Here is a 70,754-nt window from a genome sequence, read left to right on the forward strand (position 1 = left end):
TGTATGTATGCAATTATCATCAAAGAATATGTAAACGCTTTATATGCATTCATGCACATTGGTCAAAAAAAAAAAAAGACGCGTGATGAGACGTGTAATAGGGACTTTGCTGGTAGGATTAGGAATCGCATTCCATCATTACTTGCAGACATACCAATCCTGCAATATAGGGAGAAATATATAAAAGTTGAGCAAGTGATTCGAATTGTGCTTTTAGTTTTATTCTAAATCAAATGTTTTTAGTTTGATTAAATCTATGGACAAATATACCATTACCAATACCAGTTTATTACAATATTTCATGTCATTATTTAACACTCCCCTCAAATCTAGTCCGCAAGGTTCAGATTAACGATGAACGTCTCCATCTATCTAATTGTCAGTGTCTTGGTAAATACCATCTGCCACTTTATCTTTACAAGAAATATATGTTGAATAGTCCCACATTGATTGTGGAGGGGCAAAGAAACTAAAATATAAGTGAGAGAGCCCTTCACCTCAATGGCTAGCTTTTGAGGTGGGAAAGGTCCTTTACGATCCTGCAAGTGGTATCAGAGTTTGGCTAGTTTAACATCTCTGACCCGATGGACACAGTGTGTGAACGCCTGATAAACCGTAGGGTGGCTGTAGGGATGCGAGGCCTGTATACCTAATGGACCGTGGGCTGATGATAGCCTGGATACGGTGAAGGGGTGGTGAACCAATGTGAAAGGGAAAGATTGTTGAATAGTCCCACGTTGATTGTGGAGGGGCAAATGACCTAGAATATAAGTAGGAGAGAGCCCCCTCACTTCAATGATTAGTTTTTGAGGTGCGAAAGACCTTTTACGATCCTGCAATATATTCAACCTCAAGTCACTTTCTAGTCAGTATTTCTCAAACAAAATGGTGATATACTTCTATATACTTTTTTAATAATTCTGTTTGGTAAGTCTAGTCCTTTAATCTTCTACTTAACTTGTCTTTAACTAGCTAAAACTATGCTGTTATATGAACAGAGTGTATAACATAATGCTGGACTAATTTGTTATACTCTAAATGCCCTAAAGTCTCAAATTAATACTCGCTCCATGCAATAAAGAGATCCATATTATTAGAACAAATTGATAAGCTGATGGTGAAAGTAAAAGAAAATACAAAATGTTAACGTAGTATAGAAGGGATACAACTTGTGAATTTACGGACGTACGAATTAAGGTACAGGAAAAATAAAGTATTTTTTGAATAAAGTTAAAACGATATTTGGAAGTATATCGTTAATCGTTATTCTGCAGCGGGAGAAAACAATAGTTAAAAGGTTGGTAGTTGGTACCATCCTAATCGTACACAATAATTAATACTTTCTTAGGCATCTTGGCAACAAATACTACCCGGTCCCATAATAATTTTATTTTTCGTTTTTCCGTGTCCAACGTTTTACTCGTCTTATTTAAAAAATTTATATAAAAACTTAAAAAAATTAGTCACGCATAAGGTATTATTCATATTTTATAATCTATTAAGAATAAAAATATTAATTGCAAAAAATTTCAAATAAGACAAAGAGTCAAAATATTGTATCAAAAAACTGTAAAATGATCTTATTTCGGGAGAGAGGTAGTACTTATTTTGTATTTTAAGAGATTTTTTAAGTACGTGTGTTTTATTAAAAAATACATAATAATATTTATTATTCATTTTGATATGGTTGTATTTATTACTAAATAATTTTAGGTACAATTTATATGTTGATACATTTATATTTTGATACAAAATTCCGAATAACACGGATAGAGAAGATATACCAAAAAAAAAATAATAACGACATGGTATATTAGGTATTAAAATGACACTTGTAGACTAGGTCCAGCAGCAGCAGTCTGGAGCTCGATCGAGCTCGCCGTTGACGGCAAACGACCACCACCACCACCACCGTGGGCCATGGAAAACCGCGGCCACCTCCTCCTCCTCTCACCGCGTATCCTCTCTCTCTATATATATATGAGCGCACGGCGCCAGTACGTGTCGCCATCCACACCTCCATCGTCTTCTTCCTCCAGCTTAGCTCCTGCTCCTGCTCTTCGCCAAACCAGTCGTTGGCTCGAGCTACGACGGCGACGATAACCATCCTAGTCAAAGCTTGCCCAGCAGCACCGACGACATGCCGCCGATCAAGCGGCGGCCGGAGGCGGAGGAGGAGGAGGAGCCGCAGCGGCGGTGCTGAAGAAGCGGTGCCGGTCCTTCGACCTGTGAGGCTGCTGCTGAATCTCAATCCCTCCCTCCTCTTCTTCTTCTTTCGATGGATCCTCTCTGAATCGATCCATGTTTCTTGTTGCGGTGGGTGGTCGCAGAGAGATCAGGGGATGCAGGCACCTGCAGGAGCTCGCCGCCAGCTGCGTCCGGACGCTCGAGGCCGCGCTCGAGTCCGCCATTAACCGGGTAACCCATCCCATCCCCTGCCATGCATGCATCATGGTTAATTTATGTCATGCTTCCTCTGTATTTTGTTTTATCGGTTGACGTCTTGACTTTTTAACCTACGTTTTATTTTATTTAGAAAAGTTATATAATTATTATTTATTTTGTTGTGATTAGATTTATTACTACATGTGTTTAAGAGAAATGGATAAACGTGTGCTAAAAATGTCAATGTTGTCATGTGTTGAGATATGGAGAGAGTGTTTAAGAAATCAAAATAAATTAAGAGTTCAGCCACTGAACCGGTAGAACCAAAAAAAGACTGAGGTTAAAACAAATGTTGATTAAATTTAGATTAATTTTAGTTATAAATTAAAATAAACAGTCGAAGCAGTGCGTTTACAACCGCTGTCTCTTGAGCCGTAGGCCTGAATAGTCAAACTGCATCGTCTGCATACAGTGAAACATTTGGCACTGGTCTCGAGGCTTGGATTTTACAAGACTGTATATTTATATCTTGCATTAGTAGTTGTTTTGTTGTTGTAAAACCTGGCCCTTAAGGCCTTAACACCAAAGGTTTGACTCATTTCGTTTACAGATACCAGAGGAGGTGACAAAAGCACTTACAAACTTCGTGCATAATCCTAGGTAGTATTAGTGTGACTTATCTGAATATTGAATGTTTTGTATAAGACTGAATATTGAACTGGAACTATCCTAAATCTTATGGCTTCATGTGTTGTTGTTGTACAAAGTATTTGCAACACACTGTCTGAACGTAATCAGCCTCCAAGGTACAAGCTTAGGTTCACAAATGGCTTGAGCAATGAGGTTTTCACCAAGAAGGGAATCTGTGATGTTAATGGAGAGCCTCTCAAGATATCTGTGGATGCTGACGACCCGCAAGATGCCGGCTCGCACCGCCTTTTTTCTGCTAAGATCAGGGTTGTTGTTCTTGATGGTGACTTCAACAAGAATGATCAGGGATGCTGGACATCAGAAGAGTTCACAAACCGAATAGTTCGTCCTCGCGACAAAGTTGGGGCTGTGCTGACAGGAGAGCTGGAACTTAGCCTGAAAGATGGAGAAGCTCACATCCATGATGCCACTTTTGTCGATAATTCCAAGTTCATGAGGAGTGGCAAGTTCAGGCTCGGGGTAATGGCTATCGATGATCTCGGTGAGCGTATTCAGGAGGGCATAACTGAAACTTGTTTTGTGAAGGATCGCCGCGGAGAAGGTAATCTGAATTTAGAAATTTGAAGTTTACCTTAACATCTGCTCTTTCAAAACTTGGATTGATCTTTTCTCATATGTAATGTAGGTTCCAGAAAGCATGAAATTCCATTGTTGGATGATGATGTGTGGCGCCTGAAGAAGATTTCAAAGGATGGTGTCTTTCATGAGGCATTGAAAAAGAGTGGCATTTCAAATGTGAAGAACTTCCTGAGGTTGTATTATACGGATGAGCATGCTCTGCGCAAAGTAAGAACATAATTCAGAGTGCAATATTTTGTCAATTCAGTTTCAGTTGCTATATGATGACCTGTTCATATTTCCCCTATGTTTAGATTCTTATTAAGGCCACTGATAAAATTTGGACGACTATTGTTGAGCATGCTAAGAAGTGTGATCCTGGAAGACAGTTGTACTCCTTCATGGAAAACAACAATGTTGTGCTGTTCTTGAACTCTGTCTGTCAGATTGTTGATGTGAAACAGGGTGACCAGTACATTCCCTTCAGTGAACTTGATAGGACTCTGCAGGTATTCCACTGATCTTGTTGGTTGCAAAGGATTATGTTCAAAGTCCTTTTGATTAACTTTGCATGAAGGATTTTATTTCAACCAATAATTTATACATCCAAGCAATCAAAGCTAGTATTTCAGAATTTGCTGAACACACAATCATTTAGACTTGAAAGCAGGGTGTTCTCATATGGTTTTACCTTTGCAGGATAAGGTGGGACAATTAAGAAAATCTGCATATGAAAATGTGACCCAGCTCATACCAATCAACCAATGTGTTTTCCAAGAATCATGGATGCAGGAGCCTAAATTTAGTGATCAAATTCAAGGGCACATGGATCCTAACTTTGCTGACATCATACAAGAAGGAACTATTGTTCAAAAGACTAATACTCCATATTTTCTTCATGCTTTTACCAATGGTTATTAACATTTTAACAGACTACAGCGGTTCATGGACATAAAAACTTTCAACCTGTTGCAGAGAAAAATGTCCATGAAGCTGATGATCATGAAGGAAGCTGTAGCAGTCATCCCATGCAATGCAAATTTGCAAGGATTGGATCTGTGCGAGTGAGACGCTTGCCGTCCATTAACGAAAACAATGAAGTAAGCAATGCCTCAAAAATGTACTTTCCATTGAAACTCAAAACTTCACCTACTTTCTTGTCCTTCACAGTAAAATTGACATACTTCACATTATTATTTGGGATTTTTGACTGATATCCCTAACTGAATCATACCTTCCAGGAGTCTTTTGACATCAGTTTCCTCCTGGATTCTGGCTCTGAACAATTTGATGCAAATACCGCTGCAAATGACGTCTCAGGTTCAGTGACAATCCATTGCCCAAACACATCTGCAAATGAGATTACAGGATCAGTGGTGGTGAGGCAAGCATCTTTCAAAATGGATCATCCGGCTTGTGATATGCTGCATTTTCCAGAAAATGGTAATTATTTGACAAAGAACAACTTGGCCATTTCTGTTCCCTGGAATTAAATCAAACAAAAGTCAAAAAAAAAATCATGAACTCACTGAAACTTTCTTTGCAGATGCTTCAGTTCCTCAGCTCTACCAAGACCAAATGATGCCACAGTTTGATGCATCTTTTATATCTCTGATAGCTGATGCCCCCGTGTACTCAACACACAACAGCTTCAAAGATGAAGAATGCCATGAGACGCTACAGGGGCCATCTGAAGACTGATTTCACTAAGAACATTGAACATTCGTTCTGATGCATATTTCTAAATCAAATATTTGTTTTGAGCCTCTTTTGTTAATCTTTCAACTTGGTGATAGTGAATAGAGACAATAAGTTGTACTTTATTTTTTGATATTTGCTCTGGTCCAACAAAAAATATCTCGAGATATCGGTACCTTACAGTACTAAATCGTTTCCCACCATTGGATTAGCTGAGCAAAATGGACATGGTTAGATCCAACGATAAAAAACAATTTAGCACCGTGAGGTACCGGTAGTTCGAGGTACTTTTTGTTGAACTGAAACAAATTTCTTATTTTTTATTTGTTTATCAGTGAATAATGACATTATCACTGTACTGTTTACTGGACCATTAACAAAGGTATTGCATCCATGTTGATTCAAATGCTGTGCAAATTCGGTAATAAATACTGAGTGTTATTTACTGAACAAGATTCACTAATTCTGTCAGGATCGTTCTCTGAACTTCTTCAATCAGAATACTACTCACCCATGGACTCTTGTTAAAATGGCAAAAATACGGCTTGATCCTGTTTGACTGCACGGTCCATGGAATTTGCGTGTTGTTTTCTGCTGCTGATCGAGGTCAGAAACGCAGAGAAACATCCAATCTGCTTCGACGTGTTCCTGTCTGTCCCTTTCGCGATCCAGAGACGCGTCGAGACCAAGAACTGAACGCGTTCTGAAACAAACACGCTCAGGATGAGCGAGCAACGACGGGCAGGTCAAGTTAATTTAATCGTGTTATCGTCTGAGTTTTGATCGATTGTTTATTTGCGAGGGAGAGATAGAGGCAGAAGATGAACATCGCTGGAAGATGTAGGGATCTTACCCTGAAACACCACCGACTGTTTCGCTGTATTTTCAGTAAACATTTCGCAGTTCCTACCAAGCTGATCGTTTCAGAGATCGATACCTCATCAGGTGGTAGTAATAAAGCTAACAAAACACGGCTTAGCAAGCAAATGTAAAATCAGTCTTGGGCACACGGTTTTCTCGAATCTTGGTTGATAGTGTTTCGAAACGAAATTTGCTCTGCATTTCCCCCAAGAACACAATTCAGTTTTCTGTTCTTTGTGGGGTGTGTATGTGTATATATAGCTAGTCGATGGATCATATTAACATGCACACCACCATGTAATTAGCATTGTAAACCATCATGAGCCAACCCATGTATCACCCACAAAAGGTAAATTCATGTTGGATTTCTGAGCTATTCTTTTGCTCTAAACACAAAGCTTGGTTCTACCAGGAGGCGATTGTGTTTGGCATATTAGATTTGCTTCGGTCCAACAAAAAGTACCTCGAGGTACTAAATTGTTTTCTATCATTGGATCTAGCTAAATAGGATGTGCACTGTTAGATGTAATGATAAAAAATAATTTGGTACCGCGAGGTACTAATACCTCGAGGCGTTTTTTGTTGGACCTAAGCAAATCTCTTGGTATATATACCCCATCAAGAAACAGAAGAATAAAAAGATGAATACATTGGAAGGATGAGAGTAAAGCTCTTGGTTTATGTTCTCATTTATGAGCCTAAGAAAAACATGTGCTCGTGTGAAGGAAAACTTATGGTGATTTTTTCTGTCTACACATACCTAGAAGTGTGATGTTTGGTTGCTGATATAAGCATGAGGGAGAAAAAACTAAAAAGGTGAAAGCAAAATTGAAAAATAAATAATTTTAATCTGAACCCATTCAGCACGAGCAACGTACACCAGGCATTGATGGTGTAGGTACCTCTTTTAGGAAAAGAGAAAATGCTATTTTTTAATAATGGAATTCATTCTGGTTTTTACTTCAAAAACAAAAAAAAAATGCTAATATTAAGTAGGGTTATATCTGAGGTTTACAAATGCGATGAAATAGAGTCGAGTATTCATGGTTTCCACTGATTTGAATCTCGAATTCGAGGAAGAATTTAGTAGAGTTCAAACTTCAAATTAGAGTGAAAAGGAAGTTTTAAAAGTTCTCAAAAAAAATCACAAAAACGGTATGATCATGGTCATACTTATGTAGCAACAAAAAAATTGACACTTGAAGCAAATAGTAAAATCAAAAAGAAAAAGTTGAATGGGTTGAATGCCCATTACACTACTTTATTATTATGTCGTCGATGTCGCGGACACTATAACATTGTGTTCTATGAACTTTAAGATTTCAGATTACATGGTGTCGTGCTTTCCATGAACTATCTTTTCCAAACTATCGCAAAGGTCGTGCCATTTTCCCATTCTCTTTCCCTTCATTTTTCTGAATTTTCTTACATTTATTATGCAAATTTACAATTTTTCAATAAACTTTAGTGCTTTCTATATTTTTATTCCAATTTTCAATTTTCTAAAACATTTCTTTTTTTTAAATATATTGGTTTCACAATAGATCGCTCAGGTTTTTTTTAGCTCGAAACCAACCACCAGCATTTTACAAAATGTAGGGTTTGTTTGGCACACGAGACTCTAAAAATATAGGAACAAGGAAAATACAGGAATAAGATGTCATATAGAATCCTGTTCAAAAAAACAGAAATACTACAATTGGTGCCTTTTGGATGGCTTATACAAAAATACCCTAGAGTGAGAAACTAGATAGAGAAAGCAAGGGAGTGCATTGGAATCTTCAAAGTAAAATAAAAGAGTTTTTTTTATCATGATAAGTAGTATAAATTTTTGGTATCTCAAGATATATAGCTAATATAGCTTAAGGTATTATACTTTTTATATAAAAAAAATGTTGATATACTTTTTCAAGGACGGTAAAAAAGCTCAAAATAAAAACATCAAGTATGAGTTGATATTTATTTTCTCATGGAATGTGGGGGTATAGGAAGCTAATCCATAGGAATTTTTGAATAGTCCATTTCTTTAATCCGAAGAACATCAATGAAAATTTTTCCAATGATTTCAATCCTCCACAAATCCTTGAAGTTCCTGAAATCCAAAGGAAAAAAACCTTTAATTAGTTTTTTATGTAATATGCTCGACACTCGCAAATTTTGTTAACTCACTGGGGGGTTGCATTTTCACGTTCAAATGATTTTGTATACCCTAGATATATCTGCATTAGCTTAACATAGGCTTACTTTCAAAGTATATAAGAGCATATATATATATATATATATATATATATATATATATATATATATATATATAAAGTTTAGCAATAAATTATTTTTTATCAGTCGATAAGCTGTAATGACCGGTAGAATTTAATTCTGTTGACATGTGAGGTTATTTATTCGTTTATCATGGACATGTTTCTCAAATCACCAAATGATATATTTTTTTTATGAAAAGTCCATATCAAAATTTCTTAAGGGCCTTAGGAATTACACTGTTTTTTTTAAAATTCTTATAAATTCATGTAAAACGAAGAGGGCCTAGAAGATTCGAATAAAATTCGTGTGGGTGTTGAGCATGTCCGCGTTCCAATGGCACAAGAAAAGAAGAAGAAACCAAAGCCAGGTTGGGCTCTAGCCTCTAGGGAAGAAGATTTTGCACCTTGCTCCCGCGAAACTCCTCGCGCAGGAGGAACAAGTGGGAGTTTCGGTGTGAAACATCCATCCCCAAGCCCCGCGTGGGCGTGGTGGAGGGAGGGCACAGCCCACAGCCGATGGATGCTCTGGGTTTTTGGGGAGCTTTCGGCCTCCATCTCGCTTTCGCCGGCCGAGAAAGTGCAGCGCTTGCTTGCGTACTTGACTTTGGCTTGACCTCCGGTGGTGGTGGTGGTGGTCGCCGTCGTCCAGCTCCAGCTCAGCTCAGCTCGCCCACCAACCTATAAATCCAGGATGATGAGCTCGAGCTGAGCGCAGCAATCCAAGAACGAGAGAGAGAGAGAGAGAGAGAGAGAGAGAGAGAGAGAGAGAGCAATCCAAGAACGAGAGAGGCGGGGGATGGCGCCGAAGAGGGAGCTGCTGCTGGTGAGGAGGGGGTCGGAGAAGCGCCTCCGGGTGACGCTCCCCGGCTCCGCCGCCGTGGGGACGGCGCCGCCGTCGCCGGCGACGCGGATGCTGCGCAAGATCGTGCTCGTGTTGCTCTTCCTGCTGCGGATGTGCGGTTCTTGCTGCGATCCCCCTTTTTTTTCTTCTTGGTTCGCTAATCCCCGTCCATATGATTTTCGTTTCTCTCTTTCTCTTTCTCTTTCTCTTTGGGTGTGTGTGTGCAGGAGCGAGAGGGTAACAATGGTGCAGAACATCTCCAAGATTGGCCGCATGGTGAGCAACCGGATCAGCCCATCCCTGCCCCTGCTTCATATGATTGGGCCTTTTACCCCATCCAGATTTTGTTTGTGGCCATAAAAGAAACATGCATGCTCTTTGGCCTTGTTTAGTTCTCAATTTTTTTTTTCAAAAACATCATATCAAATTTTTAGACATCTAAATAAAACATTAAATAGATGAACCAAAAAACTAATTGCACAGTTATGGAAGAAATCTCGAGACGAATCTTTTGAGCCTAATTAGTCCATGATTAGCCATAAGTGCTACAGTAACCAACATGTGCTAATGACGGATTAATTAGGCTCAAATGATTCGTCTCGCGGTTTCTAGGCTAGCCGTGAAATTCGTTTTTTCGTTCGTGTCCGAAACTCATTCCGACATTCGGTCAAACGTTCGATGTGATGTTTTTACCATTCAATTTTGGCAACTAAACACCACCTTTGTTTCTTCCAAAATGCCTTCTTTTGTGCATCCTGATTCCCAAGCTTTTCTTTCAGACTTTCAGAGATAATGGGTAAGAGCATCCCCAACAGTTCATCTAAATTTAGTCGTCCATATCTTCATTTGGATGATCATTTAAACTAGTTTCATCTTTTATATCTTTATGTACTCCACTAGATCATCCATATATGACATCCTTTATATCTCTTTAGAGTATGGAGAGAGATCATCCAAATATAAAGGTTCTTTCTCCTAATCCTAATATAGACGACATCTAAAAATAGATGATAGGATAGTCGTTCTGTTAAAGCTTAATTTGTAGTCTGCATCCTCTATTTTCAGGATAGAGGATGGGATAGATGAGCTGTTGGGGATGCTCTAAGCCGGCCGCTGCATCTTAGGATGCACAAAGCCATAGTTAAATATTGCAATATTTTCACACCGATTTCACCCTATCGTTTTGCTTATGCTTTTAAGCCAAAATTTAAATTTTTAACCTTAAATTTGGCGTTGGAGATGATTTTGGGGCTTTTTTTTTTACAGAAGTCTATTTTTTAGCCTTGACGTTTAGATCGTCAAGAATACGTTTATAAAATTTTTATAGATAAATTATTTTTCATTTACAAATATATCGTTTGGTTTTTTCCATGAAACACCCAAACAATCACCCCAAAAAGATAAAAACACATAATTTCATCTGTTTATTGGCAAACTAACAACTAACTTAGTGACCGATGTTTTATAACTGTATCTGTTTGTGGTAGATTTGGAACCCCTTTCATCTTACTGATTTTACCTGACTGTCAAAAGGTTGCTTTGTATGATCTTGATTCAGCAAGCAAAAGATTTAATGAAACTATTGTACTTTGACAGTGGGTAATTTTTTGTCTTTTATATATTTCCCTTTGTTCTTTCATGTTGATTCTAAACGACCTTACTGTGCTTCGTAGGTTCAGAAACTTCATAATGTTCAGGGTGTTATTATTAGGTAAGAATTTTCTTGTGCAATAGTTTTCTTATTATTTTATCATTGTATTTCTCTTCTATCAATATGCCTTTTTTGTGAGGAGGTGGGTACCAGGCCTTTTGTACAATAACAAGCGTGGATAGCCTTTTTATTCGTCTCGTGAAAATATGCAAGTTCTGCATGTCGTATTTTAATGAACAAAAAGGAAATCTCACCTTTGCGTCCTTTTTTTCTCAGAAAATTGGAAAAATTGGATAAAATGCAGGAGCAAATAGAGGATATCAGCCATGAAGTGGTTAGATTCATTGCCCTCCAAATCAGTCTTTTACCATTTTCATTCTCATTTGATAGTCTTTGTTTTTTGTTGTTGTTTTCTACTGTCAGAAACAACTGAAGCTTCTGTATTCCAATCGTCATGCTGATATACACCCAGGGTAAAAGATTTACAAGCTCACATCGTTCATAGATTCTTTCCTTTTTGGTTCTCTCAGTGAAATGTTAGGTATTCATTACCCATTTGCCTTATTGTTAAGTTCCCTTTACCATAGTGCATAATATGTATTTAAAGTTGCTCTGATAAACAACGAAGTACGTGCGTGTTAAAATCGGTAAAATGTCAATTAATTAATATTACATTGTCGGCTTTTATCATATTGTAATCCATTCTTTTTTTCAGACTGGAGCCAAACCAGGAGCAGACCACTGCCACTGGATCAAACACAAATGTTCAGCTTCGTTTCTTGAATAGTCTGAAGACTCCTATTTACACTGAGAAGGACATAACAGCTGAGAGCAATGAAGCTATCAGAATAGGTATCTTTGAAGGTGACAACATGGTCACAGATGGCCCACTTTCCAAGGTGAAAGTTGAGATCGTAATTCTCCGGGGTGATTTCTCCAATGATGGACGGGTGAGCTGGACTGAAGAGCAGTTCAACAGCCACATAGTGCAAGGTCGGAATGGGCAAGGATTCGTGTTGGGCGGTGATTGCTGTATATGGTTGAAAAATGGAGAAAACTGTTTGAGCAAGATCCGTTTCAAAGAAGGATCTTCCAGGACTCGCAGTCGGATGTTCATCATGGGGGCAAGAGTACCTAAGAGTGAAAACATTGGTATTCGAGTTCAGGAAGCTGTCATGAAGCCAGTTACCGTATTGGATCGCAGAAATGAAGGTGCTTGTTCTTTGTTGGTTTAACTTCTTAGTCAGCTGTTTTTTTGTTTGGGCACATTTGTTATTTGTTCTTTTGCAGCAAACGAGAAAAGGTATCCCCCAAAGTTGGATGATGAAGTGTTTCGCTTGGAGGAAATATCCAAAGATGGAAGTTACCACAAGAGGCTTAAGAATGCTAAAATCTTCACAGTGCGTGATTTCTTGAAGGCTTTGAACACAAATGACAAGAAGCTCCGTGAAGAAGTAAAACACATTTGATGCATTATGTTTGCAGCCATTGTACTGTTGTCATCAAGATTCATGGAAAAACATTTGTTCCTATGCAGGTTCTCCAGATGAACAAGAAAACAAACTCATGGGATAAAATGGTTCGGCATGCCAAGGGGTGCTGTCTCAGGGACCAGCTTGAGCTGAAAGCATATCGAAGTGAAGAAGAAAATGTGACACTTTTCTTCAACTGTGTGCATCAACTTGTTGGAGCAGTATTTGGTTATGATTATGTCATCTATGACAATTTTGATCCAGCCCAAAAGGTACATGCTGAACCCAACATCTTTCTGCCAGCATATGGTTGTAGACTTGTAGTTGCAGATAATATTGCCTGACAATGGATAGCGATTTGATTACACACATATATACACATAGCCTGCATATAATATTCATTGTAACAGAATATGGATTTTGTTTTCCTCTATCCATTATAAACTATTTTCCTTCAGTGTTTTATGTTGCCTCTATCAGATGATTGGAGAAAAAAACATGTTGTTCCTACGCAGATTATAGTGAATAAACTGAAAGACAATGCCCATGCTAAATTGGAGGACACTTCATCTGATTATGTGTTGAAAAACAACATTCCTGAACTGGTCATTACAACTCCAGCAACTGTTGCAGGCCCATTAAACCATTATGATCATGAGATGCGTCATCAAGGTTAGTAAGGACTTGCTGTACTGGTCTAGTGGAAACCTGGCTGTTTTCAGTCTTCCACAATAGTCTCTTTGAATGCTCTTATCTTCCTCACCACACAATGACACAATATAGCCTGATGCTGGAATGTCTTATTTCAAGGAAATGTAGCAGCTGAAACCGTGTGCAATGGTCAGACGTTTTACCCGAATCCAAGCTGTGACTGCAGCACCTCTAATTATAATGATGTGAGCACACATGATTATCGAGGTACTTACTGATTCCACAGTTTTCCTTCTCTTAGGGTTTGCTTGGATGTGTGAATTTACTCTCAGCATGGAGCTAAATATTAAGAATGCTCAGAAGGAGTCCCTCTCATTGGAACACTTATCTTTTCATCCTGAGACGCTTTGGTACGGTGATATGACATCTAAAAGTCCAAACTTTTACAGATCAAGAAACTATGCTGCTTCCTGATTGGCAACTAGATGAACTCCTCAATGAAAGCATGCCTCCTGCAGGATGGATGGCGGCGCCGCAATCTCATGTTTATCAACACGGACAGGACCCAAGCAGACTTCCATTTCCAGGATCAGGGCATAACAGCAACTGTTAGTAACAGCTGACAGAGTGACAGTTCAGTTCTGGATTGCTGCACTGCTCTGTTGTCAGGTCTCTCGTCAGTGTAGTGTACAGATTTGCAGGATGCAGTTCTGATTTAGGTTGTGTACTGTCTCTACCCATGGTGCGTCATTATTGAACATTGATGTAGTGTATAGCTGTAATAACCATGTAGGTGTCCGTCTGCGGCACAAAAGATAAGAAAGGTCTGATGTAATTTTAGCGAAGGTCATTTATATGTATAAATATGGTCTTTATTCTTTAATTTGACTGTATCTTCTTGCAAATTTGCAATAGCATCATGGGTCTATATTAATGTTGTGCCACTCTCTCCGTCTCAAAATGCAGCTACTTATGATAGGATTTGACCCATCCTAAGAGTATGAGCTAAAGTATCACCCACCCTGTCTCGAATTGTAGTTAACTAGGATGAGATTTGACTTATCCTAAAACTACGAATATGAATTTATATACTCCATCCCTAAATATTTGATACCGTTGATCTGTTTGACCGTTCATCCTATTCAAAAAAATTACTTAATTATTAATTATTTTTATATCATTTCGTGTATTGTTAAATATATTTTTATGCATATATATTGCTTTACATATCTGACAAATTTTTTTAATAAGACGAATAGTTAAACGTATATAAAAAATTAACGGCGTCAAATATTTAGGGACGGAGGAGGTAGATTTGTAGTTCTAAAATGGATCAAATCTCATCCTAGATAACAGAGAGCAATAGGTTAGCTCCATAGTCTTATGAATTAGTATGATTTTTGTCCAAGCTACCTGGTACAATGCTTGCCAGAACAAGGGAATTTTATTGTTTTCTGCACCATTTTATTTTTTATTTATAAAATCAAACCACTTCAAAACTTATTTTCAGATCTACAGCCACATCATATTGTGTGGTGGTCAGAAGATGCATCTCTAGACATAAGTTGTTGACTATTTTAGTTCTAAAATTAAAAAAAGAAACAAGAAAAAGTCCAGAATAAGATGGGTATAGGCCTAAAAATATAGTGCTCCACGTGAGCCCACAAGGCCCACTTTCCCAAGCACCCACGCCCGGCCCAACACCAAACCCTAGCCAGCGCCAGCGGCCCTTTCCTCTCAAGTCTCACGGCGGCGGCGGGTCGCCGGCAACGGGCGCATAGGCCACAGCTAGGCGACGCCAAGCCGGGGCAGCTGCGGGCGATGGGGGGCGGGGCCACCAGCAGCGCCGGCGCGGGCGGGTTCCGCGCGCGGGTCGAGCACTACCTGTACAGCGGCGAGAAGAAGCACGTCGTCGCCGGCATCGCCATCTTCGCCGCCATCTTCGGCGTCCCCTGGTACCTCATGAACCAAGGTACCACCCGCCACTTCTTCCTCCCGCGCACAAGCCACTCCTCTCTTCCTCCTCCTCCTCTTCCTCCTCATTGTTATCGCAGTTTTATTCGAATTGGAAGGAGTTGCTCGATTTCCATCCACTTCCAGATACGATCCCGAATTGCATATGGAGAACCAGTTCGTGTTGAGGATGTTGACTTCAGTAGCGAGGTAGTAGTAGTAATAGTAGTAGTAGTAGGGTTTATTGGACTTGTGGTATAGTAGGTAATGGCACCTGGCATTTAGGGGAACATGGCAGAATGGTTCACATGAGTTTCCATGGGATTTTGCTCTATGTTCTCCTTTTGAATTCTTTAGACCCTTGGATGGAAATGGGTTCAAATTTGGGATTACTTGGAGCATATGAAATGAAATTGCTATGAGATTTAGTTCTCGTGTGCCAAGTTTGGAAAAAAAAAATGCAGGCATTGTAAGCATAGATCAGGCCGGTAGTGCAACTTGTGACAATTTTGTTTGCTTCAGTGCCAGCACTATTAGACCTAGCTTCTCTTGTGGTCACAGCGTTATCAGATTTTCATGATCTGTGCGAAAAGATGTGAGCTGAGCTGAGATAAACAATGTTGGAAGTCGATAGAATGTGAAAATTTACTATTACTGGATAATTGTGGTCATCAGTTGATTGATATGCATAATATTATATGAGCTGTGAAAATTTTAATTTCTTTAGCTTCATTTGACGGCTTAGTACTAAAAAGGCATATGCATCTGTACGTGATGAGAAATACTATCTCAATCCTAAAATGTTTGACGCCGTTGACTTTTTATGCGCATTTGATTATTCGTCTTATTCAAAAATTTTGTCAATTATGTAAAGCTATATATATGCATAAAAATATATTTAACAATACATAAAATGATATAAAAATAATTAATAATTATGTAAACTTTTTGAATAAGACGAACGGTCAAACGTATATAAAAAAAGTCAACGGCGTCAAATATTTAGGATGGAGGGAGTAGTGCTCAAGGCTTTTGTACTGCAATCCTAAATTAACAACATTTTGGAGGCTTACATTTGTCATTACATTAGCCCGCTGGTTTCATGCCGTCTCTTACTTTTTACTGTTCCATATACTGCAGGTTCAAAGCATCAATCTCACCAAGATTACATGGAAAGAGCTAACAAGGCGAGGTCAGAGAGACTTTCTTCTGGACAGTCATCTTCATCGAAAGAATGAAATAGTAAACCCTACCTCAGATTTGCAAAACCTCAGCAGACAGTTTTGATGATCTGAGTATTCAATCCGTTCTGAAATAAGCAGACTATCTTTGATCTTCATATTTCAGTTGTAGAAAATCATGTGTTGAATGTAATATGTGGCCTGAAATTTTGTCGAATGCAGCTCTCTTTACATTCTACACTGTTCTATGCTATCCTGTAAGGAGATCATCGACAGACACCTGATATTTCTCAGAGGACAATTCTAGAGCCAATAACCTTTGTAATTTGTATTCAATTTGATATATCCATGCATCGCTTAGTTGCTTACTGTGGGTGGCTATATATCTTGTGCATGTTTATGGCCTGAGAGTGATTGACTTATGTATGCCTACTGCAAAGATGCAGTTATGTCACGAGGTGAACTTAGCCGTTGGTTCAGTGAAGACATACAACTTGTGATGCATGGCTGCTTAGCTTGTGATCCTCCAAGAACTCTTTTCTGTTCTTGCCTGGATCAAACCAGTCTGGTTGTTTCAAGATCAACACAAAACTAACAGAGTGTAGTATTTTCATGCGGTATACCTGTTTGTGTAGTGTCTAAATTTACTAGCCTTCTTCGGGTTGCCCAAAAGATCTGACTTAGTTATCCTCTTCCTGCGATGTTCATAGTTTCTACAGATTAAACTAGTCTGAATACTAATCAGTGTTGGCGTGTTGCTATCCATGAGATATAGCCAGGGTTCTCTTTACCGCGGTTACTGCAGTAACCGGGGCCTCCACGAGAGTATGGGATATCTCGTGGTTTTGAGTTTAAATTTGAGGAAATTTAATGAAAAAAATATATGTTGTATAGGTTAATATATAATATAGTTTTGTTAAAGAAATTCATGAAAAAGTGTATTGTAATTAAAAATCATAATCAAAAATTTCGGGGAAAAAAATAAAAATAGCCTATTACAAATAATATTTCGTAAGAAGATGATAAAGAATATTTTGTTGTTGAGTCATTATTAGTTTACACTAGACATATGTTATACAAATATACAACGATAGATATAGGGAAAATATATATGGAGGAAAATTATATGTGTATGTTAGAACATAATATGTTTGTTTGTAATAATGGGCAGTAGATATAGTTGTGACGTAGCAATCAAAATGAATTTATTACTTGTTATTGATGTGAATTATTTGGTGAAGGGTGATATGACATTGTATGTTTGTATGTTGTAATGTTAAGAATTTAGAAAATGTTATGTCAAAATTTTCTTCTTTTCGCTATGACATCCTAAATGTCACAATATAGTCACAAAATATTTTTTCTATTTTTCATGTATTTTTTTTTCAGATTTTAAAGTTTTTCTTGCATTTGACATTTCACATATTTTCTTGTTTTTAAATCTTTTCTCTGCGGTTTTCTCACGGTAACCGCGGTTTCGGTCGTGAAAACCACGTGGGAAGCCATGGTTTCCGTCGTTCTCATACGTTGTTCCGGCAAGCACTAGCCGCGGTTATCGTGCCAAACCGCACGGTAACTGCTTAAAACCGTGCGATAACCACGATTATCGCAAAGATTTTTTTTATTTTGAAATTCATCACGGTTTTTATGGTATATGCACTAACCGCGCTGCCGCGGCAGGGGCGGCATACACGGTGAGTCAAACCGTCTACACGGTGAGTCAAACCCTGGATATAGCTGCCTCAACTCCCATATCTTTGTGTTGGTACCCTATGCTTCCTCATCAATTGTAATGCGCATCCATCTGAAAAACCTGTAGTTGCAAGGAAATTTGTCATCCATAGAATTGCAGACTGAAATTTGGCACTGGAGAAATAAATATATTAGAATGGCTTCAAGAGGCTTCCTCTTACTGGAGGAATGCATGGTGACGGTGTTTCTCTACAGGGAAACGAAATTATGACAACAAGGGGTGACTCTTCGATCTTGATATTTGCTTGAGATAGCTGAGATCGTAAAAATATCTATTTCTTAAGGTATAAACAGCCAAATTAATTATTATAAAGTGAAAAAATTAAATGCAGAAAATTTTTACAAAACACATTGTTTAAGAATTTAGGAAGCATGCCCTCTTAAATCAAAAATCCATCATTGGATTTAAATGGGCCATTATGCATTTATGCATATGGTCATTAGGGAGAACAATTTGTTAATTAAATTTCTAATAAAATATAGATCCAGCTAGGAACATGTTAAGTATAGCACCGCACGTGCCGGACATTAAATATGGTTTGAGGTGCTCCTACCTCTCACAAACATATCCATGTGAGCCCTATATTGCACCACGCTAGCGGACGTTAGGTTGTTTCGACACCTGCTCGCTCACCCCAAGTCCTAAGACATTGATAGTCCATGGTGAGGGAACCGTAGGTTTAATATCGCTGACTCAGTTTCTACACTCAGTTTCTACACAGTAGTTGACATATAATGAAACCTAATGAAATATGAGTAACATTAAATTTAATTTTGTTTTGCAAGAGTAGTATCTATACTAATTTTTTTATCAGCAAAATTAATAGTATAGTCAACTAGTACCTCTAAAAATTGGCACGTCATCCATAACGATCAATAGTTGATCAATAATTGGCTATAGATTCGTACTACAATATTAATATATGTCTCACCCTGCGACAACTTGCTAGCCCACTTTTTTTCGCTCTCATATCATCCTTCTCCACGTAAACACGGATATGATGTGTTAAATCTTATAGCCCGCTTAATACGGAGGATATATAAATGTCTTAGTATTAGAATTGCTCAGCTTCCCCTACAAATAATCGTCAGGTGTACACACATCACCAGTGCGTACGCTCGACAAGCTGGTCAGCAACGTTTCTCTTGCACAACCTAACCCTTATAGCCAGACAAATGATGTGAGTGGAAATCAACCTTATCCATGCTGCAGATTTCTGTGACTTTGGATCACCATAATCGATAAACTGTGTTTGGTTACAAGAATAGCAGAGCCTGCATTGCTTCGACAGGCTATGCCCCGTTCAAACTTAGACCCTGATTGTTTCTCTCCGATTTTTATTTAAGTTCTTATCACATTAAATGTTTAGACACTAGCTAAAAGTATTAAATATAGACTATTAATAAAACTCACCCTATACTCTGGACTATTTCACGAGACGAATCTATTGAGTCTAATTAATCCATGATTAACGAATGTGATGCTATAGTAAATATTTGCTAATTATGGATTAATTACGCTTAAAAAATTTGTCTAATGAACTAGCGTTTATTTATGCAATTAGTTTTGTTATCAGTTTATATTTAATACTCCTAATTAATATCCAAACATCTGATGTGACAAGAGACTTAAAATAAGTCACTATATCCAAATAAACCACTTACAATCGTTTGCAAGCATTCAGCGTGAGCAAGTTTATGTTTGGTTGCAGGGAGCTGAAGATGACTTATTGACCTTCTCAATGCTAACTGCGGTGCACCTTGTGATTATCCATTCCAAGCAGCATCCTTGTGATTATCTTCCATCCTAGATCTCTCAGCTCACTTTTAGTCTCGTTGTGGCAGTGCCAGCAGGATTTGATCACATGGAACTTCAGAGGCAGCCCTTGGAAGCATCAACTTGTACATCTACTCACCACAATCTGCAATTTCTACCACAGCAGCTTATGGGATGTTTAGTTGGAAAAAATAAAATTTTTGGTTATCATATCGGACGTTTGACTGGATGTCGAAAGTGGTTTTTGAATACGAATAAAAAAAATAAATTTCACAACTCACCTAGTAACCACGAGACTAATTTTTTAAGTCTAATTTATTCATCATTAGCACATGTGGGTTACGATAGCATTTATGGCTAATCATAGACTAATTAGGCTCAAAAGTTTCGTCTCACGATTTCTTCCATAACTGTACAATTAGTTTTTTTGTTTCATCTATGTTTAATGCTCCATTCACTGGTGAGCGCATCTGGTACCACTTTTCTAGGAGCCAAATTTCACTCTGTTGTAATCCCTCTTGGCATGCTGCAGCTGCTCCAGGATCATCAGCTCAGGTGAACATGCAGAGCCTGAGGCAAGCTGCATTGCCCAACAATTGGCCTTCAGAGCCATCAACTTTTACTCAAGTTCCAACACAGCAATGGCCTCAAACTCAATACAATGTAAAAAAAACACCTGGTAAGGCTGAAATGTAAAATAGTTAATATATGGTCACTTTAGAACTTGATTCATTGGCTGTACAAATTATAATTGCATAATCTTCCATTACATGGTCTCTGGTTTGTGCTTCACCAATTTGATGTGAAACTCTTGGACTGAAAACAATGGTCCTGATCTAAAAGTTAAATTTCCAGAATGTTATAATTCAGCCCTTCGTTTTATGAGGATACATTTCATATTTTGGATTTCTATGCTGTTAACACAATGATTTCATATAAGAACAGTCATAAGACAATATGAGCTGTGACTTTGGCTTAAACAGAGCACAGGTTTAACAAGAGGGCACGGTTACTATCAGACAGACGGTAAAACTCCAAGCAGCAAACAAAATTATGACGCTAAATTCCTGTGCACTTTTTTACGAATCCATGATCAGCTCTGCAATTAAAGATCTCTAGGGTAACAAAAATTCTCTCACAACTTAGGTTGATTCCCGGTACATGACTGTACGCGATCAAAATGGCTTGAATCCTCAGCAGCAACAAGCAGATGCCTCAACAAAACACACAAAGGGTTCGGTGACTTCCATCTGACAGAATTCAGGAGATCCAATATCAGATGGGTGTCTAAAAGATATACTTTGGGAAAATGGTTATCAAGTTTCGGCGCCATGTACCTAATAATTGAAGGATGGTATTACTCAGAAGTTCCAACATGACCATTTGAGTTATTTGCAGGCGTTCCCATGTATTCAGCTGCTGCCAATATTAGACCTGCATAGAAAAATTAAAGTGGTTATATCATACCGGAAAGCCAGAATAAAGATAGGCAAAAGTACTGCATTATCTAAGCGAAGATTGGAAGAACAAAAAAATTGTAGATATATTTATTTTACAATGTTTGGAAGCTTGACGGGATATAGTTTTCAATTTTTTTTTGTGATTTTAGTAGTTAAACTTCGAGCGTAACAAAAAGGAATACCAGTAAACGGGGGTGAAGGTCTCCGAGGCCTCGACTTAAACTCTGGATGGAATTGAACACCTATGTAAAACGGATGGTCTTGTAGCTCTACAACCTGATTATAGTTGGGAAACAGGATCAGGCTTCAACAAAACAAAATAACTTAATACAAATGTCGAATGGGAATGAACTGTTGCTTGGTACCTCCATCCTCTTTCCACTTTCATCGCAACCAACAAAGTGAAGGCCAGCATTTTCAAGCATAGCAACGTAAGCAGGGTTCACCTATTTAAATAGTAAAAAATAATCAGCTACAAGCAAAAGGATGCAATAGATATACAGAATGAGATGTTTAGTAAATAAAATTCATGGCAAACCTCATATCTGTGACGATGACGCTCATCTACATGAGAAGGGCTCCCGTATCTAAGATTTACATTTATGTAAAAATTAGAAAATGTGATAAGGAGGTGTGAAAACAATCATGCAAGAGTTGGTCAACAGTAAGGACTACCATTACACTTTTACTGCCGTACAAAGGTTGTATTTTAATAAAATGTTTTAATATGGTTCCTAACAGGAAGCTCTGCAAGACATTAAATTTTTCATGGTGCAGATAATCTATCAACCTCCAAACGCATTAATATTCCAAAACCACAAAAAGTATCTGTGATCCAACAAGTGGTCAGAAAACCTTACAGTTTTGATGTAAGACAATCTGTCCTGCGAAAGAACGTTCTTCGGCAACCCAATCTCATTGTGTTTCCCATGTGCGTTTTTGAAACCTGAACAGTTAATTTGCAAGGGCTTAGATCAAAGTGGTGTCTCTGTCCTGGACATAAGTGGATAAAGAATTACCTCAGGCATGTACATAACAACACGAGCTGGTGTGTTTGAGTTGAACTCTTCACTGTCTGCATCCTTTATGCCCAGAACCTATGACAGGATGCACAATATGAGATTCTATGAAGATAAAACAATAAATGAGTGACAAAAGGAAGCATAAATACATGTCTGGACATCTCAATCACTGATATCTGCATTCCCAAGCAAATGCCAAGGTATGGAACTTTATTCTCACGAGCATATTTTGCAGCCAGTATCATCCCAGATATTCCACGATCCCCAAATCCTCCTGGTATCAGAATGCATGAGGAATCCTGAAATGTTATCATTAATAAATGTTATGCCTCTGAAATAGAGTTTGCATACTGACATTAGGAACATGAAGACAATCAGCAAAGTCACCTTAAGAGTTTCCCAAGCTTTAGCATGGGCTTCTGGTGCCTGTTGAAGAATTATGTTATGTAAAGGCAGTCTCACAAGATAACACAAAGCAGGAAGGACAAACATAGAAATTCTACATTGGTTGCAACAATAAAGTGAACATATTGAGTTAGTAGACTAGTACAAATACAAATGATCTTTAGCCACAAGATAATTATTGGCATCAGATATAAAACAGAGCATTGGTTTAAACATTACAACTGTGCTAGTCTAATAGAATAGACATATCTTACTAAGAAAAAATATTGTAGGACTTACACTTGTTGCAGTTGCATCTTCAAGATCTGAAGCTGCAATCCACTGGATAGAAGGTTTCAATGAACATGCAACACACGCATGTAGAAGAGCCTGAAACATATTAACATGAATTTGAAATAACATCTGAATGTAATACTATTAGATGTAAATAAAAATTAAATCACTAGCTCTTCACAAAATTGTGGGAAGTTGAAAAAAGCTAATTGCATAAAAGGATAACTGTTAGGAAATTATTGCATTTACAGTATAGGCACCAACAGAGGTAAATTTGACTAACAGTTATTGCCGAACAGGCAAAACATGAATGTTACCTATTGGACCCATTTTCACCATTTGAAAGTTTAATTGAATAGTAACAATTTTGTATTAAAAGATTGGTTTAACTCACCTTCACCACTGATAAGTAGGAATCTGTCAGATTAGTATACTTCCCAACCAAAGCAATTTTAACCTGCATGGCATTGATGCCCATTGAAATTAATTCTGCACTAAATAATCAGTAGAAACTGGAATGTCAAAAGATTAGGGGAAATTAGCAATACTAACAGGGTTCTTGAGGTCATCATATGACTCAGCCATCTGTGTCCAATCTCGTAACTCAGGGGGGCCAGCAGACCTACGAAATAAGATATGAAGCTGATTCCAGATAACTAACCAAAACACCTAGTATAAAATAGGTAATGCCGGGAAAGTGCAACAGATTTGTTATTACTATCCCAACTCACAAATCTCATGACAATCAAGGATGAGCAAGTCCATTCACATTCACAATAATTGAAAAGGTACCAGATGTAGACCAGAAATAGAAGTGTAACTTAATTATAAACAAACCACGATTTTTCAAAGGTAGTAAAGCACAATAAAAAACTAAGCACATTATTTCCAAACATTAAAAAAACTGATTTTGAGTAATTGTCTGGCTCACCTTGCAAGGTTAAGTTGTTTGATTATAGCCTCATGAACTTTTTGGTTCTGAAAAATAGCGCATGTTACAATAAAGTATTAGTGTAATGATAATATAAGTTATACAGATTCAATATCTTCCTCTACATAGTCAACATTTAAGCTTTGAGCCAAAGATTACAACTCACTCTAAGAATAAGTGGAACATGCCACAAATTTGGAACATCATGGATGTTAAGTATATTCTCAACCTATAAGAAATAGGATAGAATATCAGTAGAAAAACATGCAAAAAAGAAAGGCTCTTTAGAAACTTAGAAGCAAGAGCGTACCGGGACATGACAAAATTGTGAAAGTTTCTCCTTGACGGATCCTATTAGTGGCTGAAAGTGCAGATCGCAAAAAATCATGTTAAGCCAATAAAGACAAGAAAGCAAATAGACTAAGCACCAAGAAGAAATGGACAGCCATGTCCAGAGTAAGACAGGACAAACCGTATTAGAGTAACCGCTGGAGAAGGACTCCATATGATAATAAAATATGGAACATCAACATCAAGTTTACTACAAGTCTATAAGCTATAGATGGAAATATAAACCTTTAACTAGGAGAATGATATTGAGACTAGAATGAATAGGGGTGTCATATTTTAGAGTGTTCTGCTATTCTGTGCCGCTTGTATTACCTGTGCTGATCGGCATGCTAGAAGATCAGGAGTCAGACCCAAGGCCCTTAATTCTCGTACACTGTGTTGCGTTGGCTTTGTTTTCTACAAAAAAGGAAATAAGAGAGTCAGGGTTCAATCTTGGTGGTTACCTTTTCTGATAGAAGACTGAATATTGCAATGCAATTTATTCTCATGTCGGAGGCCAGGACATCATCAGCAGAATTCATGATGTAAGAGAACTATTTACCTGCTCACCAACTACACCCAATACTGGAACAAGGCTCACATGTATGAGGCAGAAATTGTCCTTGCCTACAAAATATGTAAGAATGATGAATGATGTATCCAACTACGAGCACTAACAGGAAATAAAAAAAATGCTGAATGTTCTCTCAGCATATCAACAATAGCATATGAATAAATAAGTTCATAACTAATGTATGGTCCAATCATTTCCGAAGAAATAAACGGGAAAAGAATAATGTGAAATGATAGAACAGTCAGTGAAACCCATTGAACTCGACACATTTGACATTTCTAATTTCATAGTAACCATGAACTATTAAATTTGACGTCAAAAAAATCCAACTATACCAAGAGAAAATGACAACTGGCGCAGAGCTTCAATGAATGGCATAGATTCAATATCACCTGAAACAAGAACAAAGTCAGTTCATACACTATAATAGTAGTAATCTACTACTATAACATAACATGCCCCAAAACCCTACCTACAGTGCCTCCCAGTTCAATAACACAGACATCGGCTGGACGAGTCTGCCCATCCACAGGAACAGAAGATACTGATTGTATCCAATGTTTAATTTCATCAGTTACATGAGGAACAACCTGAACATGTTACAACCACAAGAGTATAAATTGTCATATGGGCATTACACAAGCTTGTCTTTCCAAGAAAAAGAAATGCCACAAGGGAATTACCTGGACTGTCTTTCCAAGATAGTCACCCTTCCTCTCCTTCTCAATAACAGACTGAAAAGAGCAATAGTCACCATTTACAAGGTCATGTGACAATGAGCAAGCATTTTCTAGGAAGGGAGATCACCTGATATATCTTTCCAGTGGTAATGTTGTTATCCCTTGTCAGAGTAACATCCAAGAAACGCTCATAATTGCCTAAATCCAAGTCAACCTGCAAATTTCATACATTAGGAACAAGACAACACACTGATCATAAAGAGCAACATTACATGGAAGCATCAAAAGTGGTCATACCTCTCCACCATCGTCAAGCACAAAAACCTCACCATGCTCAAAAGGAGACATTGTGCCAGCATCTGTGTTTAAATATGGATCTGCAAAACCAGGAGATGGACAACAGTAAGACTAGTGACACATCAAACCTGAGAAACCTCCAAGCTAGTGCAAAGTCACACAAAAAAAGGGCTTTCCATTTTGACCCTTACTCTAAGCAAGAAAATGCTGAAAGGGACCCATGTTTACACAGAAAACCCCCACATGTCAATCAAGAAAAGGCACCTAGAGAAGACTGACCACAATACACTAAAACAATTTAAGTTCAAAATGGCATCACCATGCACCGTCCTATAACTCCAATAATAGGACACTCCAAGGCCACATGGTGATCCCTGATGATCCAACCACAACCTTAAAAATAAAAAAGGTGACACTTTATTATACATCTAAAAGCCTACAAAGCCACATAACCTCGAGGAATTCATACCAATTAGACAACAATTACCCCGCACGGATTCATTGAAGGATTGTTTTCTACATAACCACGGCGCTTTCTGATCACCAAACAACACATCCATGACAAGAATGCACCTACCAATCATCACAGCGAATGAAAGCGGAATCAATAATAGGCACACCCGAAGGAGCAATCTTTCAATACTGCATTGCCTAAAGCGGCCATTTTTTACCGCCAATTCTCTCCCTCTCTCTCTCTCTCTTCCAAGCAGAAACCAACAAGCTGACGCTTTTGACACAACCCCAAATTAAGAAAGGAGATAAAGCTCTACCAAAATCATCGCAAAGGCCGCACTTTTCCCCCTCCGAGAACACCACGACGAATGCACCCACCATCTACCCACAGAATTCAAAAAGACAACCACACCCTCCGCAACCCACCAACACAGCTCGATTTCCTAGGGTTTTAGCCGCCGCGGCATTCGGATGAACAGGAGGAAAGAATCGAACTGAGAGGGGAGGGAGAAGAAAGAAAGGGGCCGGGTACGGACCGATCTTGATGCAGGTGACGCGGAGGCCGCAGGCCTTGAGCACGACGCCGACGCTGCTGGCGGTGACGCCCTTGCCGAGCCCGCTGACGACGCCGCCGGTGATGAGCACGTACTTGGCCGCCGCCGGCCGCTCCGGCTCCTCCTCCACCGCCACCGCCGCCGCCTCCTTCCCAGGCTCCGCCATGGCAAAAGATTGGTCTTTTTTCAGTGCTGCCTCTGCTGCTGCGCCCTGGCGAGAAAATTGCAAAGCTGTACGGACGAACCCTCTCAGAACTCTCTCTTTCTCCTTCAGAAGGAGATACAGTACGGTATTTTTCTTCTGAACATGGCGACGCACAAGGCAGTATTTATTTATTTATACGCATTTTTGGTCTTCTGCGAATCAAGTGGAGGAGTAGTAACAAACTTCTCTTTTTTTCTCGAGGAAAATCAAACAAACTTTGGTCTTGTTTAGTCCGTAAATTTTTTTCAAAAACATCACATCGAATTTTTGACATACATTTAAGCATTAAACGTAGTCTAATTATAAAACAAATTTCAGATTCCGTCTAAAAACCACGAGACGAATCTTTTAAGGCTGATTAATCCGTTATTAACACACCATAGCACTTATGACTAATCATATTCTAATTAGGCTCAAAAGATTCGTCTTACGATTTTTTCCATAACTATATAATTAATTTTATTATCCACGAATATTTAATGCTTCATTTAAATGTCCAAAAGTTCAATGTAATGTTTTTTTGAAAAAATTGCAAACTAAACAGTACCTGACTTCTACAGGTGGATAATCGAGATAGGCAGTAAAAAGTGGTTTTATTTTCGACGAGATATTTATTTTTATCTCCTGGCTCGGCTGCAAGCCTGCAACTGGCAACTCCTCCGAGTGACATTGACAGCTCAAGTAACAAACAGAGAATGACAACTCCCAATTGATCTCAATCTACCTGTAAACAATAAACAATAGGGTTGATTGTTTGGCGAACAAAAACTAATTTATTAATTAAACTTTTATACGTGTTCTCGATCTAAAGCAAAAGCTGATAAATATAATTTACGACGAAAAAACACTAAAATTAACTCTAAATATAAGGTTAAAATTTTAAATTTTGACTTGTAAATATAAGAAAAAGCGAAAAGATGATTAATTGAGGCTTCATTTTATATACCAAATTATTCTCCAGTTTTCGTGTGTACATTTTTTGAGTTGTTAAATATGTAATTATTTATAAAAAGTTTTTATATAAATTTTTTTGCATCTAACATTTCTAACTTAGTTTTTCAACTTTGTAGGGTTAATTACATCATTATACCATAAAATAGCTATAAAAATTAAATAATATTTCATTTTTTATCTACATCTAACAAAATACCATAGCCTAAATTTCTATTTCGTAATGTAACATTTTACCATTTCGTAGATTCATATGGATGCTAATAAATCTAGATATATCTATAAATAATTTAAATTAATCAATAGATGAATCTATGTATTGCTACAGCGTCTTATAGTATGAACGGATGAAGTATTACTACTTTTGTTTTCCGTGATAAGACTTTTTTATTATTGTTTATATGCTAAGGATGCTAAGACATGCATGGTTTACATGGTAAAATTAATTGCATAGTATGTTTCATTTTTAGACGGTATATTCCATTCATGTTTCTCATTTCCTTTGCATATTCCATTCATGTTTCTCATTGCCTTTGCAACGCTGCAACGAAATGGTTAGAAAAATGTTTTCCGATTTTTATTCGGCATTTGGGATGGGTGTTTAAAAATGTGCTTGTTTTGGTTTGGTACTTAAAATATCTACTGAAATTATGGCATTGTCCATATCTTACGTATTACTTACATTAGCACATTAGTAGCATCAAATCAAACATATCTTCACATTGTAAAAATGTGTCAATACCAAAATTTTAACACTTTTAAACTTTGCTATGAGCATCTCTAAAAGCATGGGTAAAATTTGATCCTCTAAATCTCAATTTGGGTTATTCATATGAAAAGATTTTATCTCTAAACTAACATGCATTTCACCATACTCTTTATCATCACTTTTCACTATCTAAATTTTAAAAACTCTAACACCTCCAACAGACTCTCCATATCCACTCTCCGTGTTGTTTTTCTAGAAAGCGTGAGACAGTCTCGGTGACATGACCCCTAACTTGGTGGAAGAAACACTTGACAGATTTTGCCACTAAAAGTAAGTTTAGTCACCTAGATAGCATGATAAGTCATATGAGTAGCCATGTCCTGCTCATTTTTCTAAACCTTATTGCTAGAATTTAGTTTAAAGAGTCATTTAATTATTTTTTGAACAACCTCTTAGCGTACACGGTTAGCTACTCCTTATTCTTCGTGGCAACACAAACAAACATGATTCTCGCTTCAGTTAATGTATCATTATTTAAATAGTAACTATTATATTTTTAAAAACATTTATTTAGTTTTTTAAGAAAACATCAGTATAAAGTTATTTTTTAAAAAATACTACTCTATATTTAATAGTTTGAAAAACAAAAACGATAAAGAAAACATCCATGCAACCTATATAAATACAAATACAATTTTACGGAGACACAACCGAGAGTTGCAGGCTGTTTTGCGTCTCGAAAGTTTGACAACCTTTTAAATATAAACAAATACAATAGGGTCACGCTCGACACCACCAGTTAGTTAACTAAAGCTCCCTTTTTTTCGCGCGCCCGCTTTCTAAACTACTAAACGGTGTATTTTTTGAAAAAAATTTCTATAGAAAAATTGTTTTAAAAAATTATATTAATTTATTATATATTTTTAATAATTAATAATTAATTAATTATATACTAATATATTCATACGTTTTCTGTGCCAGGGTATAAGTATACCCCCATGCCAAACACTGTCTAGGTCTGTGTAGCCGGGCGTGTGGAAGATCGGCCGTCCGACAGCATGGACGGCTGTGGTGTTTGACAATTTATCCTCCACCTCTTCTCTTACCCTTATTCATTTCTTATTTATTATAGAGCACCATAGTATTTTCTTCTTCACCTTAATATCTACTAAACAACATAGAAATATTTATATTTTGGGACGGAGGTAAGTACTTTAAGCCAAATTTAATTTTCAAAGCTTAGTCTTCGACTTTTCACTAGTAAAACGCCAATTGGTTTATCTCTTTAAAATGGTGAAACGACGGGAGCAGCTCGACATGTTTACTTCTCGGTAACAGTTGATGATCTGTTATTCTTTCCTCCACTGGTATAAAATATTTTAGGCTTCTCTGATTCTCCACAAATACAGTACATTTTCGAGCAGTGTTTTTCTAACGATCTAACCACTATAGAGAAAGGGTTTAAATCCATTATAAAAAAACAGTTACATGGTTAGGCGTGATCTTTTTCAGCTAAGCAAAGTTTAAGACACTAAACTAATTTCATCTCTAGAATTTCTTATATTTATGGACAATAGGTAATAAGTTGGTTATCTATGTATCAGAGATAAGAATATTTAAGGATTTTTCACACTCTAATAAGCGGCGTTTAACGATTTACCACATTATGTATCCACGACATTAACATGTAGATCCTCGTCCACGTCTCATAGACACGCTAGTGGCAAATTGTTAAACTTTTCATTATTGTGGCAAGTGACAAAAACTTAAATGTCTCAAGATTTTAAATTTGATTTGATTCCAAAATACTTTCAAGATCATTTTTGACTTCCATTGTCTGGCTCATTTTTCTTGATTGCTACCTTCATACCAAAATATAAAGGATTTTATAATTTTTTTACTCTCATAATCTCATTTTTTGGCTTATGTTTCATTAATTATTTCTATCTATTACCTCTATCCCAAGATATGATTTTGTGCCCCCTTATATTTTGGGATGGGATCATAAAAGATACCTCACCCATTTTAATATAAGGATTTCAAGATTGTTGGGTAGAGATTAAATTTGTGAAGAAAATACTTTGGTGCCCCTCAATAAATGAGGATGGATGCGGTGAAAAGTTGGGTGTAGATAAGATGTGAATAAATTTGAATATGAAGTGATTGATGAGACATATATTATTATGGATAGTACAAGAAATACTTATATTGTTAAATAAGATTTGAATTTTAAAAATACTTTATTTTAGATGGAGGAGTAGCTAAAAATCTACGAAATAATCGTGCTTTAAAAGTAATTCGATTATCATCCTCACTTTTTTGACAAGCTGAACAAGACTATTAATCCGAATTGGCTTAATCCCTCTGTTGTTTCGTCTTTGAAGTCTATTTGGAATGATATATAAGCCCAAAAGTCTCGACTACTTTGGAAAAAAAGTAACACCGAAAAACACATGGAGAACAACGATTTTACTTACATAAATGTGACTACTTTTGCCTTTCTTAAGACTTATAGAAATTAAAGACATGAGCTCAGTTAATTATTATGAAAAGTATATGAGTACCCTCATATATAGCGTCATATATTAATGATAAGGAGAGTACAAGTGTACTCCTAATACTGATAGAAAAACTAAAAATTGAAGGCTTGAAAACGGCCACTGATGCATGAAAAATGCCATGGCCATTCTCACCTTGAACACATTATACATATGTTTGTTTTTGAAATTGAGAACACATAGGATATTGCAGAGATATCAAACAGGAATATGTACTGGCTTAGATTGACAAAGTTCCTGCATGCGTACTTTAGTACGGTGTCGACATGCCTAATCTTTGGAGACCCTTTGCTCCTCTCAATCCTCTCTTGCTGAATTTTCTCATTCATGAAGCTATCCACACAAAAAAAATCTAGGGAAATTGTAAAACGTACCGTCATTGTAATTTTGCTAAATTGAAAATACGTCATCCTGATCTAGTGTCATTGACTCATGTATGTCTTATATATCAGTGAGAGATATCAATAATATATCTCTAACTTTGAGAAATCATAATAGCACAGTTGTAAATTTCCCAAAAGTCTAGGAAAAATTACGGTCTTTTTGGTTCAAATGAAAACCAAACCATAGAGAAAATATAATAAGGAATATAAATGTAAAACACACGAGAATAAATATAGATGTAAGGTGTTTGGTGAACAAGAATTCATTTGTTCGGTTGTTCCAACCTAAGGAAAATCTGACAATTTTTTTTCGTGGATGTGTTTGTTTTGCTGTGTTTGGACTCAAGAACAGGGGAAATGGGTTACATAGTGATTTTTCTTTTAGAAGTCCCACTGAAATCCTTCAATCCAAACAGATCCATGGTCTTTCACAATGACAATCTTTTAGCTTTTACTTATATTTATAAGCCAAAATTTAAATTTAAAGTTGATTTTAAGGTTTTTTTTCGATGTAGTTTATTTTTCAGCTTGTCTTTAGATCACTATAAACACGTATATAAAAGTTTTATTTGTAAAATATTTTTTATTTATAAATATAATGTTTGGCTTTTTCCTCAAAAGGCGAAAAGATGACCCCTAATAAGTCAAGAAAAATCAATGGAGGCGAGCTTGGAGCATGAGTCAAAGAATCTCGTAGGAGCATGTATTCCTTCTTCTGATTTCATCTGTTTTACAAGATGATTGGGTTGTAATTAAATGTTGAATATCTAAATAGCTGAATGAGTTGAGGCATAAATGAATAAATTAATTATTATAAAGTTGAAAGATTGATTTAAAATACTATTTTACGGAATTTATATGGAGAATCTTTTTTAAAGTCACAACTTTAAAAGGCTTGGCAAGTATGCATATTTTTATTTCAATCCATCAAAAAAGAAAAAAAAAAGGTACTTAAAGGTTGTGTGTATAATTTTTTTAGCATGGTAGAAGACGTCCATTTGCATATCCACGGTGATGGGAATAAAAAGGCCATCAAGAATTTCATGAAAATTACAAACTAAGCGTAGATAATTGGTAAGTTAGACCCTTTACCGTCAAACCTTTTTACCTATGTTCAAATCCTATGTCCTCTTTTAAAGTAGCTACAGCTTCTTTCACAGTCATATTAACGTGGACTATTAGTTAGATTTCAAAAGTATATAATTATACAATCTAGAATATAAACTAGAAGTAAGAAGATGTAAAACATAATTTTTCAAATTCTAAGAAGACGACTTGTCACAAATTCTTAGTCTTAAGATTCCCAAATAAACCCTAGACCTAATATAGATCATCATGTTTACGTGTTATGTAATACTGTGTAACTTCGTCGATACTAAGATAGGCTAGCTCAATCTTAGAGACATGAGCCTCAATATTATTAACATAAAGTCGTTTCGGGATATTTAGAGACACCCGCACGGACATGATGGAGATGTGACTAGAGCGAGCGTGTTACAAGCGTACGTGTCTACTCCCTCTGTAAAAAAAAATTCTCTAATTTTCGTGTACAATGTTTGATTATCCATCTTATTTGAAAAATTTTTAGAAAATTAGAAAAAATTAGTCATACATAAAATACTATTTATGATTTATCATCTAATAAAAAAATATCAATCGCAAATTTTTTTTGAATAAGATAAAAAATCAAAAATTAAAGGTAAAAAATAAAAAATAAGTTTATTTTGGAACGGAGGGAGTATGTACGACAATGCAGAAAAGGAGAACGTGAATATTCACGGTAGGGACAATTTCGTTATCTTGTTTCATAATATTGATTTTATCTTTTTTTAAGTTTTTTTATTTTTACCATTTTTTAACTGAATCAACAATTTGTATGGAGTGACCTAACGGTGTTAACGGTGTTAACTTGAAGGTTAAAAGTGTTATTTTACTCTTTGTTGAGAATTTCATTTTTAGGCATGTTTTTTTTATTTGCTTTGTTGCTCTGCTGTTGTGTGTGTATGTATGTGTATATATATATATATATATATATATATATATATATATATATATATATATATATATTGATGTGATTTATAATGAAGGGCAAAAAGCAAGCGACAAATATTAAAAGTAAAAATGAAATTTCCGAGAAAGGATGAAATAATATTTTTAAACCCCAAGTTAACGCTGTTATGTCACTCCATTTAAAAGAGGGGTGGACTGTTGATTCCGTTAAAAAAATAGGGGTAAAAATAAAAACATTAAAAAAGATTTGTAAAATCAGTGTTAGAATCCGAACAGGGGCAATAACGAAATTATCCCTATATTATAAGGCTTTTCTAACTTGTTTAGATTTATATGTGTTAATAAATTTAGACATATATATATATATATAAATATGAGATATATTGATATATGAATAATCTGGTTAAACTTGGTACATAAATAAATTTAGACAAACCCGAAAATCTCAAGGGAGTATTAAACTATTCTTTTACCTAATTCCTGTAAAATTCTGATACTAGTTTTTGAAGAAAATTCGCTGAGAACGCTTACAAATTTCCATTTCTGCGAGGGACTAAATCGGAAAAACACCATTTAGTAACCGACCTCACCTTCACCGGACGGGCGCTTTAAAAGCTCCCACCTTCCCAACTCATCGCTCCCCACCACCTGCACTCGCCGGCGCAATGTCGGCCGCGGCGGCGGAATCCGGCTCCGGCGAAGGTGGCGGCGGGGGCAGGGACAGGGACAGCGCGTGCTCCACCCCGTTCGTCAGCGCCCCGTCCAGCCCCGCACGCGACGCGCCCTTCCCCGGCGGCGGCTTCTTCAGCGCGCCGGCGAGCCCCGCCCGCGCCTGCGGCGGCGGAGGAGGGGGCCAGGGCGGCGGCGGGGAGGAGTACGGGTGCGAGTTCGAGTTTGATTTCTCCTCGAGGTTCCCGTCTCCTGCTCCCGCGGCGATGTCCTCCGCCGATGAGCTCTTCCACAACGGCCAGATCCGACCAATGCGGCTCGCGTCGTTCCTCCTCCGGCCGCAGGCGGCGCGCCCGACCCTCGGCGACGCCGCCGCCGCCGGCGACCTGCCGCGGAAGGAGCAGGAGGCGGCGGCGGCGGGGGACGAGCGCGGGCGGCTCCGGAGCCGGTCCGTGCACCGCCGGAGCCGCTCCCACTCCCCGTTCCGAACGCACTGGCTGCCGCCGGAGCCAGCGCCGTCGCCGTCTCCTGCTCCGGCGTTCGGGGAAGCGGCGGCCCCGTCGGCGTCGCGATCGTCGTCCTCCTCCTCGACGGCGTCGTCCGCGTCCTCCTCGTCGTCAAGAAGCTCCCGCCGGTGGAGGTTCTTGAAGGACCTCCTCCACCGGAGCAGCTCCGACGGCGGCAAGAACCCGCCCCCTCCTCCGCCCCCCAAGACAAGGGAAAACCCCTCCGCGGCGAGGGGCCGCGGAGGCGGCGGCAGGAGGAGGTCGGCGCACGAGCGGCTCTACGCGGCGAGGCGGGCGGAGGTGGAGGAGATGCGGCGGCGCACGTTCCTGCCCTACCAGCAGGGGCTGCTCTTCGGCTGCCTCGGCCTCAGCTCCCGCGGCTGCGGCGGCGCCATGCGCGGCCTCTCCGCCACCGCCGCCGCCACCAAGTCCAGGTCATGACGCCATGCCCTGACCACCCGCCTCCGCCGCGCCGCCATGGAATTTCTCTGGGAATTCATGGCTTAGCATAAGTGTTTACTAATTTAATTACTTAAGTAATTATATAATTAGTAAGTATGTATTGTAGTTGCAAGAAGCCAAGATGGCATGAACTGAACAAAAGTTTGTTTTGTATAGGAAAGGGATTAATGGGCTGTTTGATCTCTCTTTAGTAGTAATTAATTAACGGTGATGCAAGTGTTGACGGCTAAAAAAAGTTTATTTTTTTCGTGATGCTGCTTGGTGTTCTTGGGATTACTGTTTGTGTTGGTGACGCGATCTTATATTATATTGGCATGAATCCAAGAACTGAAAAGTCTTGCTCTTTTTAGGTTAAATTGGTTTGGTAGTCTAGATTTTCTGTCCTAACTGCATCAAATTTGATATTCGTATGTGTAATAATCATGTAAAACTTGGGGAAACTGCATCCCATTCTAGCCCAAATAGAAGGATGACAATAGCAGAAGGAAGAATACATTTCATGGCCTGGAGAAAGTTGCAAATAGGGTCATATTGAACAATGATCTGGTCATATAATTGCAATAACTAAATGGTAAAAAGCTTAGTTCGATGTGGATTACTACATGAACTAAGAGCAGTGATTAATTCTAATGACCCAGCGGAATCTTGTGTGAAGAAGATACTCCTGTTTCCTTCAGGATTGGCAACTGCAATCTTCTGTCTTGAGCATTGCCTTTCTATTGGTCCATGTTTGCTGCTTTGCAATAAAGCTTGCCTCTCTCTATTGGTCATGTTAGCTGCTTTGCAATAACTGGAGATAAATGAGGTGCACACACTTGTTGGTGAGGTTCTCTAACAAACTTGGCTCAATCTGAATGCTTGAAACAAGAAACAGTAATTAAACCACTTCAGTTTGTGCAGCTGCAGCCTGGCACTAATAATGTTGTTGTTTACTGCTCCCACATTGGGGTTTAATAAGGTGGACAGAAACAGCTGACATGACAGTTCTTTTCTTATCCTGTTGCTTCTTGTGCTTAGCAATTTCTTTAGACATAATAATAATAATCATACAACCTGGGAGTAAAATATTAGTACTAGTGTCAAACTGGTTCAGATAGTGCTGCAATGCAATGTTATTTTAACTGTTATTTCTTCTCATCTGAGAAATATATAAGCAAGATGGGCATGTTTAAAATATTTGCATGGAGAATCGAATATTTTTTTTAAAAAAAATTGATTTAGTATTTACTTCTGCTACTACTCTTCCTTGTCTGGTGAAGGCTGGTTAGCCTTGTCTGGTGAAGGCTGGTTGTATCTGGGGCTGGATTGCTGTAAGGCTTGTGTTGTCAGATCTTCAGCGCTGGAGCCTCTCACTGCAAGAACTTTTTGGAGTAATGTTTCAGCAAAGACATGAAGAGAGTTGGTAAAGTGATCAATGATCACTGGGAAAGAATCAAATAGAGATGCTGTGCACTCAGCACTGCAGAATATTATGTCCTGTTGTTTCTCATAGTAATTTTTAATCATTTCAGAACAAAAAAATGTCAAAAAAAGGTTGGCAAAAAACAGGAGTACCTGCACATTTCAGAGCAGTTGACTACTGTAGTACTATGTGATGAGGGAACAGTAGTAGCACTCCAGCTTGTTCTGAACATGAACACAAGAAATCTGGGAAAAATTGATGTGTTGTTTTTCCTTGAAATCTGGGAGACATTGGTGTGCTGTTTTTTCTTTGCTCTTTTTCACTGTCCCTGCCTGATCCTCTTGCATGCAATGCAAGACAGGTCACTGAAAATCTGAAACCACAATGGATGATGCAGTGTGAGATGACAGGGATGTGTCTATGTTGTGTGAGCTGTGCTGGTACTTGTGTTGCTTTGCTGGTAAGCACTTGGGATTTGTTTCGGGTAGCATTGTAGCAGTTGCACTTGAAATATAGTGTCACAAAGATGGTATAAATGGGAATGTTATAAGATAATGGAACTGTTCAAGCAGGGCAGGTTGGCCATCTTTTTTCCAATCTGATGAACCTTCTTTCCCTTTTGGTGATTTATGTTAGTATGTGAACTCTTTTACCCTCTCTTTTCGTTTATGCTTATACTTATAAGCCAAAATTTAAATTTTCAATCTTAAATTTAGAGTTGATTTAGAGTTTTTTTATCGTAGTTTATATTTCAGCCTTGACTTTTATATCGCGAAGAATAGGTATATAAAAGTTTTATTCACAACTTATTTTTCATTTGCAAATATGTGGTTTCGTCTTTTCCAATTAAATGCCAAAAGATGACCTCATTCTTTTTTTATGATTTTAGCATGTAAGTTTTGAATGATTACAACTTTAATGACGATCTCTGCTGGTGGTAGAAATGATCTAGGAGTGATTATTTGGTCTTTTCAGCGAAAATGCCAAGTGACATATATATATATATATATAATTATAAATAAAAAATTATATATGTGTTCTGGCCGGAGAATAAACTACGGTAAAAAAACCTCAATATTAAATCCAAATTTAAGGTTATTAATTTAAATTTTGGCTTACATGCATAATTAAAAGTGAAAAGATAGGATGCTAGACTGATCATGACTTGCATCAAGAGGGGAATTCACGGATTTGTGTCGACAAGAACATTTCCTTTTATCATCTTCAGAATGTTAGGAAGTGATTAGCATACCAAATGGCCAACCAAATGATGGTGCTTAGATGGTTTATTTTATCTATTTGCTGGTGATGGTTGTGCGCTTCTAGGGTTTTTACCTGAAGACCGGTGGCCTCCTTTTTGACTGGGCAAAGAGGCATGCTTGGAATCATGATGGTCAGGAGCTTCTGCGGCAGCAACCTTAAATATATCATGGGTCACCTATTGATTTTTAAAAATTTTAATTTTATTAATTAAATCTGGTCTCTTTTATTGGATGATAATTTAAAGATATGCATGCAAGTCAAAAATCTCATACACGCCCTTCCCTTAACCCCGTATGCATTGTGCGTGTGTTTGACAGAAAAAACAAAAAATAAAAAGTTTGATCAATAGCAAAAGTGATGTATCATTAGGTTTATTCCAACCTCACCTTGTTTTCCTTCGTCATCATCCATTTTGCTATTTTCATAAGGGCAAAAATTTGTTTTCCTTTAGTTCAAACAACACTTGATCAAATGATCAGGATTGACCACTGTATTTCAATATCAGACAACTTTGAAAAAAAAAATGTTCCAAACACTTCTCTATTTTTTTAATCTTTGGACTAGCACCAACCATTTCTTACAGGATTTATCCTTTTTTTTTTCGAGTGTGTATATTTGGATACACACAAACATAAATAAACACCCTTTATATACGCTTTAAAATTGTCATTTTTTGTAAGTGTATATTTGGATACACACAATAACAAACATAAACACCCTTTCTCTACACACACTTGCAAATGCACGCCCAACTATTATCATCTAAAAAACCAATTGTATCCAAATATTTTTTTTCTAGAATTTTTTTAAATGTTTAGGAAGAAGTGAGCATGGCAAGCGAGAATTCAGCAAAAAAAAACACTTGATTGCATTCATGGTCATCTGTAGTTAACACTTTAAAACAATTGTGTGATTATTAGTTTCTCATTTGTGGGAACCCCAAATCCAAAAAAGATGGGTCAAAATTAAGAGATCCCATTTCTGTGCTAAGCATGTGTTTTGCAATCATGTAAAGCAATGTTGCTGCCAATTCTCACATGGTTTAACCATTGATTTTGCCTCACTTTTGCTTCCTATTCATAGGACTAAAGTTTAGTCTCTACTCTACTTTAGTCTGTACTGTTTGGTTCAAGAGACTAAATAACGATTAATGAGCAGTTAAAGTAGAGATTTTTCAGCACGTTCTCCTCTCTTTTGGGTGGTTGGGTGGGACCGGCTGGCTTTTAGTCCTTTTAGTCCCAAATAAGCACCTCATTTAGGGACTTTTTTTAGCACCACAAATAGAGACTTTTAGTCCCTCCTGTTTAGGATTTTAGGGACTAATAAGGATTAAAATGGAGGGACTAAACAGGAACCAAACAGGGCCTTAACTTAGAAATACCACAATAAAATTAAACTAAACAATAAGAACAATTCTATCCTTCTTGCATTACAAAAAATACCATAAACCATGGAAAAGTATGACACATATTTCTGTCAACTGCACCAAAACATGCTCTGCCATCAACAGCAAGGTGCCTATGGATTATACCTGCAAAGAAAAGGAGGCAATATGTGCAGGACAAAAATTCCCAGTGTGCATATTTGAAAAGTGTGGATCACACTTTCTGATTTTCTTTCCTTGTGAATCTAAGATGGCTATTTTTGAGTTTGTTGAGGCATCAGGTATGTACTAGACTCCAATCATGTGTAATCTCTTTGCTGATTGATTTGTTCAGTTTTTTCCTGGTTCCATACTAGCCATGAACAAACATTCCCCTTAGTGTTTCCATATTTTTGTTTCCAAAGTTTGTTGAGGGCATAGCAATGTGTGATAGGAGAGAATACTATTGTATTATTTTTTAAAAAAAACTTGGATATTAGGAAAGGACCTAATATCAATTAAATAGATAGAAATGAGGCTTCGAACCCAGACCGGCTAGCTCACCACCTTGTGGAGCTAGCTGGAAGACCCTTGGGCGTTTCTCACTATTGTATTATTTAGGCTTGTTTGATCCTGTATGCACAATTATATTGCAAGCTTGTCATTGAACCATCCAGAAACTGATCATCATGGCATCCAAGATCATCATGGTACAACCCTAATGTGGATACCACTCTTCAATGCATGCTTGCTCTATCCTGTTGGAATGTCTATGGCCAAGTCACCCTGCTGCACACCATTCTGAACTGGCTCAGGGATGAGCTCTACAAGCTGTGAATTCTGCTCTATTTCTCCTACTGCGTAATCCATCGATCTCTGTACTGTTGTTTAACATTGTTGTATATTTGTAGTCAGACCAGTTAGATTCTCTAGGCAATGCTAGCCCTTCTCCAGAAATGGTAGTGTTGTTCAAACAAGCGGTTGACCCACTGACATATCCTCCATAGTTGAGATTACAATCCTCATCTAAAATGTTATCAGAAAAGCTCATGTCCTCAAAGCTATAGGATTCAAAATCATGCAAAAATCCTAAATCTTCCCCATCTGTTTTACAATTATTTCCTTCATTGCTTAGATTTGTACTCCCAGGTACATTATTGTTGAAGGAATTTGCCTCTTGAATCGTAAGCTGTTCTAAATTGGAAACTGACCTCACCAACTCTTTTCCGGCTGCATTGCTTCTGGTGCTAGTAGATGACTCATTTTCCCATGACATATCCATTTTCTTCTCACCGATGTTTGAATTGGGCAAGACCACAATCTCGGATCTGCCATTGCGGTTTGATATCCAGTGGACTCTCTTCTTAAGGTGCCTCCAATAGTTCTTGATCTCAATGCTGCTTCTTCTGGGAAGATATTCAGCTATAATGGACCATCTGCAGTCGAAAGAATCGCCCAGCAAAAAACTTATTAAGTACAATATTGTCGATAAATGATAAATTAGTTTTGCAGTCTTGCTCTATGTTTTCAACCAAGGATATAGCGTATCATGTTAGATTGACGCCTACTAGTAGCCACTTTATGAAGTAATTGATAATGCAAATACAAAATTAGATACAATGAGTCTTATGTTTCTTCATGTTTAACACAAACAAAGGAATATAACAATGCACAAGACACTTGATAGTTAAGTTGGTCCAAACACAAGTAGCTCAGTGTCAGATGGAAGATCACTTCTGTCTTGGATAAAAACAAATAAACCTTATAGAATAAACAACAAGCATTAGTATAATGGTATTAGCATAAAATGGGATTCCACGAAATAACATTTGGTATATTGAGACAATCTCTTGTAGGTTCTAAACAGTTGTCGTATTTTTAATTTACATGGTTCATTCATATTGACATTTGATGCCAAATGGCACCATAGAAATATTTTAGAGCAGAGCATAGCAGGTTTGAAATGCATAAGCATGTCTTTTGTTTGCAAAACAGAAGATGTTTACAAATGTGTAAGCATGTTTTTTCTTTGCTAAACAGAAGATGCTTACAGATACATGTAGCCTTGTACTTTTCTTCCTTTTCAACTAAATTTGTTTGTCAGTTATGCAACATGACAGAAATACCATCTTTATAGAATCATACCACTGCCTTATGAAAAACAGACAAATCAACGAGGACACTTGTCCATGGTGACAATTAAAGTGCATGCAAAACACAAACAATATTTGTACTGAAGTGAATTACCTGTTTCCAATAGCTTGCTGCAGACTAGCAATGGTGTCGTCCTCCTCCTTGGTGAAATTTCCTCTACCACTCTTATCCCTTAAGTAGTCATTCCACCTTGAGTTGCAGCTCTTGGCAGACCTCATTAGCCCTTCAAAGATAAAACACAAAATAAGTGAATCAAGATGAGAAGTAGTAAAAACTTACAGAATACCTTGATTAAAAGAAACTAAAAAAACAATTTTAGATGAATCAACAAGGAAGATGTACCTACTTGTTTAGGGAGAGATCCCCAATTCCAGGTTCCTTCTTCATTCTCCTGGATGAAGCGTATCAACTTATCATCTTCTTCTGAGGTCCATTTCAATCTTTTGCTACCACTTTCCATCTCCCTGATTTTTGTGGAGAACCAAGTTTGCACTTTGCTTAGGAAGATGTGTGGGGTTTGTGTGCGTGTGTTCAAGAGGTTCATCAGGCCAAGGATTTATAGTGCCAGTGGGTTAGAGGTTTGCAAGCTAGCTGTCCCACACAAACAGACTGAGACAAATCAAGAGATAGAAAGATAAACACTTTTCCTCACATTGCTTAACTTTATTTATGCACATATTTGTAGTTTGTGTTACTAGAATATCATCAACCATGGTATAGAATGTTAAGAGAGTCATGCATGTGAGGTAAATCAGGGTGGGTGTCCTCCTCCATATCTCGCTCGCATTTGGACTAATGGCTTAAACCGTTTAGAAAAAGTTCCTGGTAGCCAAGTTTTACAAGGATATATAACTAATTTATGACACGCAATAGAATTCATATTTTTGATGAATTAGAAACAGTTTTTTGTAGCAAACACTTAATATAATAAAATCTGACCATGCTCTAAAACTTTTCTGGATCTGCCACTTTGGACGCGATATTTGCGCATCAAATCAAAATGTGTTTCTTTGTGTGTGTGTGTGTGTGTGTGTGGTGGGGGGCGGGGGGTCTAATGGAATGAACATGATTTTGTGCAGCCAGGAGGGTGCATTGCTTCAGGATTTTAATAACATATTAGCTGAAAAAGTTGTTAAGGAGTTCTGGGAAATGCATATGCACAAGTCTGGAAGTAATACATGTAAGGTTAAAGTGGTGATAGATGTAAATAATCACAACTCATGGACTTCTCCAATCTTTTGAAGTACATTTTTGTGCACAGAAAAGACATGTTTCACACTTACATCATCATCACTAGGGTAAAGCCTAACCACCAAAAGGATCCCCAATTTTACATGTTACAACAGTAGGACATTTTAGTTGTTTTACAGTTGCATGTTTTCATGTTCAAGCATGTTTGAAAATATACAAATAACATGAAAGGTATAATCTACAAGAGGCTGAACTAATGCTTAATACTTGAGGAAGGTGTTTGGATTAACTCATTTTGTTGGAATTTCAGAACTGTCAAAGAGGTTGATGCCTCCTTGATAAGCATCTCTACAAGAGAGCCAATCATAAATATAATTAAACCCTACTAAAAGAGATATTGTTCATACAAGGTGAGTGCTCATCTTATTGCATTTTAAAAAGTGTATTAGTTCATAGTGAGTGATGTTTTACTAACATTCCTTATATGACAAATGATGTAGTACAAGATTAATATTGTAACCTAGCTACACATCTTATATAAAAGTAGCAAGCATATGAGATGGTAAGATTTTAGTGCACATAAAAAACTTCGTACCATTTGCAAACGAAGATTAGAGTACTTGTACCGAATAAAGATTAGTACTGAAATTGTACCTGTTTTCAAAAAACATAGCTTGACCTCACAGTAGTGTATTCCTCCTCCTTGGTGAAGTTCTCTACACTTGTTGCAGCTCTTTGTAAACCTAGCCCCATAACCTTCCTACACAAACACAAAATAAGGAAAAGGGGATATGGATCAAGTAGACAAAAATGAACACAAAACAAACCAGACTTTCATTGTCTCATGGTTTGCCAAACAACATCCCTTCTCATCTCATCATGAGGACCTACCTGCTCAATGCCTCAATTTTACCCTCAAGTGAGTTAAATGGCCCATAATGTTAGTTGATAGCCGCTAACAGTGGAGTACATGGCTTCAAGGGTTATGGGACAGAAATATCTAGTATCAATGTCAAGAGGAACAGACCTACATAGACAATAGTGTAGGGGGTAAATCAGGCTATTTCTATCTGAATATTACATACCCTGAAATAGTATATGAAGAGAGCCACACAGGAGAATTTAGTTCCACCACAGCTCTCTTGCATCATACTGATGTCCCATAGTCTTATCAGACCACTGAGAGAATTTGCACAACAGCCTTGCATCATCCTACTGTCCCATACTCACATCAGACCATTGAGAGAATTTGTGGTAAGCACATTTTGCAAGAGTAGCTAACTTATTCATGTGGTATCAGAGCATAAAAATGTATCATGGTTTTGTGCAACCAGAGTGGTTGTTGTATGCATGTATGTAGCATATATACCGAATACATTGCTTCAAGCTTTCAACAAGAAGTTATACTGTTAATTATTCCCTGTCTCTACTTATGTCTTCTTTTTGAAGAAATTCAAGTTGGGTGGTGATTGGTTGAGGTGAGGAAGCATGTGAATAAATTTAAACGAAGGAATATTATGATTAGTTAGACATAAGGAGGTGGTAGAGAAATAGTAGTATTGTGAGATAGATTTAAATTCTTAAAGTAGCGATATTTTGAGACGGAGGGAGCAGGTGACAATATCTTGATGCAGTGATTGCAAGAAGTATGCATTTAAAGGAAACGGTTGCTACATGTAGAGCAATTGTGCGGCCTAGCATAGGGCGGTTCGAGAGGAGAGGTTGAGGTTGGAGTTGGAATTAATGGCGCACGTAAAACGAGAAATACCATTAGCATATGATTAATTAAGTATTAGCTATTATAAACTATAAAAATGGATTAATCTGATTTTTTTAAATAACTTTTACATAAACTTTTTTAGCAAAAGACGTACCGTTTGAGAAACACAGAAAAATAGATAGTTATTATACCGGATAGGCCCTCCCGAACCCGCCCACAGTCGTCTGCAACTTTAGCCCATTTTGGTTTGGAGCCATACCAAAATCTAGTTTGGTAGTGCCAACGTTTGGGCAACTTTTAGCACAACGGAATTTTGAAGTGTAAATTTGATGCTATCTAACACACAAGTGTTGGCAAAAAAAAAACGGCATTGTGTATTACCCACACAGAAACCAAAAAATGATAATAAAATTATGCCTTAATGAGATAGTGGAAACTACAATGTATTCAAAAATGTGAAATTCAAATGTAGTTGAGCATGCATTCTCAGGTCCCTAACAGAGCTCATACCAGAATTTACAAGTAACCATATACTCCTTAATTCTTATGGATAATTTGGTATATAACCCATTGGCACCTGTATATTTGCTAAAATAGTAGAAACATAAAGATCCACTCAGAACACAGAATAACAAATAGATGCAAGAGAATGTAGCTGAATAGTTTGGGACATGAATTCATGATAAAGTGGGTAGAACTGCGTGCATTCTGTATGTTATTCTAAGTACAACTAATCTCCAGTCAAATCATTGTACACGTAGATATATTTGCAAGCTATTCGAATGGAGCATTGCAACATTGTGATGCAATAAGAATATCTTCAACTGAGTGGCAGAGAGTGGCAGGGAAAGGTGTTTGTCGCATCACATCTCAAGCTTGCTAGCAAGGTACCAGGAATGCATGGCTAGGCTGCCGAATGCCATGATATTGGCCAAAGACGAGAGGCCGTGGATCATCCCAAACTTCTTGTTCATCGCGGCAAGGGTAGGGTTGTTCTTTGCCACCTGTACATTCTTCGACCACCCGACCTCCTCACCGATGCTCAGGTCCCTCTCAATCTTGTGCCTCTTCTTCATCATCTGCGAGGGTCAAGCAACCAACGATTATTGCTCACTAGAAGATGTAGGGAAAGGAACCTGGTGTTGTTCCCATATGCCTTGATTCAACTAAGGCAAATGATTGTCATATATACAGCTTGATATTGCAATAAAAAAGCACTACTGCTGTTGCTGTTTCAAACAGGGTTAATCATGTGTTACCCCATGGTTACTACTGTAATACCAGGGGCCAAGGAAACATGATCATGCCTAGCTAGAGCAATAATAGTTAAAAATCATTGAATATAAAACAATGTTTTTCAAGTATAGGGCACCATGCCACTGTCAACTGTACATCAAATTACAAAAAAAACTGTGCCACTGTTTAGGTACAAGTAAAGTTCTTTTCATTATAACATTTAAGTGACTAACCCTATTGAATAAAATAACAGACATGCCAATCCATTCACATAGAGGTCCATGATATGGTACCAAAATTGCATATAATTATGTCCGCTAATGAAGAAAGCTCTACAGGCCAAAATAACAGACCAATAATTTTAAGAAGAAACAATTATATGATTGGTCGGTTATTTTGGTCTGAAGAATTATCTTCAATAACAGACATCATATAGCCTGTAGCCTAACTGTTCCTTGACTGATATGGTTTATTAACTGTTTAACTGATATGGTCCATTATATGATTGACACAGGCCTTAATACCATATTTTTCACACATTATGCTGTCTTGTCATATTGCATAAGGCATAAATGCATGAAAAAAATTGACTTAGGGATGCACGGAACATTAGCATATCAGACAATGGCTCCAGGAGTCCAAGTTGTACCATTGTACCAATAACCAGTTGATCAATACACTACTACAGGACTATATCGCAGATACAGCTCATGTTTTATCAAAGCAATTGTATAGTCAAGAAAAAGAAGTAAAGTGAATGCTGTTCTGTTCATTCTAATGCCTAACCACACAACCAATAGTACCCAAAATCAGCTTCAAGATCAAGTAGCACACTACAGAAACTTCTAAGGACTACATGTCCAGTACTTAAAAACAAGCAGGTAATAGCCCAAATTATTAGCCCCATCGACTAGATCAGTAGTGCTAGCTTACCAGCAACCAACCAAAATAAGAACTTATGAATTAAACACCTAGGTACAAGTGAATACATATTATTGCAGGCAAATTATTATTTATGTTGCTTAAAGAACAAAAACAATGACTTGTTTACTATAGGATACAATCATCAACCATGACGATCATCACAGAATCATCAGTACTAAATTGACATCACATCTGCGCCTATTCTAACCAACAACCTAAATTAACACACGAGATTTCACAGGGAAGAGGAATTCATTGATGAACATTCCACATCCGTAATAAACTACCAAAATCGCATATTTAAAATGCAATTTAATGAAAAAGGTCTTCAATAAGATTTTTGGCATTCATAATAAATTACCAACATCGCATATTTAAAATGCAATTTAATGAAGAAAGGACTTCAAGAAGATATTTGACATTTTAATGGAGCGCTTATGTCATGGAAATTAACACATACTGACACATAATTGCCTGAAAACACTTGGCTTTATAGGCTGTAGTAAAGAGAGCTACAATGCAACTACAAGACTACAGGTTACATCTTGTTCAAGCAGTCACACAACCAACCAAAAGAATTAAAAGTGACTGATGTTCTCTCATTAGCAAAAATTACCCTTACCTAACATCCCTAACCACAGAATCAAGACCTCAAGAGTATCCAAAATTAGCTTCAACAAGTGAAGAGTAGCACAAAATAGCATCTCTCAACTCCAGAATCCACTACAGAAAGAGTAGCCTGCAACCTAAAGGCTAGAGTATAGCGTTCAGACACACAATTCCACGATTAGAATTGCTAGTATAAAACCAATTAGCAATCAAATCAATACAAGAAAAAAACTTGTTAACTAGAGAATTTCTATTATTTCTTGAACCTTTTTTTTATTTTCTAATTTTAAAACTAAATACTCCCTCCATTCCAAATACAAGCATTTCTAGTATTCAAATTTTGTACGACAATATAAGCGTTTCTACACTAATTCCCTGATTTCAATCATTCCAATGATTTTAGAGCCAATCTGATGCTTAGAATGGGAATCTAATAAAAAATTAAGTGACTAAAACAGAATCTTTTGACTCTTCATAGTCTATGCTAAACAACGTAGAAATGCTTATATTTTAAGACGGATGTAGTAAGCAATAAGTCTATGACTGCCAATTTGCCATCACAAAACCTAAAAACTTTTATAGCATCTACTTCTCTTCTACAAAATTAAGTAACTTATAGCATCTACTTCATCACAAAACCTAAAAACTTTTATAGCATCTACTTCTCTTCTACAAAATTAAGTAACTTATAGCATCTACTTCTCTTCTGCAAAATTAAGTACTACGTAACAAACACATAGGATCTCATCCCACCCGGGGAAAAAGGACTAATCGAGGTGTCTGTAACAAACCTCGATGGTCATGGGGGTGAACACGAGCAGGTTGGAGAGGTCGAAGCCGAGCGCGGCGAGGAGGAAGCCGAGCTGGTAGCGCTCGACGGTGGACGCCGCCTTCCAGGGGTGGAGGTAGGCGAAGGCGGCGACGGAGACGGCGGCGCAGACCGAGATGAGCATGAAGTAGGCCGGGAACATCCTCGCCTGCAGGTTCCCGAACTGGTGCCTCGGCAGATTCCTTCCAGCGCAAAACCAATCGATCAATCCCATCCGATTCATGGATCAGATTCGGAGCAGTCTCGGGTTCTTGGAAGCGAGCAAATCAAGAAACTGGAGGAGGAGAGGAGCAGGTGGTGGGTTACTTGAACATGATGATGCCGCCGATGAAGGTGGCCCAGAGGGCGGCGCCCCAGGAGGTGGCGAAGCAGAGGAGGTGGGCCACCTTGGCGGCCGTGGCGGCGCCGCCGCCGGAGCCGGAGCGGGCGCCGAGGAGGACGTCGGGGGCGAAGACGACGCCCGCCGCGAAGAAGCACACCGCCGCCAGGAACCGCGTCGCCCACCCCATCACTGTACCACTCTCCGGTCGAGCAGGATGAAACGGCGGCGAGGGGAAGCGGCGGCCGGCGGCGAGGAGGCGTCGAGATGGGAGAGGGAAGGAGGTAGTTGGGATGAAAAAGGTTGGATTTTTATGGGAAAGAAACACCCCCTTCTAGAAGCAACCATAGTATTCTTTGTAATTTGTCAACTTTGGAAAGAAATTCAATGCACTTACCTTGACTGTTTATCAGTGTGTTATGGAATGGAGAAGTCAAAAAATCGAGGTTTGATTCTTTGGGCAAAAGTATTCTAGAATGTATTTTATCTTCAAAATTCAAACGAAGATGTAAAAAATGTAAGTCTCATTTATACACTTCAGAAACCACTATATGAATATGATGTGATAGATGCCAATTGATTAAGTGTATTGCTCTTTTAGATACCTAACTAAGCACTTAAAAACGATTTCTAATATATACGAACAATAAAAATCTCATGTGTTAAAACCAAGCCTAATTATTAGGGGCGAAGTTGTATGTATCGAGGGGGTTTCTAGGAACCTCACCTCAAAAAAGTTTTAGCTAAAGTTTATCAATTTTCACCTTATATATTCCTTCAATTCAAATTTAGGTACTTGTAGCCCGTTTAAATCCAGTTCAAAGCACTAATAAATAAATAAGTAACACCCTCTATTTCACTCTAGTTTCGTCCCTACTAATTATATGCACATGGAGCTAGAGAGCTTAGTTTGTATTTTAGGAGGAAAAAGTGATCTACAAAAGTCTCATGTCTTATATGTGTGTTTTGAGTTTTGTGGAATATTGAAACTTGTATTTTGAATAAATAAGTTTAATAGTATTTTTTCTTTTAGAGTACAAATCAACACAGTGCATTTATGCACACATGCTAAACTTACGCCAGCATACATAGACAAGGATGCATTCTAACACACACCTAGATAATCACTTGTTCTGCTTTGCTTCCTTCACTCAAGTTCATGGATATATACTTTAGTGTATGTTCACAACGTCGGAGAAAGTGTTTTATTTTTTTTTCAATGTGTTAATCTAGTTAAAAGTGTAATTTCTCAAGGAGAAAAATACTAGGGTAAATTGATTCAGAATATGAGAAGGTCTCTCCGCAAAATTAATTGTAAGGTTGTTATCTTAGGCTGCGTTCTTTGAGAGGTGTCAAGTTAACTTACACTGGCATATAAAACGTAATAATAGATTAGTATATAATTAAATAATTAATTATTAAAAAATATAAAATAGATTAATATGATTTTTTAAAATAACTTTCCTATAGAATTTTTTTACAAATATACCCAGTTTAAAAGTTCGGATAGCGTATACGTAAAAAACAAAAGAGATTAGTTAACTTTACAGGGCAGCCGATCGCGGCCTTAGTCTGTCTTAAAACAAAATTAAAAGTGCAAAACCAAGTTGGAAGACAATGGGGGAGAAAGTAATGTCCAATTATATGCTGATCAGAATTAATGCTGGTACTCACCCATGCTTTCTATCACCACTATCAATGGCGCCCTGGTTTGTGTCTACGAGTGCTAGCCGATGAAAGCAAGTGAAGGCAACGGCAAGCAAAAGTCAATTGGAGTGAAGCATCGAGTTGTAGGGAGGGACCGAAAAATCTGGGATACGATGATCAACAAATTCGATTAGATGAGAAAGCAATATATATATATATATATATATATATATATATATATATATATATATATCACATATATTGAATATGATGGTTCAATATATATAGTGACGTCAAAAGGTTAGCACATGAATCATGACATCAGATCCTTCATATATAACTTGCCGGAGTATGACGCAGTAATTTGTGCCCAACCACAGCTATCGGCTCGATGCTTTACGACATTATATAACTGTCTTGTTAAGTCGAACCAAGTATGATCTTTATTTCTATCTGGTTACAGGTCTCGTCCGATCAACTAAGATTAATAAATAATTTAACGGATCACGTTAGTTTAATATTTAATTAAAATCTATTTATATCAAGTTTCTAGCCGATCAAAGCTTTTGATAGCCGATCGTTCATCGTATCGGCTAACCGTTACAGCATCAACATCTGATCGGCTGAATTATGAGTTATCTATCAGCTTGTTTTATCGTTCATCTTGTCAGTTGCAGGATCAAACTGACTAGCACGCCAGTGCACCTTCTAAGAATTTAGGTCCTGCACTGGAGCTGTCTAAGATCGACTTCCAGAACTTCACGTATGACCCGTCAATGTTTACATTTTGACGTCAATAATATTTTAGTAAAATTTTATATGGAATGATTTTTTTTATCCTCGTAGTGAAGCATGTGCATTGTATTTGCGTGGGTGTATACATATCGACACATATACATTGGCAGGTTACAAATTAGGCCTTGTTTGTTTCGGATTGAATTATTATAATTCAGCTTACTGAGTTAGATTATTATAAACTAGATTATTACAAAGAGAAGAATAAGCTAAGAGATGCTTCTTTTTTTAGATTATTGCAAACCTGAATCATTGAGTTTGCATATGCTCTCAACTATTTTTTGACGTGCGGTGGCAAATCAGTTAATTAATTAGAAGTAATTAAGGGTAATGGGTCTTTTGATATCTAATCATCAAAAAAAAGTCCCCTCAGTAAGTTTATTGGATTATAATAATTTATCATCTAGATTATAATAAGATATAAATATAATCTACATGTTTCTTTTAGCTTACTAATAATAAGCTAGATTATAATAATCATAAGCGGGAAGAAACATGGTCTTAGATAAGCACATCCCTAATCTCTTCCATAATTACACGGAGAGAAGAGAGAGGTATATACTGCTATGTTGCAAAATATAAGTACTCTCCGGTTTCTTTCTTTGATGCATTTGACTTTTGGATCTATGACCCTTCGTCTTATTCACAAAATTTATATACTTATTGATTATTTTGTTATGATTTGATTTGTCACTAAAAATAACTTTAAGTATAATTTATAATTTTGCATGTTTAAAAAAAATTAAATAAGACGAAAGGTCCAGCATAGATCAGAAGTTAACTGCGTCAAACAAAAAACAAAGGGAGCATTTTTTTTAGTTTATTCACCCTAGAGTAAAAACGACCAATGTTTGGATTTTCTTAAAAAATAAATAACATATTTGCAAACAAAAATTATAAATAAAATTTTGATAGACGTGTTCTTACCGATCAAAAACGAAGGCTGCAAAATAAACCATAATGAAAACTTTAAAATTACTCTAAATTTAAGTTTAAAAATTTAAATTTTGATTTATAAGCATAAATAGAGGCGAAAAGATAAAAGTGAAAGATGTTACCAGATTTCTCTATAGTCACTTGAGCGCTTAATTTTTAATTCTTAAGTTGATTGAACTACCTCTCTAATTATCTGATTAGCTCTAGAATAATTGAAATGATTAAAATAATAAAATTAAATTAATACAAAAATGTTTGCATCACAGTGTATATAAAATTTGAATATACGAATACTTATATTTTAAAATATAAAACAGAATTGAGTATGCAGCAACAGTACAGGAACATGATGACGCCGCCGACGAGGTGGCCCAGACGGCGACGCCCCAGGAGGTGGCGAAGCAGAGGAGGTGCGCCGCCTTCGCCACCGCCGTTTTGGTTTTGTGTATACGTTTACTGAACTGCTTAGCAGTACGTTGTTTGCAAAAAGTTTTTACGTTCATCGTCTCGTCTTTCTAAAATAGATTTTTAACTTTATATTAGTTAGTTTTATTGTTTATACTATTACATAGTTATAAAAAATTATATAATATTTCATTTGTAAATAGAGAGGGAAGAGCTGCGTTCGTTTGTAAAGATTTTTTCAGATTATTTTTTTGTTGTGTATACGTTTTCTAAACTGCTTAGCAGTACGTTTGTTTGCAAAAAAAAATACATAGAGTTTATCATCTTATCTTTTTAAAATAGATTTTTAATTTTATATTACTTAATTTTATTGTTTATACTATTAAATAGTTATAAAAAATCAGATAATCTTTTATCATTTATCCGTCAAAACACGGTCGTGATCGTATCATTTATCCGTCAAAACACGGTTGTGATCGACGGTAGCGGCGGAGCCACCATTAGACTTAGAAGATGCCTAAGAGTCTTGGAAGAGCATAATACACTATTACTTAGATTAATTGTCTAATTAACTAGATAATTATATAGAATAAAATATTGGAGAGGATCAGGTCACTGATCACAAGTTAATATTGTAAATTAACTAATCTTGGAAAATAATACAACTACGATCACAAGATCAGTTTCGTGGAAAACAATACAACTACAGTCACAAGTCTTTAAAAAATGGTAAATTTCACAGGCCTAGTATTATACTCGTATAGTTAAACAAAACCACGGGTTTTTTTTTGCTACATTATAGAAAACCACACAATTAAAAAACTCTACTTAAGTATGTAGGGTGAAATTTGTATATAATCTAATGAGTTAGATAAAACTCTTATATAGGCTCAACAAGTATGGTGGATGATGTCATTGTGTGAAACACTGACGTATTACTCAAGATTATGCTCAACAAGTATGGAGGACGGATGAATGCAACAACAGATCAGAACTGGACTACTGGTATTGGGTTCTACTCATCAATGCCAGAAGTGCAAAAGAACACTATCAGGCCGTAAATTGCTCTTCCCCAGCTGATTTTTCCTGTCCATTTCAGTATATAGGAGTAGGTAGCATTGCTTTCTTCAGTCAAATTCAGCAGAGCAAGTTCACAAAGTTTCTTGAAAATTGAAATGATGAGTTTGTGTTACATCTTTACTGGGGGCATGCTGATAGACAACTGGTTGTGGTGCACAGATTTTTCTAGTGTCTATTTTCTGTTCACAATAATTTTAAACAAAAATCTTTTGTAATTTTTTCATTTTCAATTTGTACATACACACTTTGCAACTAATCAAATACAAGAAAAACTACAAAATCAATTAACTTTTTCTTAACTTATGGCTTATCTTTGCCAGTATTCACAACAACATAATAGTGACCTTTTTATGAAGTCTATGATTCGTATAAAGTTACTATAACATGTGAAAGTGTTAAAAGGAACACACCAGTTTGTTCTGCAATTGTTTGCAGAGGGAAAAGCTTAAAAGATCCATCTCATTTTTAAATTCAAACCATGCCACTGAGATTAATATCTCGAAGGTGTCAGCAAGGTACAAATGCTTCATCTGGAATCTATACGAAACATAGAGAAACATAAGTTTTAGTTACCATGATTATGTGACTGGGATAAGAAACAAAATGTAGAGAAGATATTACCAAAATAGATTATGTGAAGGAATAATTGATATGGTGTTGATCTAATGTACCTTAGCAAAGAGGAAGTTGTTTTGCACTGTTCATGAGGATAGGGCATCATTCATGTACAAATTAGCATACAATCAACAGATCACAATTTCACGCATTGACAACTTGGACAGCAACTGCAGATTCTATGCTCTGATTAGAACCGCAACTCAATTCAACATTTCTGCTGAGGCATTTATTCATCAACTCTCCCGCCTCACTGAAATGACCCATTTTTGTAAGTGCACAGACAATTGACCAATATGATTGATTATTGCTCGTGCTGCAGCCATTGTGCTCCCTGGCAAGTAAAATTTTTTTGGCCTCACTGACTCTTCTTTGACCACATAGAGCTTTTATCAGGGAATTGTATGTGCAATTGTCTGGAACCACACCAAATCTCACCATGGAATTAAAAATATTTTGAGCTTTATCTACCATCCTCATCCTGCAAAAACTCAAGATGAGAGCATTGAAGGAATATGCATCAGGACTAATGCCATCCGTTTTCATTTTATTAAGAAGATCAATGGCCCTGTTAACATGCCCGGCTGAACAAAGCGCGTGCATTAATACATTGTAAGTCTGAACATTTGGTCTAACACCCCACTCTGCCATCTCATGAAAGCAAACAATAGCATCATCCAGTTGATGGGTATGGCATAGTCCATCGATAAGAGAGGTAAACGTAATGATATCTGGCATGAAACCATGTTCCATAAGCATCTTCAGAACAACCTTTGCATTATGTATATTCCCTGATTTTGAATACCCACTTATTAGTGTGTTAAAGGTGACAAGGTTAGGCAGGAAGCCTTTTTCTTGCATCCCTTTGACAATCTCCTCTGCTTTATCCAATGCACCAGCCTTTATGAAGCAATCTATCACCATATTGTAAGACATCACACTAGACAAGACTCCCTTCGAAACCATGTGCCACAAATAGTGATTTGCCTTGGGAAAATTCTTGCAGTTCAGTAAGGATTTGATTACCATAATATATACATCAAACCCTGGATTTCCACCATTCTTAATAAAAGAGTCTAGCAACTCACATAAATCACTCATCTCCAGGCATTTCAGGGCACAAGAAATCACAGTGCCAAAAGCTGTGCTGTCAAGTAGATAACCCCTAGTGCTGATTGTTTTTGCAAATTCAACTGCTTCTTTGGCCATTCCCTTCTTCGACAGGCAATACAGTACAGTTTGACATGCACTCTGGTGAACCGTTGGCTCATGGCTTAACCACTCACTCAACATTATGTATGCCATGTCCCTCTCCAAGCAACGGAACACGCCATGAACAATTGTCCTGTATGTGGCCTCGCTAGGCGCTACGCCCTTCTCCTTCATCCTGTCCAGCACACGGATTGCCTCCTCCACCCTGCCAGCATTGCAGAACCCATCGACCAGTATTGTGTACGTGAACACATTCGGTCTGATCCCCTCGCCCTCCATCTGCCTCACCAGCCGGAGCGCCTCGTCGACGATGCCACGCCGGCAGACGCCATGGACGAGCGAGTTGTACGTGAAACAGTCCGGTCGGCACCCGTCGGCAGGCATCTGCTGGAACTTGAGGTACGCGGCGTCGACGGCGCCGGCCCTGACCGACGCCGCGATCAGCGCGTTGTACACGGCCGTGCTGGGCCTCAGCCCCAGCCGCGGCATTTGCACGAACACCTCGTGCGCGTACCGGGCGAGCCCGAGCCTGCCCCAGCTCTCGATCAGCGCGCACAGCAGCTCCTCCAACACCTCGCACCCGCAACCCCGCACCTCCGCCACCAGCCTCCCCGACAGCACCACGGGCCCGCGCCGCCACAGCGCGTCCCGGAGCGCCCGCCGCACGGAGCCGTCACGCGCGAAGCGGGCGCCGAACCGCGACGCCCACACGTAGAGCCGCACGCAGAGGAGCGGCCCGCCCTCTCGGGCCTCCGCCTCCGCGGCACGCAGCGCGCGGACGACGAACCGCGGGCCGAGCCGCGGCAGCGCGGCGGCGAACTCGGCGTTGAGCCGGCGGAACCAGTCCGCGTCCCCGCCGTCGGCCAAGATCGACGCCGCGCGGGCCGGGTCGGCCGGAATCCCGCCGGACTCGGTGGAGCAGTGGCAGCGGCAGAGGAGGAGGAGACTGGGGAGCCGCCGGCTCCTCATCGGCGTTTGCATCCACGGGGGCGCCGCCGTGAACGGCGGGGGTTGTATGTAGTAGCGTCCCGAAGTGTGCCCTGCTTCTGTAAGCAAAAGGGAAAAAGTCCATATCACCCCCCACAGGTTTGGCATTCTGGTTAATTTATCTCCGAGTTTTAACGTCTTAAACTTTACAAAACCGCTAAAAAAAACTCTTTATTAATCCTGTTTATGGATAGCACAATAGTGCCCTCTCTAAAGACATTGTTCGGTTAATCTCTTATTATGGGAGGATTTAAGGGATTAGAAAGATATATATTCCACATCTATTGTGATGTGAAATTATTTTTCCTCAATTCTCTCCGATCCATCCTTTTAGGAATAAACGAAAAAGACCTAAGCGATAAATTCAATGATTTGATATTTTTATTGTCAAATTATTTATATTGACGCTCATGAGTATGATACATGAGAGAATATTTGAGACAATGACAACAGACTAGGATATTAAATCATCGAACCTTAGCTCATGGGGTACCAAAAAGTTAAATCTCTCCGTCTAAGCAAAGAGGATTTAAGAGTAAATTTTGTAAAACTACACCTACTTAATCAAGTTATCACAAAATCATGAATTTATCGTGATACAAAATTATAGAATAATACCAACTTTCTCATAAAACTAGTGGAGTATTTTATTTACCACAAAACTATATAGTGTGAAGTTTAAAATCCTTTGCACTGTGTCCTATTGAAGTTCGAAGTAATGTAGTTTTTTGATTAAATTATCTAAATTTGTAGTTCTAATACAACTTGATTAAGTTTTCTGATATTAGCTTAAATGTGTAGTTGATGATAATTTTGGTACTAAATCTATAGTTTTACGATATTTAAGAAAACCATGTACTCCCTCCTCCATATTTGTATGTATGACACCGTTAACTTTTAGAATCACGTTTGACCATTTGTATTATTCAAAATTTATATTCAAATATACAAAATTATGATGCATAATTAAAGTTTCTATAATAATAAATCATATTATAACAAAATAATTAATAATTATATATTTTTTAATAAGACGAATGGTCAAATATGGACCTAAAAGTCAACGGCGTCATATAAAAAAATATGGAGGGAGTATTTTTTTCATACGCTTAATCAAAGATAGAGATTTTTGGCTTATGATGAAACTAAAACAATTCAATTGAAACAGAGTAGTCTTCTTCCCTCTAGATGGAAAATGGCTCGATCCGCTATTTTGAACGCGATCAAATATTTATCATTTTAACATGTAAAAAGTTTATAATATCTTGTTTAACTAATGTCGTGCCGATAAACATGGGGATGAATTTACTAAGCATTGAAATCACATGGTATTAAAAGTACTCACCGGGCTTTCTGGTGAGCCTTGTTCTGAAACGTAACTCTCAATTTGGTATTACTTTGCTCGTTTAACCCTTACCTTTTTAAAAAAACAAATGTGCACTCTAAACCCTATTTGATCGACAGGGGTAGGAATGGATTTAGAAATAAAAATAGAAAATGTATTTAAAGGAGGTAGAAGACGGATGATCGTTTGACTTTTACATAAAAAAACCCAAACGGTATATTTATGAAAAGAATAATTTATAAATAAAACTTTTATATATGTATTTTTAGCAATCTAAAATCCAATGCTAAAAAATAATCATAAATAAAAGATTGGAAATTCAAATCTAAATAAAAAATAATCATAAATAAAAAATGCTGAAAAATCTTAAAATCAATCTAAATTTCAAGATTGGAAATTCAAATTTTAACATATAATCATAAATAAAAGAGAAAAGACGGTGTATACTAGTTGACCCGTGTTCGACTTGTCCCCGTTGGGCTGTCACCAAAAATTTGAGCGGGCTGGGGTTTTGCACGGGTGGTGACGGAGGGAGGCATGCATATGGGATTCCTATCTTTTTTTTCGGATCAGTGCATTTTAATAGACCGTTCAAATCAGTTTTTTTAAATATTTATTTGATCACTTTTCATTTTATTTAGCCACTCAAATTCAATTTTTCCCTTCATCCACCCTCTCTTTCTTTTTCTTTCCCTCTCCCTCAATCTCTCACCCCCTTTCCTTTTCTCTTTATTTCTCATTCTCTCTCAGGCAGGCGGCGATGGAGCGGGGAAGCCGCGGGCGACACGCCGTCGGTGGTCGGCTGGGGCCGCGCCGGGCGGAGGAGGCCGGGGCTGACTCACTTTGTTACTTCGAAAAATGAGAAATGATACCAATTTAAGATGTGAAAAAAATATAATTTGCCGAATCTGACTCACTTTGTATGCCATCAATGCTAAACATTAAAATGAGAAATCTACCGTGTCATGCTTTGTTTGTGAAAAAAATGCTACTGAGGAGCGTAATATCAACACATCATGTGCAATGGTACTCCATCTTTCGTAACATGCTTTTCCATTACTATCACACAAAAGCATGTGTTCACACCCTATAACAATTTGTTTGCATTAAAAAATTCATCAATTATATGTGACACTATGTAGGTGTGGTCTCCTATTCTCCTCTGTATATACATACTTAACCAAAGAATATATCTCACAATTGTCTTTAACTACTGTAATAAGATACTGAAGAGAACCAAAATGATATATGTACTATACTTAACAATTACAACTAAGACGGCCTGCATAAACATACGGGGGTTGAACTACGCACTGTCTGTATTATAAATTAATAGTTAAGAAGACATATTACTACTAATGATATGCTGTTACTGGGAAACATATTTTAGAATACTAAAATCTTTTGATCATTTTAATATGCTGAAGGATTTTCTTAATATGCTGAAGGATTTTTTTAATATGTGGACAGAGCTAGCTGTTGACTGATCGATATGTGATGGGTACCATTTCAAACTTGGCAAAAATAAAGTAGGTCTGCACGTCAAGATAGGAATGATTATGATATGATCAACCTAATCATTTTTTATTGAGTTTATGAATCTACGATTAAATAGGGTCAGTCTATACTGATCTCATTGCGTGGATAGGTTATCTATTGATAACTAAATATGCAACTTAAGTAGTAAAAGAAGAGATATACGTGGGTCTCACATGTAGAAAAGACAAAAGTTTATATAAAGTTGCTTTTCTACGTAATACACCGTCCCACCAAATTTCAGTCAACTTTGATTAATTTTTATAGTATGAATGTGAGATTAAAAATTACAGATCCGAGTTTACTAAACGGGTATGACAAAGTTGGTAGAATGGATACGGCATCTGGAACAACGGATCCATGAATCCTAGGTTCTTATTGTTCGAACCATTAATTTAACCCATTTAAATTCTAAGGACATCATTTTAAATATATTGTAGCATATCATATATAGGTCAAGTGTATAATCGGGCAACTCGTACCCTGATCTATGGGTGACATGGGTTGCAAATTATTGTTAACTTTTGTACGCACACTTCTTGAATTGCTGTAATGATATGTGTTTTTTTTAAAATATATATAAGATCATCATCACATATTTCTAAACTAGATTTTTAAGTTTAAATAGCTATCCCAAAATTAAATAACCTTTTATATATCTTCCTTCACCAAAACAACCCAATCCGTAGCGGAGTTTTTCTGCAAGTTGTGTACGGCCAAGAATGTGCCACGCCATCATCAAACATTTCTCTTCTTTCTTTTTGGAGGTTTCCTTTTTTTATTAGTCAACATTTGTTCGTCAGCTCGCCACGTGATCGATCGATCCTCTTATCTTAGGCAGCGTTTAGTTTACAAAATATTTCGGCAAAAACATCAAATTAAATCTTTAGACACACATTGAAGTATTAAACAATTCTACATAAAAACCGTGAGACGAATATTTTGAGTCTAACTAAAACGTCATTATTATATATTGCTTACTGTAGCATTTATGACTAACCATATCCTAATTAGGTTCAAAAGATTCGTCTTACGACTTCCCCTATAACCGTGTAATTAGTTTTAACGTTTATATATATTTAATGCTTTATTTAGATGTTTAAAGTTTCGATATTATGTTTTTGGAAAAAGTTTTCAAGAACACACCGTTACTCGTGTCTTTAGGCAAACAGTTTGACCAGCAACCTTTTCACACGTGTGGCATATGCATGCATGCATGCACCCACGTACACAGTCAGATCCACCTTGGCAAGGCTAGCTATAAATTCTGCCTGCCTGCCTGCTGGAACTCTATAAATACGTACTACCTTGTAGCGGTGCTCTCCATGAACCAGCAGTACAAACAAGTCACTACTTTGTAGCAGCCATCCAACTTCTTAGTTTCCTCGTCATCAGCTCCATCGCACTGTGAGTGGAATACCTCGACTTTCTTAATTTATATTGTTATCCTCGTCTTTTCGTTTCTGATTATACTTATAATTAAGTATGAATTTAAACTTGTAACCTTAAATTTAAAGTTGGTTTATGATTTTTAATCATACTTTATTTTTTTAATCACGAAGAACACGCATATAAATTTCTTTCACAAATTATTTTTCATTTACAAATATAACTTCTTAAATTTAAAGTTAGTTTATGATTTTTAATCATACTTTATTTTTTTTAATCGCGAAGGACACGCATGTAAATTTCTTTCGCAAATTATTATTTTTATTTAAAAATATACGGCTCGACAAACTCTTAAGAAAACCAAACAGTCACCCCTAGGTTTCCTTTCAAATTAATGAACTAACCAAACGTCATTTATTAGAGAATTAAAGACGATGTTTGTTTTTTTTTCTGGTGTGTATACTATATGTATAAGTAGATGATGTTTTTCTTAAAGGAAGATGAGCTCGTCGGCGGCAAAAGCAGAGTGCGGCGGCGGCAAGGAGTCGTGGCCGGAGGTGGTGGGGCTGAGCATACAGGAGGCGAAGAAGGTGATTCTCAAGGACAAGCCCGGCGCCGACATCGTCGCCGTGCCCTTGGGCTCGCCGGTGACGGACGACCTGCGCTTCAACCGTGTCCGGATCTTCGTCGACACCGTCGCCGAGACGCCCCGTGTGGGCTAGCTACCTACCTAGCTTAAGTTAAATACTCCCTCCATATTTTTTTATATGACGCCGTTGACTTTTAAGTCCATGTTTAACCATTCGTTTTATTTAAAAAAATTATATAATTATTAATTATATTATTATAATATAATTTATTATTATAGAAACTTTAATTATGCATTATAATTTTGCATATTTTAATATAAATTTTGAATAAGATGAATGGTCAAACGTGATTCTAAAAGTCAACAGTGTCATACATAAAAAATACGGAGGGAGTATATAATTAAGGTGTGTGTATCATCGATATCTGATGGTCATGCTTGCCAATTAAGCCATCGGTGACTGGCACTCGATCTTGCACTTGAATTTTGTTTCTCGATCAGATTAGAAATTAACATCATGCTGCATATATGCCATGGTCATGCCAAAGTTAAGCCATGTTCTTGTGTATGATCACCGATGTGTGTTTCCTAGCTACGACTGTCTATGTTAAATAAGCCAAGGGCATGTTGTTTAAGTAGAGATGCTGTGCTGCGCCTCGACCGTATCTTTTCGTATCATACTAGCTAGCTATGTGTGCGAAATTAACTATCAATCCTGACATGAAAAAGATGAATGAGCTGTGAGGAGGGGCATTCTTTTCCATCAAATTATTCCTTTGATTTTACACGCATACCTATCAAACTGTTAAATAATGTATTCGTTATAAAAAGGCTTTTAATATAAAAGTTCAAAGTTCATTATCTCATCTTCATCATAGGGTAGATTTTTAATTTTATAGTAGTTAATTTACTATTAAATAGGTATAAAAATTAGAATACTTTAAAACCATTATATTGTTGCTGTAAAAAAATATTTCAGACACATACTTTTCCTTCTGTAATACTTCGCACACAAGCCTCGTCTTTTAGCTTATATTAAGCATAAGAAAAATGTCTTGTTGACAAAAAAAATAACTTATAGGTAAAACTTTTATATATGTGTTATTAGTAATGTGAAAACAAAAACTGAAAAGAATACGATAAAAACATAAAAACCAACTCTATAGGTAAATTTTAAGATTTAAAGCGGTGGCGGCGTGGGCAGGAAACGAAGCGGCCGAGGGCACGAGAGACGAAGGGACGGCGGCGTGGGCGGGAGCGACGCAGGCGAGGCTGGGAGTGGAGGAGGCAACGACGCTCATGGCAGAGGCGGAGGGGCTGCGGCATGGGCGGCGGCGCAAGCACAACGCCGATGGTCGCCGGAGTCTCACGGCCGCCGCGACGCAGGACGGTCGTCGGAGTCAGACGCTCAGCCCAGGGGCAACTTCGTCCAACACGCGGTGAGAAGACGCAGAAATTGATCCAAATGCAAAAAAAAAAAAAATGACAAAACAAATATTACCCGTCGGTTGAGAGTGGCATTTTAACAAAATGATTCTGCGGAGTGACGTTACGGCGAAACCAACTTTTGGAGTGGCATATAAAATATCCAATTTCTCATTTGTTGCGAGTTTTTCAACGCTTATTTATACTCGTTACCATCGCACAAACATACATCGTAGTAGATTCATGCAACGGCAGTAAAAGCAACACAGATAAGTATGCGTTACGGTAGACCTTAGCCATGCTTATTTCGACTTCTAACAAAACACACACACACACACATATATATATATATATATAGACACACACACACGTACGCCTGCGCCTGCACTTACTGCAAAGCAGAGCCGGGGCTGAACTACAATTGCAGCCGACGCCGCCACCTCAGGCGGCACCGCCCGCGAGGCATAGTGCCGCCCCGTCTTGCAGTAGTAGGCGGGGTCGTCGTCCGCCAGGGCGGCGTTGGCGCGGCGCAGCACCGCCTCGGCCGGCGGGCTCCTCCTCCTCCACGGCGCAGGTGTCCTGGGCCACCTGGAGGGCGGTGTACCTGCTGGCCCCGAAGACCCACGGCGGCACCCCGTAGGCGAAGAGGGCGGAGGGCGTCGCCCTCCAGGAAGCACTCGAGGCAGCAGGCGACGACGCCGCCGCCGCCGCGCATGGTCGAGGCGCACCCGCCGCCGTTCCTGCAGTCTCCACAGACCGTGAAGCTGCTGGCCGCCGCTCCCCCACCCCTGGACCTGGATGATGAGCTCACGGAGAGGATGGTGCCCGCTGATGATGGAGGGGTGAAGTGGATGACCTTCTCGTCGCTCTCGTAGATTCCTGTTCGTATGTACACACTCAAATTGTTAATTACTACCTCACCTCGGTCTCTAAATATTTAATATAATTGATTTTTTATACATATTTAACTATTCGTCTTATTTAAAAAATTTACATAACTATTAATAATTTTTATATCATTCCATTTGCTGTTAAATATACTTTAATATATATATAGCTTTATATATTTGAGAAATTTTCTGAAGAAGACCAATAGTCAAATGCATAAAAAAGTCAACGACGTCAAACATTTAGGGACGGAGGGAGTAGGGGTGGATAACGAGCCAGCTCGGCTCAGCTTGGCTCAGCCTGGCTCGTTAAGATAACGAGCTGACTCGGCTTGGCTCGTTATCGTAACGAGCTAAAAACCCAACTCGGCTCGTCTCATTACAAACCTTGAGCTGGCTCGTTAGGCTCGCAAGCCATGCATGAAAAGTTAATTTAAATAATTTTTAATAGATTATATAAGCAAATTTTTAGTTCAAACATGCAAATCAGATGAAATTGTATCTAAATATTAAAGTTTGAACCAACAAATCACATGGTGAACCTATAAAGTATTGAACACATGCTTTTCAGGGTGGAATCAATGAATGCCGACGAATCGCGTATCTTTGGTCTAACTCGTTAGGCTCACGAGCCAGCTCGAGCTGGCTCGTTTTCTCTAACGAGCTAAAATGCTAGTTCGGCTAGTTAGAAAAATAAAACGAGCCGAGCCGAGTTTGTCACGAGTCGAGCGAGCTAACGAGCCACGAGCTTTCTGTCCACCCCTAGGAGGGAGTAATTTGTACTATAGCCGAAGAGCATGGCTGGCTAGTTGATTAGTAATTCAATGGAACTGAAGTAATTCATTAAGGCCCGTTTAGTTCCCAAAATTTCTTTTTAAAAACATCACATTGAATCTTTTGAGTATATATGAAACAAAAAAAACTAATTGCATAGTTATGGAAGAAACCGTGAGATGAATCTTTTGAGCATAATTAGTGCATGATTAGCCATAGTGCTACAGTAACCCACATGTGCCAATGACGGATTAGTTAGACTCCAAAGATTCGTCTCGCGGTTTCTAGGCGAACTATGAAATTCATTTTTTTCATTGGTATCCAAAAATCCCTTCCGACATCCGGTCAAACGTCTGACATGACTAAGCCCGCTAATGGATTTTAGTCCAATCCAAATCCACTCCAATCCATCTCTTTATTAATTAGTCTACCAAACCAATCCGTATCGATTATTCTTTATTAGGATCCAATCCAAAACAATCCAACTTCAATTTTAATCCAGCCCGCACCAATCCATTTGGTTAAAACGCATCCAATCCACTTTAACGGAATGAATATGCTCATTTGGTATTTATAAACTCGGAACTAAAATTTTAAAATTCACGTTCACACTATAAAAATTTATTAAATTTGACTAAAATTTGGTGGGATGATTTATTATGTATAAGAGCAACTTTGTGCAAATCTTAATCAATTTCTACATATGGGTCTCACATATGTCTATTCTTTTATCCATTAGCTACCCAATTAAAGGATCCATTTACCTTCCACAGGCCAAATCTATTTAAAACTTGAAATCATCTAACCAAATCCAGTCCATACCAATCTATTTGTCTATATAACCCAATCCAATCCAAACCATTTGAAGTAACAATATATTTGCACCCAACTAAACACAATCCAAATTAAACCCCAACTCATTTAATCCATTTTCATCCAACCCATTAGCAGACCTAGACGTGACATCTCATCTAAAAATTTTTGCAAACTAAGCAAGGCCGCGTAACCAAAACCAAAACCAAACCCAAAACCAAAACCAGCTTATCTTATACGTGCTCTACTGATAGTAGAAGACCGTTTATTGTTTTAATCCAATAAATCGTATTTATTTATACCCCTATAATAGTTACTGATAATATAATATTTTTTAGTGACATTAAACTTTAAATTAAAGATCGAGATTCTTACGTCATGGTAATACTTGTACTAGAATACTACCCCATAGAGCTCTGTACAGTTAAGCCCAGCCAGCCAGCTAACATCGTCCAAGTGCAAAATTTATTACTACAACACTACCTCCGGATTCAATTAATCCTGCACTTAGCACTGAACTAAACTAACTATAATTAACCTCACCATCTTAATAAAAACTAATACGCTTCTTCCATTAAGCTAGGTGCATGGGACATTGGGACTAATAAGCCTATTGCATGGTCTTACTTACCATGATGGGAGTAAAGAAAGCGCCAGGCGTAGATGTGATCGCCGGGTCTGAGCTCCCACTTTTCTATACGGCTTGAGAACACACTCACCCTGTCCATAAGTTAATTAAAATGTGCAAGCTACCAGTGAAATTAACCGATCGAAGGAATAATGATATGATACAACTTTCGATTGGGATGGAAGTTATATTATATATAAAGTGATCATATTATTCGAATGGCATATACATATATTTGGGGGTTAATTGTTTAGCTTTTTTAGGGAAAGCAAAACAATGTGTTTTTAAATGAAAAATAATCTGTGAAAATAAACTATGATGAAAAAAATCTTAAAATCAACTCCAAAATTTTAATTGAAAGTTTAAATTTTGACTTATAGGCATAACTAAGAGCCAAAATATAAAGGCGTTGGCTTCTGCAAATGCCGACCAAGGCCCATCCGGAAATCTTTCGCTTAGATAATATACGCCATTGTGAAAATTCAATATAATGATCATATTGAGAGTCATCTTTTCATTTTTTTTCAAGAAAAGACCAAACGATATATTAACAAATAGAAATAATTTATAAATAAAATTTTTATATACATGTTCATAGTGATCTAAAAGCCAAGAATAGAAAATAAACTATGATAAAAAACGTCAAAATCAACTTTAAATTTAAGGTTGAGAATTTAAAATTTTGGCTTATAAACATCAACGAAAGCCAAAAAACGTGGATGATTGAGGCTGCGTTCGGCGTAAGGTAACTTATACGGCGCGAAAAACACAGTAATCTGATAAATTAGTACATGATTAACTAATTATTAATTATTAAAAAATAGAAAATAGATTAATACAATTTTTTAAAACAACTTTACTCAATAAAATTTTCATAAAAAATACACCGTTTAGCCGTTAGGGATGGGCACGCATGAAAAACGAGGAAATCTAGCTTTAGAGGTAGGGGGAACTAACGGGCCTGAATCGGATGGCATATATTTGGTTCGCATAATCTGTCCAAGTAGACTAGTAATGTCTAATAGCATCTCCAAGAGAACGGCTAAATTTTGACTCTCCAAGTCAAAATTTAGTCATTCATTTTAGTTTTGGCAACTCGAATTCTAAGAGCATTTTCAGGAGACTATCTATCCCCACTCTCTAAATCCTGACAAAGGGAGGATGATAAGAGGGCCCCACTCACGTTTTTATTGGTTGCAATGCCAAATTATTGTTTTCCCCTAAATTTAGAAGACTCGTCATAGTGGAAGCTGTTGGCTTTTCCATTTGCTAAGACGGTACTCGATGCCTCCTTCCACTGCCCGGCAAATTGTTCACCGATAAGAGGTTGGTTACAGTTACAATTGGGAGAACCTCCCCTAGACATTATTAGTCTACTCGGGCAGATTTACGCGATCCAAATATATGCCATCCGATTCGATCATCCACGTTATTTGGCTTTCGTTTAGGTTTATGAGCCAAAATTTTGAATTTTTTAATCTTAAATTAAAGTTGAATTCGTGATTTTTTTATGATAGTTTATTTTTTTATTCTTGGCTCTTAGATCACTATGAATACTTACGTAAAAATTTTATTCATAAATTATTTTCTGTTTGTAAATATGTCGTTTGGTTTTTTCATTGAAAAACGAAGAGATGACTCTCAATATGATCACTATATAGAATTTTCATAATGGCGTATATTATCTAAGCCGAAGATATTCGGATGGGCATTGGTCGGCATTTGCAGAATCCAACGTCCTTATCTTTTGGCTTTTAGTTATGCTTATAAGTCAAAATTTAAACTTTCAATTAAAATTTTGGAGTTGATTTGAGGTTTTTTTTATCGTAGTTTATTTTTCAGCATTGGTTTTTAGGTTGCAATGAATATGTATATAATATTTTTATTCTCAGATTATGTTTTATTTAAAAATACATCGTTTGGCTTTCCTAAAAAAGCTAAACAATTAACCCCCAAATATATGTATAATATATATATATATATAAATATAATATGCCATCCGAATAATATGATCACTTTATATATAATATAACTTCCATCCCAATCGAAAGTTGTATCATCATTCCTTGGGTTAATTTCTCTGGTAGCTTGCACAGTTTAACTCATGGACAGGGTGAAAGTGCTGTCAAGACGTATAGAAACGTGGGAGCTCAGACGCGGCGATCACATCTACGCCCGGCGCCGGAAATTAGGTGTCATAATTTACATGCATCATGGTAAGTAAGACCAATAGCTTTTATTAGTCCTATGCACCTAGCGTTGTCAGGAAGAAGCGTACGTATTAGTTTTTATTAATATGGTGAGGTTAATTATAGTTAATTTAGTTCAGTCCTAAGTGTGCAGGAATTGAATCCGGAGGTAGTGTTGTAGTAATTAATTTTGCACTTTGGATGACGATGTTAGCTGGCTGAAAACTAGGTTTTAGTATGAGTAAAAAATATTCTCCTATCAATTACGTTGTTATATTAGTATAAATAGTCCGATTCATTAGATTAAAACAATAAATTAACGGTCTTCTACTATGAGTAGAGCACGTGCAGATCGATGAGCTGGTTTTGGTTTTGGGTACGCGACCTGACCTAGTTATATTTAATTACTTAAGTACGTAATTCTTATAAATAGATGGAGGGTGCGAATCTTTTTAAGGCAGGCTGGCTAATTAATTGACGAATTACTTCAGTTATTCCATTTAATTACTAATCAATCAACTAGCTAGGCTCTCGGCTATAGTATAAACTACTGCCTCCGTTTAGATGTTCGATTTTTTTTTACAACGTTTGACTATTCGTTTTATTCAAAAATTTAGTATAAATATAAAAAAAGAGTCATATTTAAAGTTCTTTTGATAATAAGCAAAATAAATGATATTTTTATAATTTTTTAAATAAAACAAATGATCAAACTTTGCAAGAAAAAAAAGGGAGTAATTAATAATCTGATCGAGTGTGTACACGTACAGGAATCTACGAGAGCCACCAGAAGGTGATCCACTTCCTCAGCTCAGCGGACACCATGGGCTCGTCGTCGTCGCTGGCCTTCACGGTTTGCGCGAGCTGCAGGAACGGCGGCGGGTGCGCCTCAACCATGCGCGGCGGCGGCGTCGTCGCCTGCTGCCTCGAGTGCTTCCTGGAGGGCGACGACCTCCGCCTCTTCGCCTACGGGGTGCCGTGGTGGTTCTTCAACTGCACCAACGCCGGCGTCGGCCAAGACAACTGCTCCATGGAGGCCGAGGACCCCGCCGACGAGGTGCTGCGCCGCGCCAACCACGGCCTGCGGCACGGCGGCTTCGGCGGCGGCTACCACGTCGCGCTCAACAACTGCTTCGACTTCGCCTACTACTGCAAGACGGGGTGCCACTATGTCTCGGCGGTGGACGTGGTGCGCGATGTGGCGCACCCGTTGCGTCCCTCGCCTTATTCTTTTCAAGAACTGCGCAGCACTCTTCGCCGTTGGCTGTTTTGATTTTACTTACTTCACCACATACTTATATATATATATATATATATATATATATATATATATATATATATATATATATATATATCGACACTAATATGTGTCACCTATTTAGTAGAAGGTATTCTACATCTCCTCTCTTCCAAGGCCAAAAATTACTCCCATCTTATTTAAAGGTTGGTCAAAAAGTTAACCCCATGGATCAATTCTCTTATGGGCTTTCCCTCATGTCTATCTAAAATCAGCTCTCATCTTACAGGAATTGTGCAGTAACACGACGATAAAAATACAATAACAACGTCGAAACCTACCCATGATGGATCTACTTTTTTAAAACATTTTTTTCTAAACAATATGGTACAAAGGTTTTTAAAAAATAACATATGAGCTGAGATATAAAGTTGTTTAAAATTCAAAATCTTAAGAAATAACTACAAGTGCAGTAACAATGCGCTTTCTATGTAATAATAACGCTATGTTGCTATAACATATGTGTATTGTTACTATACAATTATATAGTAACGTCGTGATATAAGTGTAGTAACGTCGCGATATACATGCAGTAAAATGTGTGTTACATAATTACAGTAACGTTGTGATAGAAATACAGTAATATCACGATAGAAGTATAGTAACATCATGACTGCATACTGCTGCTACAATACAACTAATGAATGTGAGAGAGCTAAAAGATTGTATTCCCAATCTTTAGAGAGCAATATCTCATGTGTTTTATATTATTTTTCAAAACCGCTTTCACCACAATGTTTTAAAAGAATGTAATTTAAAAAACTAGATCCGTCATGACTATATTTTAACGTTGTTACTGTATTTTATAAGGCATGTTACTATATTTTTGTCTTCGTGTTACTGCACTTTTTAAATAGACAGGAGTTGACAACGCTGGGGTGTGAATGAAGGTCAAAGGACGGGTTTGACCAGTGAGAGAGAGCTTTGACTAGGCTAGAAGAGGAGTTTTGGGCCTTTGGAAGGGGGTGGGGGAGGGTTTAGGCCTTATGAGGGGAGAGACATAGAATAGCTTATTCTAAGGGGATGCACATATTAGTTATATATATATATATATATATATATATATATATATGTGTGTGTGTGTGTGTGTGTGTGTGTTGGGGTCTACCACCAAAGCGTACTTATATGCGTTGACTTTACTGCCGTTGCAAGGATCTACTACCATGTATGTTTATGCAATATGGTAACGAGTGTAAATATAGCTGAGCTAGGTTAATTACGTACTAGCATCACGCGTTGCGACTATGTACAAACCACTATTTTATTCCTAGCATATTATGAATTATTATATTTTATCTAATTTTCATATTAATTGCAATTAATCATATATTATGACTAAAAGCTTGAGATAGAGAATTGCCAGAGTAGCAAGTAGATGCTATAGAAGAGCGAAGTGTAGTCAAGGAAGATACAACGACAATGGCGAAGAGGCATGCTAGATGAAGACAAAGGAGAAATTGTGTGACCAGTGACCTGGACAGCAACGTCAGTAGCCAACTGGGAGCGGTTGAACCACTGGCCTAGAGCGGCGATGGTAGCAGCTTGAAGACCCGGCAACGATGCTCGAAGTAGACGAAGCAAATCCTAAGTAGCTGACGATGACCAGTGCAGATGACAAGGTTGTCGATCTGCGAACGGCGATGAAAATGCCAGTAGATGTACATGTAGCGCGATGTTGCGGCCAGGGGGTTTAGCAACCCAAAGCTTGTAGTCGTAGTAGACGCGTAGTCAAAGACGATCGGTCATTGAAATCTTCGTAGTTGGGCACTTGAACGGGTGATCAATTATTAGATGCACAAGGCAGGATGATGAAGAAGGAGCTAGAGTCAATGCTAATGTTGGAGACACGTAGATATCAACAAGGTGGTCGGCGACGCAAATCCAATCTACTATCGGGAAATAAAAAACAAAAGGTACATGCAGCAGCATCAACAAAGTAGAAACTAGCCCAAAAGTGCCTCAATGGTGCATAGACCAAGCCCTCAACCAGTTAGCCACTCCCTCCATTAGCTCC

At 37.7% G+C, this 70,754-nt stretch overlaps 6 protein-coding genes and 2 pseudogenes across 11 annotated transcripts; 4 read left to right on the top strand and 4 right to left on the bottom strand.

The window, feature by feature from the left end:
- Window positions 1-1,856: 1,856 nt before the first annotated feature.
- On the top strand, window positions 1,857-5,739 carry LOC102704666 (annotated as a pseudogene).
- A 3,432-nt stretch (window positions 5,740-9,171) lies between these two features.
- On the top strand, window positions 9,172-14,095 carry LOC102718040 (calmodulin-binding protein 60 D-like). 4 transcript variants are annotated; one of them, XM_040529665.1, is made up of 11 exons: window positions 9,172-9,425; window positions 9,540-9,588; window positions 10,986-11,023; window positions 11,240-11,297; window positions 11,387-11,436; window positions 11,679-12,175; window positions 12,254-12,417; window positions 12,501-12,707; window positions 12,951-13,107; window positions 13,388-13,496; window positions 13,605-14,095. In XM_040529665.1, the coding sequence occupies exons 1-11, from the start codon at window positions 9,268-9,270 to the stop codon at window positions 13,684-13,686; spliced, it is 1,569 nt and encodes a 522-aa protein (XP_040385599.1). In that variant the 5' UTR covers window positions 9,172-9,267; the 3' UTR covers window positions 13,687-14,095. The 4 variants fall into 4 exon arrangements, with proteins under 4 accessions (XP_040385599.1, XP_040385598.1, XP_015698852.1 ...); XM_040529664.1 differs by lacking the exon at window positions 13,388-13,496 and adding an exon at window positions 13,246-13,353 and having other exon boundaries at window positions 13,605-14,093; XM_015843366.2 differs by lacking the exon at window positions 13,388-13,496 and adding an exon at window positions 13,255-13,353 and having other exon boundaries at window positions 13,536-14,092.
- Window positions 14,096-14,771: 676 nt separating this feature from the next.
- LOC102718320 lies at window positions 14,772-16,617 on the top strand. Its single transcript, XM_006664031.3, has 2 exons — window positions 14,772-15,058; window positions 16,180-16,617. Exons 1-2 carry the CDS (start codon window positions 14,908-14,910, stop codon window positions 16,275-16,277), a joined length of 249 nt encoding a protein of 82 aa, XP_006664094.1. The 5' UTR covers window positions 14,772-14,907; the 3' UTR covers window positions 16,278-16,617.
- Window positions 16,618-20,439: 3,822 nt separating this feature from the next.
- LOC102718604 (CTP synthase) lies at window positions 20,440-27,013 on the bottom strand. 2 transcript variants are annotated; one of them, XM_006664032.3, is made up of 23 exons: window positions 26,711-27,013; window positions 25,722-25,801; window positions 25,552-25,638; window positions 25,428-25,478; window positions 25,217-25,334; window positions 25,080-25,136; window positions 24,733-24,797; window positions 24,504-24,587; window positions 24,151-24,201; window positions 24,007-24,069; window positions 23,841-23,887; window positions 23,462-23,531; window positions 23,304-23,366; window positions 22,916-23,005; window positions 22,619-22,657; window positions 22,381-22,530; window positions 22,229-22,306; window positions 22,070-22,155; window positions 21,748-21,796; window positions 21,575-21,655; window positions 21,392-21,485; window positions 21,087-21,183; window positions 20,440-20,999 (listed from the first exon to the last, which is right to left on the bottom strand). In XM_006664032.3, exons 1-22 carry the CDS (start codon window positions 26,892-26,894, stop codon window positions 21,107-21,109), a joined length of 1,764 nt encoding a protein of 587 aa, XP_006664095.1. In that variant the 5' UTR covers window positions 26,895-27,013; the 3' UTR covers window positions 20,440-20,999; window positions 21,087-21,106. The 2 variants fall into 2 exon arrangements, with proteins under 2 accessions (XP_006664095.1, XP_015698402.1); XM_015842916.1 differs by lacking the exon at window positions 26,711-27,013 and adding an exon at window positions 26,299-26,320.
- Window positions 27,014-33,934: 6,921 nt separating this feature from the next.
- Window positions 33,935-35,619, top strand: LOC121056065 (annotated as a pseudogene).
- Window positions 35,620-39,840: 4,221 nt separating this feature from the next.
- LOC102704939 (transcription factor MYB13-like) lies at window positions 39,841-43,617 on the bottom strand. Of its 2 annotated transcripts, none has more exons than XM_015843103.1 (5): window positions 43,446-43,617; window positions 43,209-43,314; window positions 41,710-41,827; window positions 41,457-41,586; window positions 39,841-40,645 (listed from the first exon to the last, which is right to left on the bottom strand). In XM_015843103.1, exons 4-5 carry the CDS (start codon window positions 41,579-41,581, stop codon window positions 40,021-40,023), a joined length of 750 nt encoding a protein of 249 aa, XP_015698589.1. In that variant the 5' UTR covers window positions 41,582-41,586; window positions 41,710-41,827; window positions 43,209-43,314; window positions 43,446-43,617; the 3' UTR covers window positions 39,841-40,020. The 2 variants fall into 2 exon arrangements, with proteins under 2 accessions (XP_015698589.1, XP_015698591.1); XM_015843105.1 differs by having other exon boundaries at window positions 41,710-41,954.
- Window positions 43,618-44,930: 1,313 nt separating this feature from the next.
- On the bottom strand, window positions 44,931-48,512 carry LOC102718884 (transmembrane protein 205). Its single transcript, XM_006664033.3, has 3 exons — window positions 48,179-48,512; window positions 47,835-48,054; window positions 44,931-45,353 (listed from the first exon to the last, which is right to left on the bottom strand). Exons 1-3 carry the CDS (start codon window positions 48,379-48,381, stop codon window positions 45,138-45,140), a joined length of 639 nt encoding a protein of 212 aa, XP_006664096.1. The 5' UTR covers window positions 48,382-48,512; the 3' UTR covers window positions 44,931-45,137.
- Window positions 48,513-53,300: 4,788 nt separating this feature from the next.
- On the bottom strand, window positions 53,301-55,850 carry LOC102719162 (putative pentatricopeptide repeat-containing protein At3g16890, mitochondrial). Its single transcript, XM_006664034.3, has 2 exons — window positions 53,726-55,850; window positions 53,301-53,591 (listed from the first exon to the last, which is right to left on the bottom strand). Exon 1 carries the CDS (start codon window positions 55,848-55,850, stop codon window positions 53,814-53,816), a length of 2,037 nt encoding a protein of 678 aa, XP_006664097.2. The 3' UTR covers window positions 53,301-53,591; window positions 53,726-53,813.
- Window positions 55,851-70,754: the final 14,904 nt, after the last annotated feature.

This window comes from Oryza brachyantha, chromosome 12 (genome assembly GCF_000231095.2).
Source record: "Oryza brachyantha chromosome 12, ObraRS2, whole genome shotgun sequence".
NCBI lineage: Eukaryota > Viridiplantae > Streptophyta > Magnoliopsida > Poales > Poaceae > Oryza > Oryza brachyantha.

What these genes read in the sequence shown, in the direction of transcription:
- LOC102719162 (XM_006664034.3), bottom strand. Translation starts at nt 55,850, where the DNA reads ATGAGGAGCCGGCGGCTCCCCAGTCTCCTCCTCCTCTGCCGCTGCCAC.
- LOC102718040 (XM_006664030.3), top strand. Translation starts at nt 9,268, where the DNA reads ATGGCGCCGAAGAGGGAGCTGCTGCTGGTGAGGAGGGGGTCGGAGAAG. An exon ending in ATTGGATCGCAGAAATGAAG is followed by an intron (nt 12,176 to 12,253) that starts GTGCTTGTTCTT and finishes GTTCTTTTGCAG; the next exon opens with CAAACGAGAAAAGGTATCCC. An exon ending in TCATGAGATGCGTCATCAAG is followed by an intron (nt 13,108 to 13,245) that starts GTTAGTAAGGAC and finishes TCTTATTTCAAG; the next exon opens with GAAATGTAGCAGCTGAAACC.
- LOC102718320 (XM_006664031.3), top strand. Translation starts at nt 14,908, where the DNA reads ATGGGGGGCGGGGCCACCAGCAGCGCCGGCGCGGGCGGGTTCCGCGCG. An exon ending in CTGGTACCTCATGAACCAAG is followed by an intron (nt 15,059 to 16,179) that starts GTACCACCCGCC and finishes CATATACTGCAG; the next exon opens with GTTCAAAGCATCAATCTCAC.
- LOC102704939 (XM_015843103.1), bottom strand. Translation starts at nt 41,581, where the DNA reads ATGAGGTCTGCCAAGAGCTGCAACTCAAGGTGGAATGACTACTTAAGG. An exon ending in CAGCAAGCTATTGGAAACAG is followed by an intron (nt 40,646 to 41,456) that starts GTAATTCACTTC and finishes TTTCGACTGCAG; the next exon opens with ATGGTCCATTATAGCTGAAT.
- LOC102718604 (XM_006664032.3), bottom strand. Translation starts at nt 26,894, where the DNA reads ATGGCGGAGCCTGGGAAGGAGGCGGCGGCGGTGGCGGTGGAGGAGGAG. An exon ending in CACAATTTTGTCATGTCCCG is followed by an intron (nt 24,070 to 24,150) that starts GTACGCTCTTGC and finishes TATTTCTTATAG; the next exon opens with GTTGAGAATATACTTAACAT. An exon ending in AAGCTTGGGAAACTCTTAAG is followed by an intron (nt 22,531 to 22,618) that starts GTGACTTTGCTG and finishes ATAACATTTCAG; the next exon opens with GATTCCTCATGCATTCTGAT.
- LOC102718884 (XM_006664033.3), bottom strand. Translation starts at nt 48,381, where the DNA reads ATGGGGTGGGCGACGCGGTTCCTGGCGGCGGTGTGCTTCTTCGCGGCG. An exon ending in GGCGGCATCATCATGTTCAA is followed by an intron (nt 48,055 to 48,178) that starts GTAACCCACCAC and finishes TTGCGCTGGAAG; the next exon opens with GAATCTGCCGAGGCACCAGT. An exon ending in TCACCCCCATGACCATCGAG is followed by an intron (nt 45,354 to 47,834) that starts GTTTGTTACAGA and finishes TGACCCTCGCAG; the next exon opens with ATGATGAAGAAGAGGCACAA.